This window comes from Lynx canadensis, chromosome C1, assembly GCF_007474595.2.
Source record: "Lynx canadensis isolate LIC74 chromosome C1, mLynCan4.pri.v2, whole genome shotgun sequence".
Lineage (NCBI taxonomy): Eukaryota > Metazoa > Chordata > Mammalia > Carnivora > Felidae > Lynx > Lynx canadensis.
This window is the reverse complement of record NC_044310.1, coordinates 178,100,473-178,172,561: the sequence shown is the minus strand read 5'-3', so window position 1 is coordinate 178,172,561 and position 72,089 is coordinate 178,100,473. Positions and strand designations below refer to the sequence as shown.

The 72,089-nt window shown below is 39.3% G+C and overlaps 1 protein-coding gene and 1 long non-coding RNA gene across 5 annotated transcripts; one reads left to right on the top strand and one right to left on the bottom strand.

Annotated features, from left to right (window-relative positions):
• Nucleotides 1–45,626: 45,626 nt before the first annotated feature.
• Nucleotides 45,627–58,343, bottom strand: NABP1 (nucleic acid binding protein 1). 4 transcript variants are annotated; one of them, XR_003970662.1, is made up of 7 exons: nt 57,748–58,339; nt 57,309–57,447; nt 54,634–54,705; nt 52,881–52,956; nt 52,357–52,423; nt 50,658–51,112; nt 45,627–48,750 (listed from the first exon to the last, which is right to left on the bottom strand). XR_003970662.1 is itself a non-coding variant. In XM_030323947.2 (6 exons), exons 1-6 carry the CDS (start codon nt 57,836–57,838, stop codon nt 50,943–50,945), a joined length of 615 nt encoding a protein of 204 aa, XP_030179807.1. In that variant the 5' UTR covers nt 57,839–58,341; the 3' UTR covers nt 48,844–50,942. The 4 variants fall into 4 exon arrangements, 2 of the variants coding, with proteins under 2 accessions (XP_030179807.1, XP_030179808.1); XR_004344034.1 differs by lacking the exon at nt 45,627–48,750 and adding an exon at nt 54,064–54,165 and having other exon boundaries at nt 48,844–51,112; nt 57,748–58,343; XM_030323947.2 differs by lacking the exon at nt 45,627–48,750 and having other exon boundaries at nt 48,844–51,112; nt 57,748–58,341.
• Nucleotides 58,344–58,362: 19 nt separating this feature from the next.
• LOC115520010 lies at nt 58,363–71,651 on the top strand. The gene is made up of 3 exons (XR_003970663.1): nt 58,363–58,754; nt 60,304–60,395; nt 71,258–71,651. It is a non-coding gene; the product is annotated as an uncharacterized LOC115520010 (long non-coding RNA).
• The last annotated feature ends 438 nt before the right edge of the window (nt 71,652–72,089 follow it).

Below are 72,089 nucleotides of genomic sequence, written 5' to 3'. Positions count from 1 at the left end.
CAAACAGCAAGGGACATCTGCCTGGTGTGAATTCATTCACCCCGTCAGCAAACATTTCTTGAGCACCTCCTCTCCCACTGCCATGCAAGACCCAGGTTTGTGTGATGCCTGAGGACTTCCCCACTCGTTGACGTCCAAAATGGCGCTAGTCAGAGCTGCATTCCTTTCCTCTAAAGCTTGGATTTCCCAACATTCAAATTTCCCTGAGCAAGATAAGACTTCTAAGTTGTCCATTGCTTCTCAATCCTCCCTATATGGCAAAATCACCCGGGGGACTTTCAAAAGATGACCAATGCCTGGTCCCACCCCAAGCCAATTAGAGTACATAGAAGAGGGAAAGCCAGACACTTTTTTTTTTTTCATTTTTATTTGGGTTTTTTTTTTTTAAGTTTCCAGATGATTTAATATGTTGCCAAGTAGAAACTATTGGCTTCTCAACGTTTCTAAAGGACCTAAAGGAGAAGAAAAGCAAGGAGACTTATGTGGGGAAACACCTCTGAATGTACCCCTGCCTGGAGTTTGTATCAGTAGAGCAGGGTGAAGAAGGAAGACAAGTTTCTTGAACATCCTAACTCTGCCTTCGACTTGTGCTGACCCCTCTCATATACTGCACATGTTACTGAGGATTTTCTCATCCAAAACACTTTTCCATTGGCCCTGGGAGGAAGACCACTCTGGCACTTCTATTTCCATCATTAAAGGTGAAGACAGATCTCCAGAAACCTCTTCCTGTTCACCACCATACACACGCTCTCATCACCACCATCTTGATAACCATCTTTTATGCATTTATCCTCAGTATGTCAGCCGCCACAAAACCTCCCAGATTCCTCCTCATCTCCACACATTAATCCCCTTCAAGCCCCCCTACGTACTTCATTCTGGCACCTTCTCCCTTCTTTCCACCGGTCCTGAAACCCATCCACTATGCCTTCTGAAATCCGTGACCCTCGTTTGCAAAAACCCCCTTTGATTAGTTATCAATAGATTTTCTGCATAGCAAACAACTCTAAAAATTAGTGGCCTTCAAAAAATCATTTATTATATAGCATTAGCCTTGCCATATTGGATATTAGATCATGTCTTGACTAGACAGTTTTAGTTTGGAGTCTCTTGTGAGGCTGCCGTCAGTTGACAGCTGGAGCTACAGTCTTCTGAAGCTTTGGGAAGGAAAGATCTCTTCCAGTGTGGTTCACTCATATGCTGGCAAGTGGCTTCTAGTTGTTGGAAGGAGGGCTGTCTTCGTCTCCACAAGGATCTCTGCACAGGACTGCTTGAGTGTCCTCATGGCTGGTGGCTGGATTCACCAATAGCCAGTGGTCTAAGAGAGCAAAGCAGACTCTGCAGTGCCTTTTATGACCTTGCCCCCCAAAGTACATGTCATCATTTCTGCAGTATCCTATTTGTCACACAGCTCAGCCAGATTCAATAAGGCAGAAGACTTTCAAAAAGGCTTCTTTGCCAGAAAGTGAGAATCATCGGGTACCATCTTGGGGGCTGGTTGCCACATCTTATTTTCACGAACAATTCTCTGAAAACTCTCTACTCTTTGCCCTCACCCAAACCTGACTTTCTCCTGAGAACATCCCCTCAGCCTCCCAGTTGAAGACTGATTTTCCTGTTGTAGAGCTCAGTTCTTCAAGCCTAGGGATAGGTAGATGTCATGTTTGCTCCTTATTTCTTTCAGACTTCTCTTTCCCTCTTCCCTAAAAATGCCAGCTTAGATCTCACATCATCATATATCACACTCCAGTGATGCTTCTGCCATCCTCCACATTTCTCTAGATTCTAGTTCCTGGCTCATAATCATACTCTTTAATACAGCTCTTATCTTAATTCCTGAAGCTATGGACACACAAGTAGATTGTCATGCCCACACCCTCAATTCCTTAAATTTCTCCATGCCAACCATTCTACCACAGACTTAAATTCCATGGTCATATTCCTAGACCACATCATCAACAATAAATGCAACTCTTTTTTATGTTAATTTCATGTATTCTACCCTCTGACCACCACCTCCAATCCATCCAGCTCACTTCTTCTATGATTCTATCCCCTGATCAGCTCTTAAACTAATTGGGACCATTAATTTATTTATCTACCACCATTCCACTGTCCCTCACTCCTTAATTTGACCATCCCCCATACATATCAAGCTTAAATTCAATAACTAATCTTTATCATTATTTCTTTATATATACCCTTGACTCCTTTGCCTCTCTTCAGAGTTATCACACTTACTTGAAAGACCAGGGTCTTGGTTAAAATCCAACTTTCTTCCCTATGCCCAGTCTCCCCCGAACAACTGAATGTGACTGGAGAAAAACAGAGTCATGCTGAATGGTCTCATTTTAAATTTATGAACTCATTCTCAAATACGCTCTTAGTACTCTTTTTATGTTTTTTATTTTGGGAGAGAGAGAGCGTACGCGCACAAGAAGGGGAGGGACAGAGAAAAAAGGAGAAAGAATTTCAAGCAGGCCTCCACACTGTCAGCACAGAGCCCAGCATGGGGCTTTGATCCCACAAACCACGAGATCATGACCTGATGGAATCAAGAGTTGGACACTTAACTGACTGAGCCACCCAGGCGCCTGCGTGGGATTCTCTCTCTTCTCTCTCCCTCTGCCCCTCCCCCAGCTTGCTATAAATAAATAAATATAGGGGCGCCTGGGTGGCTCAGTCGGTTAATCGGCCGACTTCGGCTCAGGTCATGATCTCTCAGTCCGTGAGTTCAAGCCCCACGTCGGGCTCTGTGCTGACAGCTCAGAGCCTGGAGCCTGTTTCAGACTCTGTGACTCCCTCTCTCTGACCCTCCCCTGTTCATGCTCTGTCTCTCCCTGTCTCAAACATAAATAAAACGTTAAAAAAAAAATTTTAAAAAAATCAAATAAATATATAAATAAATAAATAAATAAGCTGGGGAAAAAAAAAACATTTCAGTCAGACTTTTGCCTCACTACTCCACTGAAACTACTCTTAACAATGTGAACAAGGGGCGCCTGGGTGGCGCAGTCGGTTAAGCGTCCGACTTCAGCCAGGTCACGGTCTCGCGGTCCGGGAGTTCGAGCCCCGCGTCAGGCTCTGGGCTGATGGCTCGGAGCCTGGAGCCTGTTTCTGATTCTGTGTCTCCCTCTCTCTCTGCCCCTCCCCCGTTCATGCTCTGTCTCTCTCTGTCCCAAAAATAAATAGACGTTGAAAAAAAAATTAAAACAAACAAACAAAAAAAAAAAACAATGTGAACAATATCCGCCATGTTGCCAAATCCAGGAGCCAGTTGCTGGCCCTATCAGCAGCATTCGGCACAGTTGAACATTCCCTCCTTCTTGACACACTTGCTTCACCTGGCTTCCAGGACACCACATTCTCCTGTTTTCCTCCTGTATCACTGGCTTCTTCATCTTAATCTCCTTTGTTGGCCCTTTTTCTTCTCTTCAACCCTTTAAGGCGGCAATGACCCAGGGCTCATTCCTTAGTCCTGTTCTCTTCTCTAACTACACTGATTCTCTTGGTGATCACAGCAGTATCATAGATCTAAATTCCACTAATATGCTGTTGACCTCCCTAATGTATATCTCCAACTCCAACTCCAGATTTATATGTCCTTGGATGTAAAAATAAACATCTTCACACAACATGCCCGAATCTGAATTCCTGCTCTCACTACCAAACCTGCTCTACCCTCATTGGCACTCCCAATTTCCCATTCAACAGATAAAAATCCCTGACATTCTCTTTGACTTTTCTCTTTCTTTTACAGCCTACATTGGATCCAGCCACAGATCTTGCTGGCTGTACTTTCAAAATATATTTAGAATCTGAATGTTTTTCACCACTTTTTCTGCTGCCACCTGATCCAAGCCATCATCTCTCACATGGCTACTGCAATAACCTCTTAACAGTTCTCCCACTGCCCCCATCCCTTTAGAAGTTAGTCTCAGCATGGTAGCCAGAGAGATATTTTTAACACATTCTGATATCACTCTTCTGCTCAAAATCCCCAATTGTCTCCCTATTGGCACAGAGTAGAAGACAATGGCTCTCTAGACCTTATAGGACTGGCAATCCATATCACTAACCTCTCTGACAGCATCTCTAACTACTCTCCCCCTTAATTGCTCTACTCCAGCCACACTGGTCCCTCCCTATTCCTAGAATGTGAGCCAGATACCCTCCCATCTGACCACCTATACTTTAGTTATTTCTTCTGTGTAGATGTTACTCCCAGCTTGGTTAACTCCCCCACCTTTTCATTGTCTTAACTCAAATGTTATATCACAGATGCTTACCTTCACCACCTTATTTATTACTGCAACAACACAACTGCACACACACACACACACACACCCTGCCAACCCTCACTCTGTTCCATTTCTTTCTATTTTCTGTGTCATTTATCATATTCTAAGGTACTTGATAACTTATTTATCTTTTTATAGCCTATTCACTATCTTCTCCTTGTCCCTACCTCCCCCTCCTATAATGCAAAATGAAAATTCTTTGAGGACAGGGATCTTTGCAACATTTACTAATCTATCCCAAACCTACCACTTCGTGTAACATATTCAATAAATCAATAGACAATGTCCTCCTGGAATTTACAACCCAGAGATTATAGGTATCGTTTCTATAGCCAATTAGTAGAAGAGCCAAAATTTAAACTCAGACATTATGAACACAAGTTGAAAGAAACAATCCTCTCTCAAACCCTTGGAACATCAATACTATTTAAGTTTTGACCACGAAATAAGAATAAATATGTTACTTTAATTAACTAGATTATTAGGACAGATAAAGATTTTTCTTTTTTCTTTGCTGAATTAGCTGTGAATTTTCAATGTATTTCACACCTCCAAAACTTCTGTTCTGTGGCTTAGAATCATTGTGTTCTTAGCTTTCCTGACTTTCTCTTTATTACCATTAGCAACACTAACAGATGATTTTCTTTTATAGCCCATTTTACACAAATAAACTAACTTTTTATCACTTTAGGGGAGTTTGTGTGCATGCTAATGAGCACAGAACAAGACTGCCAAGTAAAAACTCAGAGGCTGTACTGGACCCTTCCTTCCTCTGTGAGTCACTCCAGCACATTAGTGTTGCAAAGCCTGCAACCAAACTTCATTCCTCAGCCCAACTGCAAATCAGTACATGTTACGTTGCTTGAAAATAGTCAAAAGCACAAATGGTTAAGCCTCAAATCCCCGTCCTATAATTGCATTCAATCATTACAACAGACACCATGAAGTAGGGGTAGGACACAGATGAAAAAGGGAAAAGGATGGAAATCCAAATAGCTAGGAGCTCAGTATTTCCAACTAGAACTTTTTCTGCTTCGGGCAACCCTTTAACTCTTCCAGGTGGTGGCAGCAGGAAGGTAGCAAATGCAACAACGAACTGTCAAAGTAAAAATGTCTTAATGTTACAACTGTGACTCTTTAAGATATAAAGTGTGTCAAAATTTACATAACTCATTAATGAGGAAATCGGCAGAATGATAAAGCTGGTTCAGAGAGTATTTATAGGGGCGCCTGGCTCAGTTGGTTAAGCATCAGACTTTGGCTCAGGTCATCATCTCACAGTTTGTGGGTTTGAGCCCCGTGTCAGGCTTTGTGCTGACAGCTCAGATCCTGGAGCCTGCTTCAGATCCTTGTTTTCTTTCTGTCTCTGACCCTCCCATGCTCGCTCTCTCTCTCTCTCTCTCAAAATGTAAATAAACTTAAAGAAAAAAGAACATTTAGATAACTGAGCAGGTATAGAAATTGAAGAAAGTATCTTGGAATAAGACTACTGCATTAGATTCAAAACTGATGGATATTCTACAAAGCAATAAAAATGTAACCTTAGGAGTTATACTTTCTAGTAGACAGAAATCTTTGCATCTCTACCAGATAAAACTCTATGCGTGGACATGTAACTTCACAGAATTCAAGCCCTAATCAATAGCAAATGATATGCCAAACAAAAGGATGTTCCCCCAAAGAATTAAGTAATCCTTGGATGGGCCTCAATGACACTGCAAGGACACATAGCCATCCCTTTGTCTTATTTTTAAGTTTTTTGGTATAAATTTTTTTGTAACAAAACTTAAGCAGAAGAGCCTTCTCTTAGCCACCTTTAGAGAAACACTCTATTCCATTACAATAAAAATGTATCTAGTCTGCTTTGCAAAAACAAACAACAACAACAGCAACAATAACAAAAACCTTCCAGTTCCAAACTCTAAAAAGATTCCTTCAGACTACAGCCTATTTTAGTCAGAGTATTTTCGTTGGATAATGTATTTCGCCTATAAACAAGAACATAATTAATGAATGAATGAATCCCATATTTCAGTTTGATTTATATATTCTCTGTATGCAAAGAATTCATTTAGAATTCTTTTTAGAAATGCAAAAGCACCTTGGCGAGGTGACCTTAGAGTCAAATGATGTCCAGAGAGGTTAAGCAATTCACCTGAGGTCACACTATGACTCTGAAACTGAGCTCACAGAGAAACTTAAAGTTGCACAGAAAAACATATGGGGCTCTAACAGGTGAATTTCTAACTTCCTGTGATTGGTCTATTGACAACCCCCATCTCTGACCCTCAAATCATGCTGCTCAAGGAGCAGCTATCAATCATGCTATCAAGGAGCTCATGTTTAAGAACTATGAGGACTTTTTAACTATTACTAATCTTCTCCAGTAAGATGCACAGCAAAATAAACAGGTTAATTCAGCTGCAGAAAAAGAAAAGATGAAAGCTTAGACACAGCACCATTTACATTGGCTAGTCAATTTATTTCGCTTTTTACAATTCAATCTTCTTCTTTTCTAATTTTTTTTCTTCCAAGTATTTTTTCTTCCAAAGAGAAATCTGCCTCACTGATGAACACTTAAATTGTAGAAAATAAAGCTGTATTGTTAAAGTAATCAGGTTTTACAAAAGATAGAGTATATTACAAAAGGAAAAAAAAAAAAAAAACAAGGGAATTTGACTACTGAATAACCTTGATGGCAGATTAGAACGCATGCCATTTCTCATCTTCTTTTTAATTCTCCTTATCTTCAAATTGAATTTTTGAATACAGGATGGGCTGACAGTATTGAGAGAGTTTTGTTGCTTACTTTGAAGTATTTATGTCAGCCATAGTAATTATGCTTGAGCAATAGTAGTCTTTCATAGTGAATTTGTAGAAGACGGATTTTTCCCCATCAAAATTATTCACTTAAAATGAGAGATTTGGCATTGGCAGATAAAGCTCAATGAGTGTTAAAATTGGATGCTAATTGCCACCTTGACTCTGCAATCCCTGAAGAGTCTTTGAACGATAGGTTTCACACAATTTTAAGTTAATTCAAACCTATATTAATTGAAAATACATATGCATGCCACAGTGGCATTTTTGCATTGATGGAGACAAAGAAATCTGTCAGAAAAATAGAATAACCAAACTGGAATGTCAAAATCTGAAAAGTTTAGGAAGAAGTGTAATATCAAGAATACACCTTTTCAGTTGCATTTCAAGTTTTAACCCCATAGTATCCTGTAATTATCTTAAATTCTAAGGGTGGGCTTAATATTTACCATCCAACCTGGACAATTGAAAATATCTTTTTTATTGAAATACTCTTAAGTATACTATTCAGGGGCGCCTGGGCGGCTCAGTCGGTTGAGCGTCGGACTTCGGCTCAGGTCATGATCTCGCGTCTGTAAGTTTGAGCCCCGCCGCAGGCTCTGGGCTGACAGCTCAGAGCCTGGAGCCTGCTTCATATTCTGGGTCTCCCTCTCTCTCTCTCTGCCCTCTCCCGCTCATGCTGTCTCTCTCTGTCTCTCGAAAATAAACACTAAAAAAAAAAAAAATTAAAAAAAGTATACTATTCAAAGTGACTTCATAGAAATCTTTAAAAAAAAAAATTGAGAGAGAGAGAGAGGAGAGAGAGTGCGTGAGCACAAGCGGGGGAGCAGTAGAGGGAGAGAATCTTAAGCGCGTGGGGCTCATGGGGCTCATGGGGCTAGGTGTCACAAACCGTGAGATCATGACCTGAGCCAAAATCAAGAGTCTGAGGACGCTTAAACCGACTGAGCCACCCAGGCATCCCTGAAAAGAAATCTTTTTAAATGGAAGCTGATGATTCTTATTCAGCTTTCTCAAGGTTGTTAATAAACATTCCTTTTTAAATTAAATGAGTATATCCAAATACAGAACAGATGTATCAATAAAATTTGGACAGCTTAAGCTGCCCAAAGCAGTGTTTCCTAATAGTTTTCTTGGCACATTCAAAGAATTTCATATTCTCCTGTTTGGGCTAAATGTAAACTAAAAAGGAGAAGTATGACTGGTTTCACACAAGTGACCAGAATGGGGCCCTTGGGGGTGCCAATCCTAGGCTATGACGTGACAAATTGGAGCCGTAAAAGAGCAGAGATCCTTTATGACCCAGAAACCAGCCCCTGAAGGCTGGGGAAACATCCACGGTCCCATTCCCCCAGGGGAAAAAAAAAAAAAAGTTTCTAATTGTTCTTAAAAATACAGTGAAAAGACAATGATGCTGTCCATTTTGGGTTTTTTTGTTTTGTTTTGTTTTTTTTTTTTAAGCATCTGAATTAGATGTATGTGAAGGGGCATGCCTTGGGGGAACAGGGAGCTGAAAATCTCCAGGATCCTAAAACAGAGAAATTTTTTATTTTGTTAAGTGAGAGTCACAAGTCCAAAAAGGTCCTCTGGCCATTGAATCATGTCTTGTGTTCCAGGTGACCCCTCTCTCCCCCTTTTTTAATACCTCCTTAAAGTCATTAGAAATTTATATCTTGAGCAAAATGTACCATTTTTAAAAAAATTTTTTAAATGTTTTTATTTATTTTTGAGACAGAGAGAGACAGAGCATGAGCAGAGGAGGGGCAGAGAGAGAGGGAGACACAGAATCTGAAACAGGCTCCAGGCTCTGAGCTGTCAGCACAGAGCCTGATGCGGGGCTCGAACTCATGAATCGCGAGATCATAACCTGAGCCAAAGTCAGACGCTCAACCGACTGAGCCACCCAGGCACCCCCGAAATGTACCATTTTAAACATAAAATTCCTTCCTGGAACTCAGATACAAAGTCACGAAGGTCACACTTTGACCTATTCTAGTGAATTGATAGATGGGGACTGGACTGTAACAAGCTGCTACTGTTCCGATTCCTTGAATTCCGACATCAGGTGCGTATTCACACAGATTGAATGGGAAAGGCGTGGACATTAGCTATGATTTTTGTGCCCAGGGCATGAAAGATGCTAAGTGCTAACTTACAAGGTTTCGTTTGTCTACCAACTTCACAGGTGATGGGATAGAAAAGGGAAAAAAATTGTTGTTGTTGTTGTTGTTGTTGTTAGATAAAGAAAAAAAGCCTCAAACTAAAAATGTCAAAGATAATCTAACCAAAGGAGATATTCTAAAGCCAGTGGTGACATCATTGCCTTCCACCTTACCATAACAAACACCGTATACTTTTACTGGAATTACATTAAAGTATGTTCATGTAATTCTGAAAGAATGAAATATCACTATCTCAAGAGATGATACTATTTCCCAAGGTATACATGCCCTTAGGGATTTTAGATTAGAATATGATATGTGCATTACATATATAAACAAGGTAAAAAAAGGTTGTACTTAATGATAAAATTGAGCAAATACACTGGGAGCATGACGTACCGTAAAGTCATCATTTATAATGAAAACAAAAGTAATCTGGGAATAAAGACTTTGAAAAAGCAGGAGAAATAAATTCACAATCTTGTAGACGGTCAGCGTGAAGCTAGAAATTGAATTTACTAACATGTTCTATGCCATTAGTAATAAGTTTCAGAAGTCCCTAGGTTTTCCTATGCTATGTTCAGTCTTTTTGTTGTTGTTTCCAGCTGTTGTTTTAATAAATGGAAACATTTCATATGTAAAAGAAATGACATATTAATGACTAGAACCTACTACAACGTTATTGGTAGCATATGTTCAAGACATAAAATAAATCATTTAAAATATGTTTAAGTTACTCAAATCCCAATTTTTAAAAAATGAGCCACATCAAGGAAAACACCTAATCAGATGGCTCCTTAGCCAGGCAGCCAGATCTCATTTTCCCCTCAGCCTCTCAAGCTTGGTAGGTCTATGTTGCATTTTCCCTGGTAAGGACTGGTATTTTCCTTTTTATAGTTCCTATGTAGCAAGGTCAAGCTTGAATCTACTTGACTTTTTCTCTTTGTAAGCAATAAGTCTCCTGTAACCAAGGCAACTGATATTGGCTCCGATTACCTATTCCATATTGGTGAACAGTCCAAGATTATATTCACAGCCATAATGAATATGTTTGATAGCTTCAGAGTTCCAGCTAATATAGACAATCTTGGGAAGAACTTTTCTAAATAAAGGGAGATACTTGCATTTTCCTTGTTTTTTTCTTTTTTAATTAAACCAACTTTTTATTTTGGAATTATTTTAGATTTACGGTAAAGTAGAAAAGATAATACAGAGAGTATACCATTCATCTATTAACATCTTACATTATCATAATACATTTGTCAAAGCCAAACGAAGAAAAACAAAAAGATAAAAATCCCACAGAATACAAAAACAAACCCAATACAATCCTTGGTACATTGCTATTAACTAATCTTTAGATTTATTTGTATTTCATCAGGTTTTCTATAAATATTCTCTTTCTGTCCCTGTGATTCAATTCAGGGTACTATATTTCATTTACTTTTCATGTCTCTCTAGTCTCCTCTGGTCTATGATGGTTTCCCAGTATTTCTTGAGACAATTTCCCAATATTCGCCAGCTTTCTCCACTGTAAGTTCTAATTCTCCCTTCCTATAATCTATTATTTGGAATTTAGTCACTAAGTCTAGCCCACCCCTCAAGGCAAGAAAGTTTCCATCATCTGAAGGAGAGAGTATCTATAAATACAAAATGGAATTCTTTTGTAAGGAAGATCTGTCTCTCTGCCATTTATTCATTCATTTATCCATCCATCCATCCATCCATCCATTCATTCATTTTGTTGTTCAAATGATTCCAGCTCTTTCAGGTTGGCTCCTATGTTACTCTAACATGAGCCCATTCTTTTGTTTTTCTCTCCTAGGTTTTTGGAGCTCCTTTTCTTTAAACTATATCACTTACTTCCTCGGGTATCTCATCTAGTCTCTTGGCTTTAAATAATACCAGTATGCTGATGTCCCTCAAATTTGTAGCATTAGCTCAGCCTTCGCTTCTGAATTCTAGATTTGTATAGTCTTCTGCTTCCTCCTCATCTCCACTTGGGTAGCTGACAGGCATTCCATCTCAACAAGTTCAAATCAGAACTTTTAATCTTCCTCTCCCACCCACCCCCAATCCTCATCTTCCCATGTCAGCCAATGATAATTCCATATTTCTTGTTGCTCAGGTCATATCTTACATCCTTCTTTCCATCCTTTCATCCGCTCACTCAGAATCTCACTATCTCTTATCAACTCCACTGCTATCAGCCTGGTCCAATTCACAGCCATCATTTCCTTGGCTTATTGAAAGAGCCTCTGCACTGGTCTCCTTATTTCTTCCGCTCAAGTCCTTCTCCAGCCCATTCTCACACTGCTGTCAGGATAATGTTTTTAAACATAAATTAGATCATGTTATTCTCCTCCTCTAAACTCTTTATTGGTACTCACAGTAATGATCAAATTCCTTAGCCTAAATTCTTGTAGCCCACAACTCTCCATAAATCTTCTGTGCTTCCGCACTACCACCTACACCACACACACACACACACACACACACACACACACACACACTCCCAGTGTCACTCTCTGAGTCCTTCTCCTAACAGTCTCTCCCACATTCACTGTGTGCCAACTACACAGGCTCCTATGCTATTGACCAGTCCACCAGGCATGCCCCTGCCTTAGGGTGTTTGCACTTACTGTTTCATCTGTCCAGAATGCTTTTTCCCCACCCACCCACATGGCTCATTCCTTCACCTCCTTCAGGTCTTTCCTGAAATGTTATACACTTAGTGAGGCCTTCCTTAGCAATGTCCCCTCCAATCACTGCCCACCACCTTCTTTCTTAACACTACTTATTCCTTTGCCTGATTTAATCTTTTCCATAGCACATCATCAACCACGCTATGTATTGTATCTTTTTATTGTCTAGATTCCCCCTTGAGAATAGTTAGCTTCTAAAAGCAATGTGTTTATTTCTTATATTGATTACTGTACCCTCAACCCCTAGAACCATCTCTGCCCTTTGTAGGAACCCCCAGTGCTGCCACAACCTAACACTGCAATTATATGTCATCACTGACAATATTATAGCACTTCCCAATGTTGGCAATGGAAACGATTTTGTGCCAGAAGTTCATGTCCTGTCCAGCAGATGTCGAATGTTGCTGTGTTTCACTCAAAAATATAAAATATCCCACCGCATCTCTGTTCAATAGCCTTGGAAAAATGCCTGAGTCCAAGTCCAAGGCAGAATATATACAAGATACGAGTCAGACATTTTTTCACACTCATAGGGGAAGGGAAAAAACATCTTGAAAACTACTAGAGTCATGTCAGAGGGATTCTGGAACCAGCTTGAAGAGATTCTCATTGGCCAAGGAAGGGACAGTTTGAGCATGATAAGAATAATAGCTTTAATGGATTTAAACACATCGGTATGTTTAAATCCATGTGTTAACAATGATGCCCAAAAAATCTAAATGATCATATTGTAGATACATTAAGTTGTTATTTTGAAAACTGGTAAATAAAGAGAAGTAATCTAATGTTTAGCCTCCCTTTCTATATGAACTTGACCATTAATAACCAAATAGTACATGAGAGGTATTTTTCTTTATACAAGTATTTCAGCTAGCTAATAAGTAAAAAAGAATGACATAGTAATAGGCTATTACCATTTTACAATATCTAATAAATTATAAAGTCTAGATATCAGTTATCAATGGCTGATGGCATCACAAGAAAGAGAGAGAGAGAGACCCAGACACCATCTTCCTGCTGACAGAACACTACAATATTCTATGAAATAATCCTGCTCCCCCCAAAAAATCCAAATCACCTCATGAATCCAATCAACCTTCAAGATCTAATCAATAATTTGCAGGAAAGATAGAAGACAGCAGAGCATGCTAAGAGACACTAAACGGACACAATCAACAAATCCAGGTTTGCATAAACTCAAAAACTCATTTTTTTCCACAAATAAATTTCAAGTACAAAAGAAGGGGGCAGGGAAACCATAGGAATTTAGAGTGTAGTAAAGGTGGCATGTCACATCTTTATGGAAAATGCAGATTATTTAACATGGGATATTAGAATTCCTGACAGGATTTTGAAAAAAATGAAAGTAAATCACTTATACTGAAATAAGTACAGGAATATAAAATATTTTATACATCAGTGATTTGTTTTTTATGATATTAAGATACAGAGGGTCCATCTAAGCAAGGTGGCAGACCAAAATCCATGATACAAAGTAATCATAATTTTGACAACACTAATTTTAAACTTTTGTAGAGAAAAACACCACAAAATATGTCAAATATAAACAGCAAATTGGGAAAAAATATTTGTGACATGTATATCAGAAAATGAGGTATTTTTTTTTTAACATTTAAAGACTTCATTTTAATTTTAATTTTAATTTTTTTTGAGAGAGAGAGAGACAGGGCGTTCACATAAGTGGGGGAAAGGCACGGGGAGAGACAGAGAATCTGAAGCAGGATCCGTACGCAGCCCAGAGCCCAACACGTTCCCCAATCCTGGGATCAAGACCTGAGCTGAAATCAAAAGTCAGACACTCAACCGACTGAGCCACCCAGGTGCCCCAATCTTTAAAGATCTCTTAAAAATCCATTTGGAAAAAACACAAACCCTCCAATAAAAAATAGACGAGGACATGAAGCACCAATTCCCAGAAAAATAAGACAAGGAGATTCATTGCAGTCTTGTTCATAATAGTCAAGTCTTAGGAATACATGTTCATCAGTGATGAAAATAAAAAATAAAAATTAAAGGGGAACATATAAATTAAAATAAAATTAAAAGACATATCAACCGGGGCACCTGGGTGGCTCAGTCAGTTAAGCAACCAACCTCAGCTCAGGTCATGATCTCGGGGTTTGTGGGTTCGAGCCCTGCATCAGGCTCTGTACTGACAGCTCAGAGCCTGGAACCTGCTTTGGATTCTGTGTCTCCCTCTCTCTCTGCCCCTCCCCAGATCGTGCTCTCTCTCTCTCTCTCAAAATAAATAAACATTAAAAAAAACATCACAATGTCCACAATGTGTGGACACTATTTGAGTCATAACTCAAATGAAAATCTTTTCCTAAAGGAATGATATTTGTGAAATAAACGGAAATTTGAATATTGACTGAGTATTTGATATTAAGAAATTGTCAATTTTTTGGCTTGATATGTTTTAAAAAGTTCCTATCTTTTAGACTGTCATATGAAATAACTATGAATGAAATTATATGATGTCTGAGATTTCCTTCAAAATAAATAAGGAAAAAAGAGATAGGAAAGACCATAAGGTGATAGTTGGTAGAGTTGGGTGTTGAGTACACATTGGTTCATAGAATTATTATATCTACTTTATTGCACAAAGTTCTCATAATAAAGTGGAGGCTTTTTAAATTTCTATTTTGTAAAAGAAGAGACAGCATAGCTTGGTTTTAAGATCATGGGCTTCATAGTCAACTGCCTAAATTTAAATTTTAGCTCAAGCAATTACTTGAATAGCTTCTCTCTCAGTTTTCTGACATGGAAACTGGAGGTAATAATACCCACCTCTAAATAAATAAATAAATAAATATGCAAAACAAAACAAAACAGAATAATAATATCCACCTCATTGGACCGCCACGAAGATGACTTTGCGATAACACCCGAAAATTGGCAAACAAAATGCCTTTGACTTTGATTTCCGAAAATCATGACATAGATGTAATTCTTCCTGTTGCATGCGGTATTATTTCTAAATTTTTCTCACACCGCCCCCATCAGTCCAAGTAAGTAGACTATCAGAATCCCAAGACAAGAGGTGATTTTAGAAAATTCCACAGTCTCTCGTTTACTTGCTACCGGGGACCACGTTCCCGCCAGACCGTTACTCAAGCGGTTTCTCAGAGATGCTCACCTGGCAAGACGCCGACAACCAACACCAACTTGCGAACCATGAGAGTGAGCCAATTTGGAAGTGGATCACCAATCCCCAGCTCGGCCTTCACATGGCTACCACCCCAGTCAACAACTGACCCAACCTCATGAGAAACCCTGAGCCAGAACCACCCAGCCAAGGCACTCCTGAATTCCTGACCCACAAAAAGAATGAACACTGTAAGAGACAATGAATGTTATTTAAAGCCACTAAGGTTTGGAGTAATTGGTTACACAGTAACGGAAAACTAATAGACATAAAAATATGTGAACATTAAAATTCACTGGTAAATATAAATCTAGCTGTAAAATGCTACGCTGGTTTGCATAATTCTCAGAAAAATGTTCTTGAATAAACTTCAGAGAAGTTCCTCTACAAAATCAGTGCTGCTCATAATTAATACATGGATTAATTAATACAAAAGATTTAGTACTGACCAAAAAAAAAAATGAATTTGCTTTCTTGGGTACATTATCCACTTGTGTGAAAACAAAGTATATTCTTGAAAAATAAATATTTGATTAAAAACTATCTAATGTAAAGCATGAGATGTAATATAGATTGTCAGCAACAAACTGTTCCTCATGGCATGTGTAATTTTGGTTTGCGGTCAATTTTTTTTTTTTTTTCTCAAGTGATCTTAGTATTTTTGTTGGAACCATCTGGCAATACTATTTCCAAACATGCATTGGAAGTTCCAGTATGGAACTCTGCGTGGAGCTATGCAAATAAGGTCAGGGATAGTTAGAGCTATAAACTATAATTGACGAAGATGTTAGTTGAACAGAAGGTCCTCTATTTGCCAAGCACTGTGCTAGATGCTTGAAACAGAAAACTCAGTCGAGTGTAGATTTTAAAAAGCTCAAAGAGTCTGAGAACTCTTTTAAGCAGTAAAGGCACTGATACAAGGGAAGATCAATTCAAAACGGAGGGGAAGAGGGCAATAATGAAAATCATGGGCCATAAAGAACTAAGAGGATTGAAGAAAATAAAGGCTGGCCAAGAGTTATAAAACTTCCATTGCAGAGGTACTGGAGGTTCGGCTAACACCATCACAATGTCTAGTAGCTTTGGATTTTCTCTGATATAATTATTATATCAAATGTTGAACTGATAGGGAAGGTCATTGAAAAACCGTGACTTCCGGTTACCTACGAGCTGGAGCCTCTCAGGCAGAGGCTGTCCTCCTGTCGCTGGACTGTGGGTTCCACTTGCCTTTCCAGCTCCCAGAGTCGGCTCCAGACACACAGTCTTGAGATGATGGTGTGATATTGAAAATACCTGCACAGTATACACGATTGAATCCCGGGTTAGGCCACTTTTTTACATTTTTAAGATTTGATGGCGCAGGGATCCATTTGTCTTGCTACCGCCCAACACAAGCCCTCTAGGTGAGTCCTCCTTGCATATTAAAACTGTCCCGTGCCAACCTGGAGTGGCCTGCCTCTTTCTTTGGTCTCTTGCTGCCCTCTGTGCACGGGGCGATTTCAGATTTCAGGGAAGCTCCTGAGAGCAATGCGAACTGACAGAGCAAACTCAGCTCTCAATTAGCTCTCATTCCCTGGGGTGATTTCCATCATTCTCAGTATTTTGGATAACCACATAACTTGTACATGAAAAATATTTATGCAGAACTATCTATGTCACACGACCGTTTTTAAATCTTTAAGTGAGAAAAATTTTAAGGAACTGCTTAATAGCTCTGCACATCCTAAACCCAGTAATTCCATCTTTTTTTTTTTTTTTTCAGCTTATTTCTTTATTTTGAGAGAGCGAGAAAGCGGAGAAACTGCGAGAGTGAGCGGGAGAGGGGCAGAGAGAGGAAGCGAGAGAGAGAGAATCCCAGGCAGGCTCTGTGCTGTCAGCTACATCTCACAAACCATGAGATCATGACCAGAGCTAAAATCAAGAGTTGACTACTTAAACAACTGAGCCAGCCAGGCGCCCTCCCCTAATAATTCCCCTTCTAAGGAGAAATCTTTAAAAAAAAAACTTGCATTTATGGGCAAAAATAAGTGTAGAGAATACTCTTCGCTGTATTGTTTATAATAGGTAATGTTGGGTAACTTTAGTGGAAGAAATAAAGGATGGTTCTTTCCTTCCTTTTCATTTTAGGGTTTGTCTAATTGTTCTTCCTTGTTTATTTTTTAAAATTATCTTTTTTAAAATTATCTTTAAATTCAATTTGTCTAGCTCTAAGGAAAATGTTCATTAGTATGTTTACTGGTTTTGCCTTAAATTTACACATTGACTTAAGAGAATTGACATCTCTACAAGGTTATGCCATTCTCTCCAAGAACAAAGAATATCTTTCCATTTGTTTTTTTCTTTCTTTCATGTAGTTCACAGAGACATCCTTCTCTCACAGATTGCTGATATTGGTAAGGTGGAGCCTAATGTGATTGAGGGGAAAGAGTGGGCATATGACCCAGGCTCTATCCATCAGAGTAAGTGTTGGGCTCAGGGAGAGATATATGACCTGACCCGGACCGATGAAACTGCTTGAGAACTCTTTCTGGATCTATTAGGAGAGACACTCTGCTAGTGTTACTAAGTCAGCAGCATGTAAGCTTTCAGTTATTTGGGAAGACGCTACGAACAAAGTCAACACCAAGGAAAAGGCAGTTCAAGTAATGGAGTGAGTCAGGTGCCTGACAACAATCTTCACATACCAGGATCCAGACTTCCTGACTGTACACACTGGAATCGATGCATTTATTTTCTTTAAGCCAATTCAAGTTGAAGTTTTATTACTTGCAACTGAAAGAGACAACAGGACTAAGATAATACTTTTTTTTGCTAGTTGAGAATTCCATGTAGAGCATGACTCTGTTGTTAGCGAATCATTTCTGTCTTCTACCTTGGTCACTCATATGTCACTTCATCTGGATCAAAGTCTTGAGATAGGGAAAGGACATAGTGGGCGATTTCCAAACCCTTTTCTCCCTAGAGAGAGCTCAGGTCAGCAGCCGCACATGTCACTTTCTTTGCAAACTGTTTTGTCTCTGTAGCCTGACAAGAGGTTCTTTACTTAGGGGATGTAATTAAACCCGTAAACATGTAATTAAACATGTAAAGATTCAGCTCAGGAAGAATGAGCCTTTCTCAGCCTAGTCCTTTCCAGCCACCAGCCAATTTCATGTGCATGAGACTCCTGATAACAGCGAGCCTGATATGTCCTTTATTTCTGAACATAACGATCAGCCTCCTAGTTATTGCTTTACAAAGCGGAGATATGCTGTGTTACTGATTAAACACATATAAAGGACAGAAGGTATGAACCTGGAGCCACTGTTGCTAAGCAGTTTAAATATGTGCAACCAAACACTACAAGATAACTTTAATATACTGGTCCTCATTTCACATATTCCACTGCTTATGTCTTGCACCACAAAACACAAAGAGGCCCGTAATACAAGAGACCCAGCAAATGCACAGACAACATTTCCCAGCGGGGGCCTCAGCCTCTCACAGTGTGGGGCTCTGCCTCTCAGTGATGTGAAAAGCCTGTCACCGACTGACTTTCCAGCTGATGCTGCAGCCTTCTTACATTCTGGATAAGCAATTTCTATACTGTTAGTTTCTCACATGAATTTCACAAATGCTTCAGATGAATTTGGCACAACCTAGTCATCCAAAATTTCTGAAGAAATGACATTTCTGTCCCTCGGAAAGTAAAGTAAACTCGCAAATGCATTTGAGAATTTTGCTTTAAATATTATGTTACAGATTTCAGTTACATTGTATCTATTGGCAGTTATGACCTTATTTCTCTTTAGTCATTCTATATTATATGACATATAGTCTCTAAAAAAATGTATCAGAATCTCTAGAAAACTGTAAATCATTACTTGCTCCTATCCATTCCTCTACCTTAAATTATTAGGGATTTATGATGTGCTCAATTTCTTGAATTCTGCACTAAAGAGCTTTCATTCTTTATTCCATTCTTCCTCCTTCATTTCCTTCCCTTTTTCATTGTCTGCCTCTTGTCCTTTCCCCCTTATTGTGCAAGGTCTTTTGCTGGGCTCTGGGTTAATGTTCTCTACATATGCATATATGTATTTTGGTGATAGAATTAAACCAATCTGTTATAGGTACATCGACCTGCCCCTAAGCTTTGCTTACTGAAGGATTTAGAATGTATTCGTATATTGGGGTGCCTGGGTGGTTCAGTTGGTTAAGCATCTCACTCTTGGTGTCAGCTCAGGTCATGATCTCATGGTTCATGGGTTCAAGCCCTGAGTTAGGCTCTGTGCTGACAGTGCAGAGCTTGCTTGAGATTCTCTCTCTCTCTCTCTCTCTGCCCCTCCTCTCTCTCTCTTTCTCAAAATACATCAATAAACTTAAAAAAAAAAAAGAATGTATTCAGATATCTCAATGGATGGTGGACCAAGCCAACCAGGAGCCCATTTCCAGCAGAAAAAAAAGAAAAAAAAAAAAAGAGAGAGAAAAAAATATTGAGAAAGAATTCATTCTTTTTTTTTAAGTTTATTTATTTATTTTGAGAGAGACAGTGCAAGCAGGGGAGGGGCAGAGGGAGAGGGGGACAGAAGATCCAAAGAGATCTCTGTGCTGTCAGCAGTGAGCCAAATGCGGAGCTCAAACCGTGAGATCATGACCTGAGCCAAAATTGGATGCTCAACAACTGAGCCACACAGGTGCCCCAAGAAAGAACTCATTCTAAGAGAAGAGAGAGTCAAGATGCACATTTTAGTCATAGGGATGAGGGTACAACAAAAGAGTGAGAAAGCCAGGTGATGTCACCACCATGGTTGAGTAGGAGACCCCAGCCTCTGCCTCCCCCCAAAAAAGATCAACAAATACACAGCCATCCATGATCAAATATAGTTCTGGAAGAGCTTAGATGTTCACTTAGGAAAGTTCAGATTTGAATGAAAATCTTCTGAGAATAACAAAGCTAAAAAAGGGAGGAAGAATAACTTCATTTTCCCTGCATCATCTCACCCTCCAGGCTGATGTTACACAGGACCAAGAAGGAACTTCCCAGTTCAAAAGAGTCCCCTTACCAGGAAAGGGAGAATAGGGTAAGCAGCCAACTTCACCAGCCTTTCATGAATCTACAAAAGACCCTCTTCAGTTTCATTTTATCCACAGACCAACAAAACAGAGACATTTAGAGATGGCTAGGAACCAAAACAGAAATTTTGGAGCTGAAGAATAGAATGACTAAACTGAAGAATTCAATATAGAGCTTCAACAACCAACTAGTTGAAGCAAAGAAAGAATCAGTGAATTCAAGGACAGACCATTTGAAAATATCAGTCAGAAGGGCAAAAATGAAAACTAATGGAAAGGAATGAAGAAAGCCTATAGGACTGATGAAACACAATAAAAGAAACAACCTATGGATTACTGGAGTTCCAGAAGGAGAAAAGAGGGAGAAAGAAGCAGAAAGCTTATCTAAAGAAATAATGGCTGATAACTTCCCAAAGCTATGGAGAGATTTCAACATTCGAGTTCATGAAGCTCATAGGTTCTCCCAAAATTTAAACCCAAAATGATTTTCTCCAAGACACATTATGATAAAACTGCTGAAAATTAAAAACAAAGAAAGAACCTTGAAAACAGCAAAAAGAAGCTTGTCACTTACAAGAGAACCCCAAGAGGCTGTGAGCAGATTTCTCAGCAGAAACCTTAGAGGCCAAGAGAGAGTGAGACAATTTATTCAAAGTACTAGAAAAAAGGTTGCCATCCAAGAACACTTTTCCCAGCAAATATGTCTTTTGGAATGAGAGAAAAACACTCCCAAACAAAAGCTGAGAGTTCATCACCTTATAAGAAATGCTGAAAGTTCTTCAAGCTGTAATAAAAGGATGTTAGCTAGTACCATGAAAATCTATGAATATATAATTGCAGGGGCGCCTTGGTGGCTCAGCCGGTTCAGTGTCTGACTTCGGCTCAGGTCATGATCTCACAGCTCCTGAGTTCTAGCCCTACATTGGGCTCTGTGCTGACAGCTCAGAGCCTGGAGCCTGCTTCATATTCTGGGTCTCCCTCTCTATGTCTCTGCCCTCTCCCACTCATGCTGTCTTTCTCAGTCTCTCAAAAATAAATAAACATTAAAAAAAATAAAAATAAATAAAACACAATTGTAAAGATAAGTTTATCATTAAATTCAGAATTCTCCAAAACTGTAATATGATGCAGTGTGTTACTCACTGAACTCTAATATAAAGATAAAAGGACGGAAGCTGTAGCTATAATACTGTGTCAATGAATACACAATGTAAGAACATGTAAATTGTGGCATAAAAACATAAAAGGTAGGGAGGAAGTAAAATGACAGAATTTGGGTATTGAGTTGCAGGTTAAGTTGCTATCAGCTTAAAACAGGCTCTTATACCTATAAGATGTTTCATGCAAGCCTCAGGGTAATCACCAAGCAAAAACCTATAGTAGATACAAACAAGATAAAGATAAGGGAATCCAAGTATACCACTATGGAAAATCATTAATTTACAAAGGAAAATAGCAAGAAATGAACAAAGGAACTACAACCAGCCAGAAAACAACTAACAAGATAGTAATAGTAAGCCCTAACCTATTAATAATTACTTAAAATGTAAATGGATTAAATTTTCCAATCAAGAGGCACAGAGTGGCTGAATGGATAAAAAACAAGACTAACTATATGCTGCCTACAAGACATTTACTCAGCTTTAAGGATATTTGTAAGCTCAAAGTGAAGGGATGGAAAAAGATATTTTATGCAAATAGAAACCAAAAGAGAGCAAGATTAGCTATACTTCTATCCCACAAAATAGATTTTTAATAAAAATTTTAACAAGAGAAAACAGTCATTATATAATGATAGAATGGTTAACTTATGATGATAGGGAGTTAATTTCTCACAAAATGTATAATAATAAATTGTATAAATATAAATGCAACCAACATTGGGTCACCTAAATATGTTAAGCAAATACTAAAAGATCTTAGGAGAGTAATAGAAAACAATACAATAATAGTAGAGACTTCAATATCTCACTTCCAACAATGGATACATTATATGGACAGGAAATAAATAAAAAACATTAAACCTGAGCTATACTTTAAAGCAAATGGGCCTAAAAGACATATACATAACATTCTATCTGATAGCGATAGAACACACATTCTTCTCAAATGTATACTGAACATTCTCCGGGATAGATCATATGTTAGGTCATAAAACAAGTCTCCACAAACTCGAAAAGACTGAAATCATACCAAGTACATTTTCTGACCATAATGGTATGAAACTAGAAATCAATAACAAGAGAAAAACTGGAAATTTGACAAACATGTGGAAATTAAGCAACACATTCCCAAACAGCCAATGAGTGAAAGAAATAATCAAGAGGGAAATAAAAATATATCTTATGTCTTAAATAAAAATGGAAGCATGACATATCAAAACTTATGAGATGTAGCAAAAGCACTTCTAGGTAGGGAGTTTATAGCAGCAAGTGTTTACATTTAAAAAGAAGAAGAAGAAGAAGAAGGAGAAGAAGAAGAAGAAGAAGAAGAAGAAGAAGAAGAAGAAGAAGAAGAAGAAATATCTGAAATAAATAACCTAGCTTTACAACTCAAGGAACTAGAAAAAGAAAAGCAAGCTAAGCCCAAAAGTAGCAGAAGGAAGGAGAATAACCAAGATCAGAGAAGAAATAAATGAAATAGAGAATAAAAATAATTTTTAAAAAATCAACAAAACTAAGAGTTGGTTTTTTGTAAAGGTAAATAAAACTGACAACCTTTAGCCAGACTAACCAAGAAAAAAAGAGAGAGAGAGAGAGAGAGTACTCAAATAACTAAAGTTAAAAATGAAAGAAGAGAAGTTAAAACTGATAGCCCAGAAATACAAAGGATTATGAGACTACTATGAATAATTATGCATCAACAAACTGAACAAACTAGAAGAAATGATAAATTCCTAGAAACATACAACCTACCAAGACTGAATCATGAAGAAATAGAAAATCAGACCAATAATAAGTAAGAGGATTGAATTATTAACCAAAAATCTGTCAACAAAGAAAAGCTTAGGACCAGATGTCTTCACAAGTGAATTCTACCAAACATTTTAAAAAGAACTAATATAAATTCTTCTCAAAATCCTTCCCAAAAATTGAAGAGGAGGGAACACTTTCAAGCTCATTTTATGAAGCCAGCATTTCTCTGATACCAGAGCCAGATTAAGATAGTATAAAAAAAGTATCGGCCAATCTCCCTGATGAAAATTCCAAAATTCTCAACAAAATATTAGCAAATCAAATTCAGCAGTGCATTAAAAGGATCATATACCATAATCAAGTGGGATTCATCCCTGGGATGCAAGGATGGTTCAATATATACAAATTAATAAAATATGATGTATCATATTAATAGAATGAAAGGTAAAAGTCCTGGTTATCTCAATAGATGCAAAAAAGTCTTTGAGAAAATTCAACATCCTTTCACGATAAAAACTGTCAACAATGTGGGTACAATAAAAACATACTTCAACATACAAAAGCCATATATGACAAGCCCACAGCTGACATCATACACAGCAGTGAAAGTTTGAAAGTTTACCTTCTAAGATCAGGAACAAGGCAAGCGCCCACTATCACCACTCTTATTCAGCAGAGTACTAGAAATCCTAGCCAGAGCAGTTAGGAAAGAAAAAGAACTAAAAGGCGTCCAAAACTAAAAGGAAGAAGAAAAATTGTCTCTGTTTGCTGGTGACCTATTCCTGTCTATAAAAGATCCTAAAGACTCCACCTAAAAACTGTTAGAATAAACAAATTCAATTAAGTCTCAGGATACAAAGCTAACATACAAAACTCAGTTGTATTTATATACACTAATAATAAACTATTTGAAAAAGAAATAAAGAAAATAATCTCAGTCACAATAGCATCAAAAAAGGTAAAACACTTAGAAATAAATTTAACCAAGGAAGTGAAAGATCTATACATCAAAAATTGTGAGACATTGATGAAAGAAATTGAACAAAACATAAATACATAGAAAGATATCCATGTTTATGGATTGAAAGAGTCAATATTGTTAAAATGTCCATGCTATCCAAAGCATACTACAGATTCACTGCAATCCCTATTAAAATTCCAATGTGTTTTTTACAGAAACAGAAAAAAATAATCCTAAAATTTATGTGAAGCCTCAAAAGACCCAAGTATCCAAAAAAAATCTGGAGAAAGAACAAACTTGAAGGCATCACACCTCCTGATTTCAAACTATATTCAAAGCTATGGTAATCAAAACAACATGATACTGGCATAAAAGAGATACATAGGCCAATGGTACAGAATGGAGAGCCAAGAAATAAACCCATGTACATGCAGAAGACTAATATTTGAAATACTCAATAGTGAAAGAATAGTCTCTTCAATAAAAGGTATTGAGAAAACTAGATGTTCATATGCAGAAGAATGAAATTAGACCCCTATCTTAACACCTCTCACAAATATTAACTACAAACGGAGTAGGGACTTAGCTCTACAACCTGACATCATGAAACTCCTAGAAGAAAATATAGGGGAAAAAACTCTAAGACATTAATCTTGGCAAATGGTTTTTGAACATCACAACAAAAGCACAGGCAACAAAAGCAAATATCAATGACTCAAAAGCTCTGCACAGCCAAAGAAACAATCAACGTAATGAAAAGGCAGCCTATGGAATGGGAGAAAATATTTACAAACCATGTATCTAATAAAGGGTTAATATCCAAAATATATATGAGACTCCTACAACTCAATAGCAAAAATTAATTAATTAATTAATTAATCCAATTTAAAAATGGGCAGAGGAATGAATAGACATTTTCCAAAAAAAATAAAAATCCAAATGCCAACAGAGACTTGAAAAGATGTTCAACATCACTAATCATCAAAGAAATGCAAATCAAAACCACAGGGAGATATTACTTCACACCTGTTAGAATGACTATTATACAAAACAAAACAAAAAAACAAGAGATAGCAAGTGTTGGTGAGGACATAAAAAGAAAGAGAACCCTTGTGCCCTATGGGTACAGCCACCCAGGGAAACGGTATGGAAGTTCCTCAGAAAATTAAAAGTAGATATACCATATGATCCAGTAATCCCATTTCTGGATATATACCCAAAGGAAATGAAATCACCATCTCAAAGAATTAACTTCACTCCCATGTTCATTATAGCATTATTCACAATAGCCAAGACATGGCTGCAACCAAAGTATCCGTCAGTGGAAGAATGGATAAAGAAAATATGATATATGCACAATAGAATAGTATTCAGCCATAAAAAAAAAAGAAGGAAAGCCTACCATTTACAACAATATGAATCTTAAAGAGAATTATGCTAAGTAAAATGTCAGACAGAGAAAGACAAATACTGTATGAACTCATTTATATATGTGACCTAAAAAAGCTGAAATAGAGTAGAACAGCAGTTGCCAGACTGGGTGAAGGATGATGGAAATGAGGAGATGTTGGTTAAAGGGTGCAAGCTTCCAGTTACTAGAGGAATTCATTCTGGGGATCTAATGTACAGCATGGTGACTATAGTAAACTATATGTTTTGAGTATTGGATACTTGAAAATGGCCATAAGAGCAGATTTTAAATGTTCTCACCATAACAACAACAACAAAATGGTAGTTATATGAGGCAAAGGATGCATTACCTAACCTTACCGTGGTAAACGTTCCACAATATTTATGTCTATCAAGTCACTGCATTAGACACCTTACACTTCCACAATGTTATATGTTAGTTATATTTCAGTAAAACTGGGTGGTGGAAAGAATGAGAAATGCTAACGCAGACAGAGATTTAGAAGAGCAGAGTGGTTGGCATTGAAGTCATCAGCCTTAGCAGCATCAGAAGGTGGCACTCTCAGTATATATTATGCATGCTCTCACAGCCCTAGCTGCCCTGAGCCCAGATTTAGGGACAGATTCAGCTGCTTCACTACCACATCTTACAGTCTCTAATACTAGGCAGTACTAGGTACTAAGGCAGTGGGGGCATCAACAAGAAAGTAGTAGGTTCGTGAGGTCATCGACCAGTAACACTGACCATCATTGATGGATATCCGTGGACACTGCCAGAGGCTTTGGTGTTTCATGCTCTAGCAGCAACAGGAGATAGCAGCACACCCAGGGTCTGGAGGGAACTATCTCCCAGGACTCATCATCAGAAGCTGATGATGTGCCTGTATTGCTAATCATTATTATGCCAGCATCTAACACAGTATACCTAACACATAGTAGGTATACATTGAATATTTATGGTATGTATGAGTAAATAATGGACGGATGAATGAATGGATGGATGAATGAACTAGAAAATATCGGCACCACTGGAGATACGTTTTCATATAAAGGAATAAACTCCAAGGGTTGTCTTTAAAAATGTACGAAGGGAATATTTATGAACACTTTAAATTCCAGAAGTCTGAGGGAGGCAGAATTGGCATTTGATTGTAAGTAGAATCCTAATCAAGGATATTGGACTCATGTTTGAAAGAAAAACCACATGAATAGAGAAGATGATCAGCCACGTAAGCAGGGGAAGAAGGAGGATCCCAGAGGAAGAAAATGTTTACAAATAACTACGCAAGTGTTATCTACAGAAAAAGAAATTCTGACTGAACAGTAACATTTTCAATTTCTTGGCAACATTACCCCTAGAGTACCTCAATCCATCCCAACTGGGGGACGCTTCTTGAGTCAAATCACTCCTAATATTTGGATTCATTGCTTACCAATCTTCGACCAATTCAGGCATTTGGTTATAATGCTCTCTAAAATTTGGAAAATTTTCCCATAGGAGACAAGCCTCTGAGAGCCCAGTCAATGCTAGGCCACCTTAAGGGATGGTGCTATCTCAGTATGCTGGCATAGTGATGCCGTCATGCAATGCCCTCATGGTGGTGGAACTCTCAGGGTCAGTATTACAAGCTGTGGAAAGTGGTTGATGACTAGCCAGTGTATTAGACTTCTCTGCCTTGCCCTGTGCCTTTTCCAGCATAACCTGTCTCCCAGAGAGCCAGAAGAGGAGAGGAGGAAAATGGTGGACACCACTTGTCAACTAGTGGTTTCTAGTCAACACGAGAAACATTCTGGAGTCCTCCAGATATGTGCAACGAACTTTTAAATCTCTGAATTTTTCTACAGAGTAAATAAAAGCAGAATCAGGGAAAATCCATTCTGGGTCTGCCACTATGATTATTCTTTGCTGGCCAGGGTCTCTGGTAAACTTTGTTTACGCTGTGATTATCCCAAATCTAATAAAAGTCAAAGTTACTTACTACTTGTTTCTGTGCATCTCATCAAATTATCAATTACCCCCAAATTACCAAGTTCATAGTTCACTGGTTATCTTGGTGCCTCTGAAACATTTGACATTGTAGATCGCCAGCTCTTCATGTAAATTTCTTTCTCATTAGACACAGTGATGTGACAACATGCTGCCTCTCTCCCTTTCTCTCCAGTAGCTTCTTCATTAATTCTGATTTCTCCTCCTTGGGGCGCCTGGGTGGCTCCTTCGGTTGAGCGTTTGATTTCAACTCAGGTCACGATCTCTCAGTCTGTGAGTTCGAGCCCTGTGTCGGGCTCTGTGCTGAAACCTCAGAGCCTGGAGCCTGCCTCGAATTCTGTGTCTCCCTCTCTCTCTGCCCCTCCCCCACTCATGCTCTGTCTCTGTCTCTCTCTGTCAAAAAGAAAGAAAAACATTATTATTTTTTTTTATTCTAATTTCTCCTCCTCATACCAACTGAAGTTTTGGTCTTCAGACTTCTACTCTCTGTCCATTCTCCTAGCCAGTCCTGACCTATTCTGACTATTTCAACAACACTCCACCAGTATTTATTTACTGAGCAGCTCCTGTGTGATATCTATCATCTCCTTACTTGTGACTCGCTCCCAGCCCTGACTGGTGTCTTGAACTTTAGATTCATGCCCATACCAAAATTTCTGGATATTTACACGTTGATGGCCTTAACATTGCCTCCAAAGCACAGTAAAAACAATTGTAAATTCTGTCACAAGCAACAAGATACACAAATCAAAATAGCCTAAACATACACGGAAATTATTGACTTAATCCCAGGTATACAGTAAAGTTCAGGATTCTGGATTCTTCTTTGTACCCATAAAGGTCACAAAAGCAAAAATATGGAAAGGGGAAGGCCGGGGGCACTGGTGCAAGTTGTTAGACTGCATGCTACTGTCTGAAGTTGTTTCCATGGACCTAGAAATTCCATCACCATCCAGCCACCACAACCACTGAGAAACCCACCTTTCTCATACCAGACAGGCCCTTTTGGTCCTTTACCCTGGACCTGTAATATTCTGGACTAGTTGTGTTCTCAATTGTGTTACATGTGTAACATATATATACAATAAATCATCTCTTCTGCTGTTTTAAAAACAAAAATCCTCAGATGAGTTTCCTCATGGTAACAAAATGGTTGCAGCAATTTCAGGACCCCAAAATCTGAAATTTTGGATATCACTGTGGCTAGAAAAATGCTTTTAGCCATTAATTAAGGCCACAGCTCCAGGCTTATTCCTGAATCAGTTATTGGGCAAGAGGATGTGATCATCATGATCAACTTAGGCCAAGCAGAGTCCTTCTCTAAAGCAAGAGGTGAGGCCAATCCCACCAAAAGCATGGTTGCTACAACATGGAACAGAATGGAATGGATGCCAGAAAGGCAACCCATAGTTTTAGCTACATCTTGTCTATGTATTTGGGACCCAGGGAAAAGGAAGAATTCTGCATAGTTAAGTTTATAAATAGGTAAGGGTTGACTTCACTCCTTATGTATATTAACCAGTTTAAATGATATAGTTCAAAAGTGTATTCTTTATATCTCTGACTTTTAACAGAAGTATACAAAACACAATTTAAGCATTTAATGATGATTTGAGGTCATCATGATGTAAATGTATTACTGGGTTTTTGGGGGGTTTGTTTTTTTGTTTTGGTTTGGTTTCTGTAAATGTATTATGGTACCAATTACAATGCACTGACTGACCCCAGAAGTTACCGAGCTGTGCGTGGCGGTGGCCAATTAGATGATTCCAGAGCACTATGCATTTTAACACATGTTACCAACTTTTTGTGACTTTTCTTTCTCGTCCCTTTCTCCAAATTGCCATTTCTAATCTGCAGTGGAATTGGGAACCACATAATGAAGCTTCAAAAATTATGTATAAATTAAAAGTAAAACTGAAATTGCCTAGGAGGAAATACGCCGAAATGCAAACGGGTTGCCTCGGGACATTAACTTGTTTTTATTGATTTTTGTTTTCTCAGTATTTTTTTGTTCTATAATGACTAAGAGTAGCTTTTATGATCTCTCCCTCACACACACACACCACACACACATGCAAAACTAACAAAGTAAACACGATTTGGGTGGCGACTTAGAGTTCCCCAAGTGGAAAAATGTCCCAGGTATTACTTCCACAGCGTGTGACGGTTCCTCTAGGAGATTGGAGGCCTTGTTGTTGATTTCCTGATTCCTGTTCTCTGGTATGCTCTGAGTCAGGAAGTATACATGCTTGAGAAGAGATCATGGGAAAGTCAGAACATACGAGAGGGAAGGTCCGCTGCCTACCTACCGTGAGGCCTCGAGCTGGTGGGTCACATCAGGCAGAGACTGGCCCTCAGCCTTACGGATGGGGAAACCCAGTTTGGCCTGTGCCCCGGGGTTGGACAGATCATGAGGATGATGACTCAACACTGTGGAAGCTCCTAAGTGACACATGTGCTTCTTACCCAGAATTCCAATTTAATGACAGACAATGAAAAGAGAGCTGCTACTCACAGGAATTTCTCTCCCGGCATAGAAGCCATATGGGGAGCCAAATTATAACTAGAAGATTGATTTGGTAAGCATAAAATTAGAACAAACTACAAAGTGGCAAAACATTAAAATAGCCTGGTACCTCCATTCATCATCACACTGGGTCTTATCTGCTAACCACACTGGCCTGCCTCATAAGGCCTTAAGCCACACCAAACACTGTGTTGTGGGCACTTTCTAACTTTGTCTCTATGACTCTCCATTTTGTTTACTTCCTTACCAAAGAGCCTCCTTTCTAATGAGCTGTCCTTTCTTCAGAGAACGTGTTGTACTCTCACAGGTTATAGATAAAGATTACTGCTCTTAAAGTTACTTTGCATACTTGTCTAAGCATAGCTCTGGGAGAGCCATTTTCAAGTTCCAGGGTTGCCCCATGGTTACCTCCCATTCTACATTCTACCTTCAACTTCTAAGAGAGCTGAAATCCAGATAGAAAAGGGTTCAGATAGGGGCACCTGGGTGGCTCAGTCGGCTAAGCGTACGACTTCAGCTCGGGTCATGATCTCACAGTTTGTGAGTTCGAGCCCCGCGTCGGGCTCTGTGCTGAAAGCTCAGAGCCTGGAGCCTGTTTCGGATTCTGTCTCCCTTTCTCTCTGCCCGCCCGTGCTCACACTCTGTCTCTGTCTCTCTCAAAAATAAACATTAAAAAAAAAAAGAAAAGGGTTCAGATAAAACCGAACTCATTATTTTCCCCACAGCTCCCCCACCGAGAGCCAACTAGTTCCCCAAACTAACTTAAAAAAAAAAACTAGTAATATGCTTACTGTATACTCTTTTCCCTCTGCTGCCCCTTATTCTTGGGGTGACCAAGTCTTGTTTGCTCCTTCTGCTCAGTGTCTTTCCCATGCATCATTTTCTTTCCACTCTCATTGCCCCACTATTTTTTTTTATATCAACCTGAATTTCTGCAATAGTCCAGTCATTTCTTCCCTTGCCTTCTGTCTCTTCTCCTCTACCCTCATCTACATATTAATCTTCTAGAAACTTTCTCATGCAAGATATTTAAGGGCTCTTTATTCCACAAAGAATGAAGTACAAAACCTTGGACCAGTGCTCAAAGCCCTCCCAAATTTGGCCTGTTTTTTCTTTACTTTCTCAACATGAAACTCTTCAACATGAACCCACCTTTTCAGCCTCTGTATATCCTCTGGATAAAGGAAAAAGTCAAAGACAAACGATGCTTATGTTTTGTAATCCAAATCTGTAGAGAAGAAGTCTCAGAAATTAACACCAACAGATACAGTTTGCAGATTTTCATTTTAACAGCTCATTCAGCTTTTTTTTTTCTAATTTCCTACATTTACCTTCACAGACACATACATAAACTGATAGAATCATGACTGGTTACCAGGTAATCAAGAGGTTTCCATGGTTTCAGTCATGCTTTTGAAGGAAACCTACACCTGTTCAAGGTAGGTCGTAAACCAATGACAACATTACACAGACATTGAGTAAACTGTATTGACTTGTGACATACCATCATTCATAAATATCCTGAAACAAAAATGTTTCTAACATTTAAATGTGATAGAAACTCTGCTTATTTCTTACATAGGTTATGACCTGGAGGAACATAACATGAACTGTCAAGTTAATCACCTTTCGATAAGAGCCCAACACAAAATTATTTGAGTGATAAAGGGAATATATTGACTCATGTAAGCCCAAAGTCCAGAAACGGCTACATGCAGCTGTTCAAACATGGTCACTGGGTCACTTGTCCATATCTCAGTTCTGCATTTCTCTGTGTAAATTCTTTCTACATAGGAGAAAAGATAGTCACCAGCAGCACAGGCCTGGCAAGCCCAGAAAAAAGATGGTGTCATTTTCCCAATATCAATAAACATCCTAGGTTGAGCTCTCAGTGAGCCACCTCAAGTCATGTGCCCATTACTGAACCAATCCCTTCTCCCTGCTGAGGCCAGAGGATGCCATCAGCCCTGCTGATGTGGAGAAATCCACATCAAATTAATTAGAATCTTAGGAGTCCAATGTTTGTCTCTTCCTTTACAGGAATGGAGAAAATATGATTTCCAGAGGAAAATCAAGGTGCTGTCGTCAGAAGAAAGAACAGTTAGGAAACACACAGGTGACTCCTGGGGCAGATTTTTACACTCATGAACATTCCTATTTTCACTTATTTTAATATGCTCCCTAATGAGTTCCCCAGCTTTATAATCAAAAGTTAAGATGAAGTTGGCAATTTGTATCAACTTTGTAACATCCATATCCTTAACCCAGGGATTCTATTTCTAGGAATAATAGCTATGCTAGTAAGTGCTTTCCTGTGTGCCCAATACTGGCCTAAGCACATTGCACATAACATAGTACACTAGGATGAAGTGGCATTATATCCATTTTTGAGCTCAAGAAGTTGAGCTTAGAGAAGTTAAGTGACTTACACAAAGTTGCACAGCTAATAACAGGGAAAGCCAGAATTCAGCCTTCAACGTCTTCAAAACTATTAGTTACTTCCCTCTTGAGTCTCTGTGGCATATAGTCTCATGAGATTTACTCTGAGAAATACAACAGGTGAGAAAAGATGCACTCCCAGGATGTTATTTATTATTTACGAGTATTTGTCCACAGAACTCAAGTGTCAAATAAAGAATCAATAAATTATATCAACCTACATAAGTTCCTTCATTATCAGTAGATATATACTAAGTTCCTACTTTATAAAATGCTAAAAGATTAATGGTTGGGGGTGTTTTTGCTCTGGTTTTGATTTTTTTTTTTTGTTTTGGTTTTAGTTTTTTGGTAAGATTGTGAAATTATAAGTTTCTTCAAATCAGCTGCCTGAGCTACAAAAGCATCCACAGTCAAGGTTAATCAAACACAATGCCTTGTGTATTGTTCTATATCTATCACCATGTCAGTTTATCATTTAGGAAAAAATTGAGTACTTAATCTGTACAACCACTCAAAATATATCTTTGTATGGTGTAGCTGTCTGCTATCAGGCCAAAGGGAGACTTAGGCTAAATTATTTAACCTTGATGATGCTCAGCACTGGAACATTCCATCAGATGGGAAAGTGAGTGGCCTGGAGCCCACGAGGGGCCAGTTTTAACTGCTGAACCCCAGACTGAGGGGCTTCCTTTAGCAGTTAGAAAGCTTCACTCTGCTCCAGGCCCTAAATCAGAACAAAGAGGGAGCGGGCCAGCAATACCCCTGAAGCTTCTAAAGAGTTTAGACCACTACTAGTAAGGACAGCTGGAAAAGTAGACATACTGGTGTAGGTTTCCGACATGCTGCCTGGACTGGGTGGGGGTGGGGGGAACTCAAATGATATATGTCACTAATGCATCATTGTTACTTTTTAAAAAGATATGGATATTAGTGCAAAATAAGTCAAGTTTTTACTAGACCTCAGATTTTGCAATTTTTTTTGTTTGTTTTTTTTTTAACCTCTCACAATGCCTAGGAAGATCAGTTAGTTCATAATCAGTCTCTTTTTCACCATGCCTCCATTTCTCATTATCCTCAGGAATGTATCCCCAGCAAATATAGTCCTAAAACACTCCTGCAAAGCACACGAAGGAGAAGCTCATTTGCAGGAGAGTAATGATTTAGTCCTGTGAACTTTTCATTTGCATAATCCCCTTGCCTTTCCCCACTTTCTTAAGGTCTTTGATATTTTTTTTTCTCCAAATGACGAGGGTTGGGAGAAAGAATTAAGCAAGCATCAAAGTCCCAGCTCTTGTGTTCTCAGCTATTACATTAATCTTTAAGATTCTCTCTCCCATTTATTAAAAATCAGTGACTCATCCAACTTTACACAGAAATCCACATCAAAGTTAATTAGAATCTTGGGAGTCTAATGTTTGTCTCTTCCTTTATTAATTCCTCGAAGGTTGAAGCAAGACTCCATGTGTGATTGCGGAAGAAAGAAAAAAGTTATAGTAGACATGACCTGCCAGTGGCAGGATTCAGAACTGGACCCAAGCTCACTTGGTGCAAAGAAGGACCAGTCTTCTAGGCAGCCCTCTTGATGGTCAGGTCAACCTCCTGTGGAACAGAGGTGAATCTTGACCCCAGTCTGAAAGATCGAGAGGGAGGTCGATGGAGGTAAGAATTAAGCAACGGAGAATAAAGCCCTGCTTGCTCATTTCTTTTTCCCTCCTTCCCCTATGATTAGGAAAAGCAGCCAATTATTCTCATGAACTGACTTTCTCTCCTTCCTTCCCGTGAAGTTTAAAAAACAAAAATACCATGCAGCTTTGCAAAACTTCTACTGGAAGCAGGGGATGGGGGAGAATGCAGGAGATAAGATGGGGGCAAGATGGAAATTATCATGCAGCAAGACATTTTTACAGTTCGTTTCTCCAAGTGTACCCGGACACAAAATGTAGGGAAAGGACATGAGTAGGACAGGGGATTCGATCGAATATACTTACTAGTGAGAAACTGACAGCAACAGCTCCAGGACTTTATTGCATATTGATTTTGCTTTAGGAGGTTTGTGTAGAAATCACATAAAACAAACTGAGGTGACTAATTTTCTCCCTAAACTGTTCTTGAAAAGTGTTGAGGAATTTCCTACTGTATTTTCTTATTTTAAAAAATTTGTTGCATTACCATCCTAAAGTCTAAAGAAAATGCAACAGGAAAGCCATGAAACCCACACTTCTGTCCCGCAAGAGGCTTGAATCACCCACAGATGAGACAAGTTACAGTTTTAAAAATGCATAATAACTGTATTTCATATTAGTACCTTTGAAACCACTTTTTATAAAGCCGTATACTTCTCTGTGCTATATGTAAGGAGATAACTCGAAGTCCTAGGAAAGCTTAAAACCAAAGAAAGTCAATAGTGAGTGTAACCCACACTGGAGGGCTGAAGCAGGCACTGGGCCCCCTGAGAAGTGTCCCCCAACCGGAGAGTACTTGGATCCCCCCACAACCCAGGGGCCACCATGTCTCTGCATGTGCACCTGCTCCCCCCCCCCATGCCCTGAACCTGGCAGTGAATGCTCTGCCAGTTGTCCACCCCCTGAATCACAGGTGAGCCCCGAGGTGCAAGAAGGTAAAATTAAAAAAAAAAAAAATATCTCCCTGAGCTCTGGCCTGAGCTCTGTTTGACCCTAGAGGACTCTCAGAGTAACATGCTGGTGCTCTAATGTGGCCCACAGTTGAGTGCATCAGCACTTTCCCTTATCTGCAGCTCTCTCCGTCCCCGGGATCCAGCCAGCACTGCAGGACCAAGGACACATTTGGAGAACAGTCGCTGCAATGTATTCAGGACTTCCTCCCACCCTGATGACTAAGGCTTTGTTCTGGGTCAAGTTCCATATGCTCAGATCCTTTCCTCCCAGGACTTTTCTCTCCCTTTTCCACCACCTTTTTCTCCCCGTCAAAACACAACTGTCAGGCAATCTCATCAGCTTGATGCTCCGGAGCCCCAGCAACTAACAAGTCAAGGTCACTTCCCAGGGGGCTCTTCTGCCTCCAGTCAACAAGAAATGCAGTCAAGCTGAAACCCCAGAAGTGTTGATAATTCCAAGGAAGAGACTGGTTGAGGGCACGGGGGGAGAATGCAGAAGGTAATGGGACTTTCAGTCATACTGAAGAGTGGCCACAAGATTACTTTGGAGTAATGAATGGGTGCTTCACGCCATTAGGTAGCATGGCTAAATGGTAGCGGTGGGAATGGGCACAAATGGCTTGAATGTGATAAGCAATTTATAATATTCACATTTTCATGTAAGATCACCTAAGACCAAACTTATGCTTCAAAATTTACGTAGCCAAGTTCATGTTGTTATGGCAGCTTTATCACACTTCTACCCATTACTGCCTATTCCCTTTGAGATATTAAAAGGGTTCCTTTCCAGCATCCCTTGACCTTTCCTTCCCCCAGATACCACCTTTAAACTTTGTTTTCCTTTTTCAATGCTCAAACCACCCTGCTTTTAAGGATGTGTTGTTTTTTTGTATGAAACAAAATGATAAACGCTGAATTTTGACACACACTCTGTGCAACACTGATTCAACACATTCAAATGAGACCTTTTGTTTTGATTCAATAACAGAAATCATACAGAGGAGTCGTGCTTTGTGCAGGGATAGGATCCAAAGTCAGCATATAAAATAAAACCCATATGGCACCTGAGTTTATGTAAAAATCCCTTAAACTAATTTGAAAGGCATAGTTTTGCATGTACAGCCCCTTGCAGTAATATATACAGTTGACCCTTGAGCAATGCAGGTTAGGGGTGCTGACTCCTCTGTGCAGTTGACAATCCACATATAACTTTTGACTCCCCCCAAACTTAACTACTGATATCCTGCTGTTGACCAGAAGCCTTGCCAATAACAGAAATGGTCCATTAATGCATACTTTGTGTGCTCTATGTATTGTACGCTGCATGAGAGGAAACTACACTTACGGTATTCTACTGTATTTATTGAAAAAATCCACATGAGTGGATCTGAAGTTCAAATCTGTGTTGCTCAGGGGTCAACTGTATATATCACTTACCAATGATTTCACTTTATATGTAATAGATATGAAAAATATCACCTTCAACATTTTTAATTCCATAAGAAAAGAGAGCGAGAAGTTGGTATTCTTCATTGAGTTCTAGAGGACGTGGTGGCTTTGTGTTTAGAGCGCATGTTCTATTCAATAAACACCAAAACTGTGTCTTTAAGAGCAAGAATCGTACGCAGCAAGAGGCTCCACTCTGAGAATCACACACAAACTGAGACAACCCAGGGCAGCACCAGTTGTTGGTGTCATGGCGGATGCACGATTACGATGAATGTTTTTGCCTTTCTCTCACTTCTCTCTTGCTTGTATCGCGCGGCAGGCTGTCGCTTTGCTAAGCCAAGCACTTTTGGTTGAATTCCCATACATTGAATGTGTATTAAATGCAACTCCACTATAGAAGGAAAAAAATTACATATCAGGTTGATTACCCAGCAATGCTTGCTTATTTATCCATTAAATCTAAATGCGAAGTTTGACTCCTTTTCACCAGGGGTTTGAATCGTCCTGTTGCCACTGCTGCATGCAAACAGATGTCCATACACACATGCATAATATGCAGGCTTGTGCCACACACACACACACACACACACACACACACAAGCACACTGGATTCCACCAAAGGGACGCTAAAGGAAACACCTGCCTCCAAAACCTCCAGTCAAGGTTCATTCAACTTCTTCCCACTAGTTATCAAACCCCTTGGCATCTACAACTCCCACCTCGCCCTCACCATGCAGCAAAATGTGTCACCCACATCCCTGTGCGCCTGGAGGCGCCTACGTGTGGTCCGCAATGCCCCACTGGCACTGAGCTCTTCTGGGGCCCTACATGCTTCCCGCCCCCATTCGGGTCCCTGCTGTGGTCAGCACTTTTCCAGCCGCCACCTCTTTGCCTTTGCCCCCACCCCGACTCAGCGCTATGGGCGGAGCCTCTATGATTGCTGCCTTTGCTGAGGCAGCCAATGCTACTACCACTGTGTCTCCCCTAGAAAGACAAGAAGCAGAGGAAAACAGAGGATATTCTTAGGTACTAGTCAGCTCTTTCCTTTGACAGTCCAAGGTCTGAATTCCTGGATTATATGGAATCTCGATAACACTACATCAAGTGGGCAAGGGGGGCCTCGCCAGCAGTAGGACAAATTTCGAGGGGGTTGATTACGGGGAGGCGATTAACGTGAAATGAAAACAATCATTTGCATAGCACTTAGAATGGTCTAAGCACTGTTTTAAGAGCTTTACACACATTAACTCACTTAGGGCAATTATTTTGGCCCCTTTCAGTATTAAGAATGTTTGCACCTATGTACGGCCTGCTAGCCACAGCTCCAAATTTTTCACAGAAGTAAAATCCTTTTCTCTCCCATAATCAGTCAGAGTGACAGTTCCATCTTCCGAGTCGGGGCATACTTAGATTACATTGTCCTGACACCTGGCTTCCCCCAAATTCTGAACAGTCCTAGATTGCTAGGTTATAATATAAAGCTTTAGCTTCCTAGGGACAGATAATGTGTCAATTCACATTTTTAAATCTTTTTTTAAATAAAAATGTGTAGGAAATGCTTATATATTAATACACACATATACATATGAATGTATATGTTTATCTCATATATATCTCATAAACATCTCTCTCATATATGAACATATATATGATATATAAACAAGTGTATCATATATAAATATATATGTAAACATATATATGATATATAAACATATATATGTAAAATATATAAACATATATATCATATATAAACATATATGTGATATATATGAATTAAACATGTATATAAAAAAAGAGTAAAATGAACCCTTATATAAGAAGTCCCATCTTCAACAATTACCAACATGTGAATAATCTTGTTTCATCTGTATTCCCCCCCCCCCCAAGAGAATGATTTTGAAGCAAATCACAGACAGCCTATTATTTCATTCATAAGTACCTTGGTATGTGTGCCGGTTTTCAGTTTAAAACTCTTCAGCTCCGGAGCCCATGAATCGACTGAGTGTCCATCTTCAGCTCAGGTCATGATCTCAAGGTTCATGAGTTCAAACCCCACCCACATCAGGCTTGCTGCTTCCAGCGCAGGGCCCGCTTTGGATCCTCTGTCTGCCTCTCTCTCTCTCTCTCTCTCTGCCCCTCCCCCATGCTTGCTCACTCTCTCGGCCTCCAAAATGAATAAACATTTAAAAAAATAATAAAGATTAAAAAAATAAGAATAAATAAATAAAACCCTCCAGCTCTAAATCCACCCTTCTTTGCTCCAATGTGCGATACTGGAGCTGGACCCTATCAACATTTCTCTTTTGCAGGCAGGCAAGACGTTAGGCCTTGTCTGTAGAGGGCGCCAGAGGGATATTGGAAGAGGAAGCACCATCTTTTCGAAGTTCCACCGTCCCTGCCTGTTCCCATAGTTGAAAGCAGCTACAACTCATGAGAGCACAGTGACGCTAGTATTTCTAGAGTTCTGCTAGTATTTCAGCTAGCTTCCCAGGGGGTCTCACAGGTGCCCCACCGGTGTCTTCCCATGGAGTTGGATGGCCACCCCTAGCTGGTGCCACCCCAGTGAACTGCTCTGCTATCCAGTGGACCGCAAACTCGACCTCTCCGAGGAGATCTGGATCTTGCCATTGGAGGGTGACTGGGAGGGGGGCCTTGTCCCTTCCTTGTGTCCTCTGTCTCTTCCCTGGGAGTAGTGGCTGCTCCTTGTATCTTGTTCTATTCTTTAGTGTTGGCTTTACCCCATTTACCTACAGTGAATGTTACTAATTAATAATTCTTTATATTAAACTCTCTCCAAACTACTGTGTGGTTTCTATTCTGACTACATCAACTGCTACAAAATGTAATTCCAAAAACTAAGGACTCTTTCAACACAGCCACAAAATCATGTCACACTTAATCATCATCTAATTACTGTTCAGATCCTCCAAACTGTCTAATAAATAATTTGTATTTTCTCTCCAATTGTTTCTTTTCCAATCAGAATTCAAATAATTCATTTGACTGATGTTTCTCTTAAGTGCCTTTTCTACAACCACCTGTCCACGTCGCCCTTGTTTTCCTTATAATTGATTTGTTGAAGAATCAGGGCTGCTGGTCTTATAATTACTTGTGGTATTGCTCAACTCGATCCTCTGTACCCTGTACATCCTATAAACTAGTAGTTATATCTAGAGACTTGAATAGATTCCAGTTCAATTTTTTTTTTTAAAGAATACTGCTGATGGTATTTCTCATTGCTTCATATGAGGAGGTACATAATGTCTGGTTGTCTTTTTTTTTTTTTTTTTTTTTTGATTGATCAGCGAGATCCTGAATTGCCAATGAGGTCTATCAAGAAGGTTCTCATCAATTATTCCAAAATGACTTTAGAAGTTACTATTTTTTCTTTTGAAGAAAATGCCTTTTGATTTCATAACAATATTTCCCATTCAAATTTATAATTATATTTAGAGTTTATAATTTTACTTAGCATCTTTGATTTTCTCTCTCTCCATGATTCCTAATAGCATTAACAAAATTGTGTATTTTATTTATCTTGAGTATATATACATAATTCAGAATAACAATATCACTAATGATATCTCTTCCTAATTCATTTTTAATTTAGGTTATATCCACTAAGAATGCATAGACAAAGGACTGTTTTTACAATATTTGAAATAATTCTTCTCTGTTGTGGCTAAACCACCCACAGAAATTTATTTCATTTTGCTTTTGCTCTATAGGTATGTATTTTATTGTGATTTTATGTATATGGGTGTGTTGTATGCATCTATATGAAAATCATTTCCATGATTCTAAAGTTATATCCACAACACAGAAGTATTTAGTAAAGTCTAGCTTCCATCCCTGCTCTCTTCAAGAAATCACATTTTGGGATCCCTGGGTGGCTCAGTTGGTTAAGCGTCTGACTTCAGCTCAGGTCATAATCTCATGGTTTGTGGATTCAAGTCCCGAGCCGGGCTCTGTGCCGACAGCTCGGAGCCGGGAACCTCTTTTGGATTCTGTGTCTCCCTCTCTCTCTCTGCCCCTCTTGCCCTCTGTTTGTCTCTCTCTCTCAAAAATAAACATTAAAAAAAACTGTAATCACTTTTTATTAGTTTGACAATTCTTTCATTTTTAAAATTTAAAGCAAATATTCACATTCCCTTTTTTAAAAAATGTTTTAATGTTTATTTTTTGAGAGAGAGGGAGAGAGACAGAGTGTGAGCAGGGGAGGGGCAGAGAGAGAGAGGGAGACACAGAATCTGAAGCAGGCTCCAGGCTCCGAGCTGTCGGCACAGAGCCTGGCAAGGGGCTGGAACTCACGGACCATGAGCTCATGACCTGAGCTGAAGTCAGACACACAACCAACTAGCCACACAGGCACCCCATATTCCCTTCCTGTAAAAAAAGGTAGTGCACTATATGTACTGTTCTATAACTGCTTTTTTCCACTGAATATATTCTAAAAATCACTTCACAAAAGTGTAGAGATTTCTATTGCACCTGCTTAGTCTTCCACTGAGTGAACACAGTGAATATAATGTATTCAACCATTCTTGAATTGGTGGGCATGGGTTGTGTCCACTCCTTTGCTCTTATAGGCAATGCTTCAATAAATATCTTTTTATGCTTTTGCCAATGTATCTTTAGTACTGTATCAGTTAGCTTTGGCTACCTATAGCACACTACCTCAAAACTTAGTGGCATAAAGCAACAGCATTTATCAGCTCAAGAGTCTGTAGGTCGGCAATTTTGGTAGGCTCAGCCCTGTCCTTCCTTCTGCTGCTCTCACTCATGTGACTGAAGTCAGCTGTCAACTCAGTTGGAGCTGGATAGTTCAAGATAGACTTATTCACACGTCAGGAGGTTGGCAGGCAGTCAGCCAAGGTGCCTCAAGTGGCCGCTCATCCTCCAGTAGGTGAACTGGCACTCATTTATACGTTCTCATGGCACACTCAGGGCTCCAAGCCCATTAAGAGAGAGTAAGCCCCAAAGCTCAAGTGCTTTTCAATTTTCTCCTTGCATGAAGTTTGCTACTGTCATAGGGCACTGGACAAGCCCATTGTCATTGGGAAGAGGAGACTACCTAAAGATCGACAAACAGGCATGGGTATTCCAGCAGCCTTTGCAAACAGTTGGCCACAGAGATAGAGGCAGGATTGTTGGGTCACAGGGCATAGTCAAATATGAAATTGCCAAGTCCCGCCCTCAACCCTAGAGATTTAAACAGTTTACATTCCCTCCAACTATGAATGAAAGTTTCTTTTTTATAAATTTTTTGAACATTTTTATTCATTTTTGAAAGACAGAGAGAGACAGGGTGTGAGCAGGGGAGAGACAGAGTGGGGGGGTTGGGAGGGGACACAGAATCTGAAGCAGGCTTCAGGCTCTGAACTGTCAGCCCAGAGCCCAATACAGGGGTCGAGCTCATGAACTGTGAGATCATGACCTGAGCTGAAGTTGGATGCTTACTACTAAACCACCCAGGTGCCCTGAAAATGTTTCTTATAGTGTCACCAAGAGAGTGTGTTTTCAAACTTTTATAATTTTGCCAATATAAAAGTGAGGAATGGCATTTTGTTTAATGTTTATCTTTGAGAGCGTGAGAGACAGAACACGAGTGGGGCAGAGAGAAAAGACACAGAATCTGAAGCAGGCACCAGGCTCTGAACTGTCAGCATAGAGCCCAACATGGGGCTTGAACTCACGATCCGTGAGATCATGACCTGAGCTGAAGTCAGACGTTTAACCACTTAACCGACTGAGCCACCCAGGCAACACTCAATAACATTTTAAGTTGCATCCCTTATTATGAGGTTTAACATTCCTTTCATATGCTTAGAGGCCATGTGCATTTTGTGTGAACTGCTTATATTTTTTGTCCATTTTTCCAGAGTGAGTGGTCATCTCTTTTACAAGCTTTTAATATATCAGGAATATTAGCCCTTTTTCAGTGGTATAAATTACAAATATTTTTCCCAGTTTGTCTTCATACTTTTGTAACCATGCAAAGGTAGTCAAATTAATCTTTAATGTTTCCAGACTTTGAGCCATTGTTAGAAAAGTTTTCTCCATTCTCAAATAACTCACCCATGGTCTTCTAATATTTGTATGTGGGGGTGCTATTCAATTATCCCATTTTCCCTATCGAGATACCACCTATATTGTAGACTAAATTTCTTTAATTGGGTCTGTATTCAGTTGATGTATAAAGTATGACTAATCCAAAAATAAATAAAGTATGATTAATCCTACTTAAACATGTGAATTACTCCAATTCTGTATTTTTATTCTCCATCTTCCCCTTCGCTATAGCTGAATCTGCACTCCCTTTTAAAATCAAACTCCACCTCCTGTCCAGCACTGTCTGGTGAGTCAGCAGCAGTCTCCAAGCTTCCACATCGATTAAGTAGTTAAAAGTATAGGCTTTGTTGTGTGGGTCTTTGTCAATTTCCGGTAGTGTGATATGAAATTACTCAATCCTTCTAAATCATAGTCTCTATTGGTAACATGAAAATAGCAAAACCTCCCCACACGTTCATTTAATTGAGATAATCTAGGTGACTCACTACCATTGTACTGGCTCATAGTAAGTACTTAATAAATTACAGGTAGCCAATTAAAGCGGAGAAGAGGACCCTTAAGCACTAAGTGACAAAAAAAAAAAAGTATCTAAGATTGGAAAATATGGAGCTTAATGCAGAAATAGCTTTGTTGGCAGCGATTAATATATGTCATTGATGGGTACACTTGCATGAGCACATGAATAAGCTGGGAAAAAACACAATTGTATGTTTCATTCAGGGATGCTTTTCTGTAGACTGAGTAGTAGGGTCTTTGCTTGGCAAGGAATTTATACAACTTTGAGTATGCCAACACTGAAACGTTAACTATGAAAAGAAAGGGCAAAACCCTAAGGGGCAGAAGGCACTTTCGGACAGCTCATACCTTAAGAAAATTAGAGTTTTTAGAATCAAAATCTGAATAGTTGAACACCTGACCTGAAAACACAGAAGTTCCAGTGTATCCCTTCTACTCCTGGCATTCAGTGTACCTTCTACACCTGCCACTTCTTATCATGTCCTGCCAGAGGCTCCCATCTCAACTAGAACTGCTCAGGTCAAAGTGGTATACCCCAGGTAGCCAACTCCTTCCAGCCAGTCCTAGGACTGAAAGGCATCCTGCCCAGCTGGTCTTCATTCCGGTAGTTTCCGTCTGTAGAGTCTAGGATGCCAAGTATAAATCTCGAGGCCAAATAAATAAATAAATAAATATAGTAAGGGCAGAGCTGGAGCTAAATTGAAATAAGGGAACAGGGTAAAAAATACCAAGGTCTTGGGATTACATTTTTGAGATGTGTGAGAGGCTGGGTTTGGCAGTACTCTGACATGGTTGGAGTTCTTTAACTCAGTGAGGAAATCTAGAGCCGACCTTGGCACATATGAATTAAGCCAACAATGGCTTTTTAAATATCAGAAGAGTGAACTGCCCCTGGGCCATGGGAAGAGGGGTTAATTTAGTAAAGTGCTTGAGAAAAGTTTCTGCAGTGATGGCAATATTCTGTATCTTGATAGGGGCTTGAGTTACATAGCCATGGGCATTCATTAAAACTCACAAATGTACACCTAAGATTTGTGCATTTCTTTGTATGTAAATTTTACACTAAAAACTGCAAAATATTGAACTCTAGTGAATAAATATGCTGAAATAAATATTCATGATGTCTGCTTGAAATGTATTAAAAATGGATAAATGAATGCGATGGATGTGATAAAACCAGTCTCAGATGTTAATGATAAAATCTAAGTGGTGAGGGGTGCTTGGGTGGCTCAGTCTGGGGAGTGTCTGACTTTGGATCAAGTCATGATCTCACAGTTCCTGGGTTCAAACCCTGCATCAAGCTCTGTGCAGACAGCTCAGAGCCTAGGAGCCTGCTTCAGATTCTGTGTCTCCCTCTCTCTCTGTCCTCGCCTGCTCACACTCTGTCTCTGTCTCTCTCTCTCTCAAAAATAAAGATTAGGGGCACCTGGTGGCTCAGTTGGTTAAGCATCTGACTTCGGTTCAGGTCATGACCTTGCCGTCCCGGAGTTCGAGTCCCCACATCAGGCTCTGTGCTGACAACTCAGAGCCTGGACCCTGCTTCGGATTCTGTGTCTCCCTCTCTCTCTCTGCCCCTCCCTCTCTCCCTCTGCCCCTCCCCCACCTGTACTCTATCTCAAAAGTAAATATTTAAAAAAATTTTTTTTAATAATTTTTTTTTAATTTTAGTGGTGAATGTACAAATGTTTGCTCTATAACTTGTCCAACATCACTGTATATTTGAAAATTTTCATAAGATGTTGGGAAGTTACCCAATGCTTTATCAGAAGCAAACACTCTGCCCTCTGGGTGCACAGCAATTCTGAGGACTGTCACTGGGAATATGGAATTCCTTCCCGTGTACCCTCTGCCTTCCCCTTGGCCATTGACCTCCTCTGTGGCACACACTCTGGCCCGCATGTCCTCCCTCTCCCTCTGCCGTTTCATAACCACACCCTCACCCACTGGGCAAAGGTGAAGGAAAAAACAGCACAGGGTACCCAGCTATTGAGCAGATCTTTGTGAAGACTCAACCTTACAGTGCTGTCATGGTAAATTGGCAGCATACATACTTTTCTGTGCCCAGAGAAGGCTGCAAAAGCTTGACTTTGTGTGTCTCTCACACACACACACACACAGCCTAATTGCAATAACTAATATAAATTGCTTAGTATTTCAGATATAAAATTATAGAAAAGATTGTCTTCTGACAGCATGAAGAAAATGATCAGTATTTGCCTTATTTCCACTGCTCATGGAGAAAGAGCTTGACATTTTTTGAGCCCCAGATATGGTTGCGATGTTTTTGCATCCATTGGCTCACACAGCCCCATTATCCTCATTTTATAACAAAGCTCATGGTCATGGAGCCAGTAAACAGATCTAGGACTCAAAAACCAGGATCTCCTCAGCTCAAAACTTTGTCACCAAAGCACATTGTCACTGACATTTAAAATAGGTTATGTCCTGCAAAGCTAACGTAACTACAAGAACAACAGTAGTCATGGGGCCAGGACTTTACAAAGAAAGGTACTTTCATATTCTACTTCGCCCGTTTTTACCAAAACACCACCCACCAAAGGGTATTTTTGACAGTTTACACTAGTCAATATATAGTTTGTCAATATATAATTTTTACATTCTGCTGACAAATAACAGAAAATCTGGCAAACGTTTCCATATTTTCTATGGCTTTGGGGGGCAGTTTGGGGTTTAAGAAACCTGGTTAACTGAAAGGAATTTACTCTTGATGTCAGTGTTGCTAGTTCATACGTTAAAACTAAACAGTCCAACTAATCCCTAGTGATCTTCTGTATCATGCTTAGACCATCTGACAAAAATTCTTATCCAATGGAATGGAACCTTTTCCCCACGTGTTAAGCCGATCCCTAAACTACAGAAACTAGAATCACCCAGTAGATGGCACTAGTTGTGCGGACTACTCTTTTTATTCCTTTTCTATCCTTAGTCCCAGGACCTAGGTCAGAGATCTTACTCTATTAGGGTTGTATCTGAAACAAGACTAGCCCCACATAGCAACCAAGTAATGCCTTGCATGTTACTTGTGGAAAATATTTAGCTGCCCTTGTACAGAACAGGACTGCCATCCTGTAAGTAGTGGGATCTACTGGGCATTTTTAGGAATGTTTACCATGCCTCCACCACCCTACTTTTCATTTTGGCCAGCCTCACTCCACATAATCAAGTAGGGGGCTGAGGAATGCTCTGGGAGATAAGAGGAAGGTAGAAGATACTGTAAACATGTACTTTGCTGAGATAAGCAATAATAAAATCTACTTGTAAAAAATTCAACAGAAACCTAGGGTGAAAAAGCTTTTTACTTTTAGGCCCAAATGAAGCTAGGTGACTCCATTATAATCTGATCTTAGTATGGACATAATTTGAATAGTTCTATTTGAACCTAATTCAAAACTCAACAATGCTCACATCTAGAGGCCATACTCAAACCCTACTCTGCTTGGGACTACCCTACTTTACCTATCAATTCTGTGCTTTGGAGACATCTGCTTCTAAGTACAATTTTCCCGTGTTTTACAAACCAGAATTTTGGTATATTCTAGCTTCACAATAATAAATGAAACTAAGGATGTATGGAGATATGCATGTGCCGTTTCAAAGCAAAGTTATTTCTGTATTGGGGGAAATGTCAAGGGCAAGACACAAAAATCTTCAGGGTCATTATCTCAAGTGCTGCTCTACCAGACCTACACTTACAAAGTCCCCTTCTGGTCCAGCAGGGAACCAATTCCTAGTCCTAACAAGTTCCTGGGGAAAATCTACAACTGGCTTATAAACCATTGCTTCAGTTTTACTCAACATACAGTCAACATATGGACAAGACACTGAACTAACTCTACGTCCAGAAGATTTTACTGGAGTAAAACAAAACTTTTTGGCTGAAAAGGGTAAAGAACCGGTTTCTAAAGCCAGGCCAACTCCTTAAGTTGAGGTTGTCAGTAAGCACACGTGATAGTGAGGACTGTGGGGTCTATTTGCAGTTCAATAGCTAGTCTCCAAGCTTTGGGTTGGCATGGTCCTAAAACTTGGGGAGTCACACTGCAGTTGTGGGTTACCTACCGAGGCCTCTCAAAAGGCTGAAGTGTCTACCAGTCAAACTGGTTAAAATGCTCATTTTACTGCATCATACCAGTTACCTCATACTGGTAAACAGCCCTTAAAAACATCTTTGGGTTGAATGTTCTTAGTGTGAAAAGTACTAAATAAATGGCTTATTAGGAACAGTCGGACTTGGTTTTCTCCAGTCTGTTTCTTACTTTGTGATCTGTGCTTTGAGAAACATCATTAGACACTTTCAGCTCAGAAACCTGGAGTAATCTAGTCATAATATTTGAACAAAAGTCTCGTGTGTGCCTAATAAAACAAACTTCCAGGAATTTGGAGAAAAGTTGAATACACCTAGAAAGCAGAATGTTTTTCCTAAGCTTCTCCCTGAGGACCTAACAACATACCATTCATGGCAGTGCTGTTTTCCAAAGGTCACAATCAGATTTCCTCAGAAGCATACCTTAACTGTTAATCATTAGGACTTCTTTGCAAAATGTGGGAGTGTTTTAATTACCCTGACATTTAATCATTGGCTGAAACCTGGTTTCCACCACAGCCAAGAACATCTGCTTTTACCCGTCATACAACCAACCCCTACCAGAGAACTGTCACCCTCTTTTCTATCAGAAACGTAAAGACTCATCAGATAGGAAAGGGGGGCAAGTGCTCCATGTTGATACTGCCTTTTCCACGGTTTTCAAGGTTTGTTGTCTCTAGACCCTTTCCAAATACATTAGAGAAAAGGGTCTTAAGAGTCACAGCAGCATAAATTTGCTCGGAGCAAACAGTAATCACTTTCTAACAGAAAAGGTAAGTCATTTCAGTAACTGAAATTCCAGATCTATATAAACTTAAAACTGCCGTTGTGTCTTCACACTGATGTAGAACAGTCAATCTGTACCTCTGAGAAAACTTTTCAGGACTAGTTAACCAGCTACCTCTACTCTAAAGATTCTTTTTTACTAACCTCCCATCTGTTTGTTTTCAGCATCATCCCTTTGGCATTATATTACTCAACCCAGCAAATTAAACATTCTTTCAAAATGTTAAATGATCAAAATATGAGTGGCAAGTACTCAGTGCTACAGATACTCAGGGCATCAAATTAAACTGTCCTCAAAGCTAAAGCAGATTCCTAAAACTACAGGAACAAAGCAAGAGCTGGTAATAAAAAAGCAAATCCTGTGTAAATGCCTAGGGGAAAGCACACTGCACCCTTCACTATTACCCATCATCTTCTGGCCTTACGAACTTCTGGATCGTAGTAACAACCCAATACTGGCCCAGAGAGGAGGGGCCAGCTGGCCGATGACACTTCAAACCTCTTCGGAACTGTTCTGCCAAAATGAAATGGGACCCAATCCTAGCAGCGTGTATTGCTATACTAAATGATTTTTGTTTTCGGTAGGTGTTTAAACATTTAAAAATTCACAGGTGAAAGCACCAGGAAAGAGGAAGGTAGAAAAGTTTCTTCCTCTTCTTGATGAGTACCGTCCAAGCAGACTGGTAGGGCAAATATTCATTATGGATTGTAATTCACTTGGGTTTTGAAGGCTTCCCTTAAGAAAAAAGAGATTTGTTAATAAATGATAAAGAACACAGAACAACAAGATTAAATTACTGAGGCAAATGTCAGTTACAAAAGTAAAAGCTTAGATCTTTCTCTATTTAATATCCATGTTAAAGGGTAACAGTATTTCCACACCTAACTGCATTTTTTTCTATTCTTGAGGTATGATTAGAGGACAAACATTTGACTGCCTATTGTAGCCAGAAATGATTCTGATCACTTACATGGGAAATCCTCAAAAACTCTATAAAGGGATGATATTACTTACTTGTTTTTTCAAGTTGTGGAACTTAAGGCTCACAGGTTTTAATTTGCCTACCATCATAGGTGAGGAGACAACAGGGCTGGGATTGAAAGCCCAGCAATGAGCTCAACCTGAGAGTTTACTTTTCAGAAACTCAAAATTCTTCCTTTTAAAATCATCTTTAACACTATATTCTCCCATAAACAGCTTACAGTATTATCGCTCCTACCGCTACTTAGATTTTAAAAAAGGTTTTTTTAGTATTTTAGTATTTTTTTTACTCCAAGCGTTTGTAATTTTGTGAACATCTTAAGAAAATATTAGTCACAAAGCCAAATTAGCTACAATCATTGAGTAGATGATTAAGGAAAAACTTCTAGCACACATAAACCCCAGTTACTGAAGTACTATGAACCATAAATAAGTTCCTTGAGATTAGTCATCATCCACCTCTAACACTCTCCACAGTGCCGAATATGCAGCGTGTAATGAAATCGTTAGATACACTGAATTAGGGTACGTGAATATTCTGGCGCCAACTCTTATATTCGAAGGCTATGGAGTTCTTAATAAAACAGAGTCTACTTATTTTGTGACTTAGGTAGGGGAAAAAAGACAGTGACAAATACAGAGCTAAGCAGTCGCCAGGCTGAAGCAACCATTACAACTACGGTAAAATGTGCTGGCTCTCCACTGTAAATCATTCAAAGAGCAAAAATAAGGTAGGTCTGTTAACATTAATGCAAGTTTTATTCAAGAGATAGTACTGAAGAACTGAATTCTAACAACAGAAAAATTTACCAGTTATCCACTCTACAGTAAAAAGTGGAACTGGGGACCACTTAAAACACATAAATAAATTCTACCTTTACATTTCTGAATAAAGCTGTATTCACTTGAGAGAGAGAGAGCCATGTAACTTTTGCTGATAAGGCTTTGTGAATTGTGTTCAGAAACTCTGACAACACACACATACATACACTCTTCAAAGAAGGCAAGTCCCTAGGATTTTCACTCCAGGATGAGTTTCTGTAAGTACTTAGGACTCTCTGACTTAAGACTGCATATTTCTACACGAATTCGATTTGAATTGCCTTCACTCTAATATCTATCCATCACAATTTTTAATAATTAAATCAACATTTATTATGACTTTATAACTCCCTCAAATTACACGTTAATATTTGACATGGTAGTTTCAAAAAATAAATATTCAAGGCCTCAAGTTTTAAATTTTCCTTCAGTGTAATGCGCAAAGTAGATAACAAATATTAATAGGACTACCCTAAAATAAATGCAGCTTTCTTATAAAAATTACTTGTTATAATACAGTTCCCATTCTATTCTGTAATTCTGACAAAGAATATATTTTTTGGTAATAAAACAAGAGTTTAGAATGGTTCAGTCCTTGGAAAACCTTAATGGCAGTCACTCAGTGAAGACATCAATCATTCCTAGAGTCCCAACTCAAAACTTGCTATTAGCATTGACTGAGTTTTTGTGGGTTTTTTTAGTGGTTATTGCTTCAGTTGGCAATACCTGAATTTAAGACAAAAGAACATCTCCCACTAAGCCTTATTTTAAATATTACAAAATGTATACAGAAGACAGACTCATAGAGGCTATAATGCTGATGGTCTTAAGTAACTCACCCACGAAATGGGTGCAGGCTTTTTAGAGGATAACCATAGATCTTCTGGCTCTAAAAATAAATGCCCCTACTTTTCAGAGTGTTCCCATTCTTCAAATTCTTCAACAGGAGACTTGAGCAGCTTAACAGTTTTGCTATAAAAACAAACCACTCTTGTTACCAAACCAAAAACAGAAAAGGAAACCGATAAAGGACATAGTTTTCACAGTTAACGATAAATAAAAGTGCAGTAAGTGTTCAAGTAGGGCATGTAGTTTAAAAACTACATGTGAGTATTTGGCATAGGTCATCTTTTAAAGGCTCTTCGAGGGTCCCTGCCATTACTTATTGTGGTCATGACTGTTTGATTATTAGCCGTTCCTTGTAGCTGTGGATTTGTAGGTCCCCGGCCATTGCTTCTACCAGCATATGAAAATTGGCATCCCCTTGATTCTGGGCCAGTTTGAACCCCATTTCCTAAAAGAGAATATAAAAGTTCATCATCATTTTCAGACACTGACCTAGATCTACAGAAGTACACCTATCTGAAGTCCTAACACACACTATTAATGCTAACAAGTAGTATTAGAGAAAACAAAGGCCTTTATTGTTAAACTACTGGAAAAAACTCAATGTGGGCTCTAGGTTTTTCCAGATGTATGATTACTGTAAATACATTCACTTGATGCTGATCAGCAGGGAGACAGAAATAGATGATTGGGCAATAGAATGAAAAATTAGTAGAGTACAAAAGCAAAGGTAATGCACTGCCTACATTGTAAGGGAAAAAGAAAAAAAAAAAAAAACAAAGGGGAAGATGGTGTATGAACACTGGCATTAGGTTCAAACACGGTTAATAATACTTCAAAAGAACAGTGTAATTCTAACTTTGCAAAGAAAAGACAGCAAGGTTTCCCACAATGTGATGATCACCAGCTGTGCCAAAACACGCAGCCCCAGGTCAAATAAAACTTCAGCCACCCTAACAAACTCCAATCCCAAAGACTTTTCCTCAGTTATTTAAGAATAAAAACTTCAAAAGACCTTTAACACAGCTGTAAGCACCATTAACATGACATTTGAGAGTATTTGAGGTTTTTGTAAAGGCGATTCTTTTAAAGAGGCAGCTATCAGCATGTGAAAAATTAAGGTTGAGCTATTAGTCTAAAGAAAAAAGGCTTTTGGTGTGCCAAAATGACCAGTAATTCTGCACCTATTAAATAACCACTAGATCACAGAAATTCTGTTTAAAAAAAAAAAAAAAAAATCGATGGAAAAACATATTATGCATCACCAAAACAGATTTCTTGTTATTAGCCACTGTTTAAATATAGAATGTGCTCTGGAGGTGGGTGGGGGGATGGGTGGAATAGAGGGGATTAGGAGGACACTATCTTCATGAGCACTGAGCACACATGGAATTGCTGAATCACTACACTGTACACCTGAAACTAATGTAACACTGTATGTTAACTACACTGGAATTTAAATTACACAAATAAATATATGTGTAGAAACATTTTTAAAAAACGTGCTCAATAAATTAGCTGAAGAAGGTATCTGCTATCTAGACAATCAGTTATTTAGGAATTCCCTGTTAACCAGCACTTCCCTTTTAGTGCGAGTCTGTGCCTAAAGACAATTTTCTTCTAAACCTTTCACAGGATACAGTCTCTTAATTCTTAACATCTGATCACAAATACGAAAAAAAAAAATCTTACCCACTGGTCCAAATGTACCTGTACCCATATTATTATTCATGGAATTATTCTTCTGTTCATTTTGTGCCTAAAAAATATGTTTTTAATTTAACCAGTTGAAAATCTATTAAAAAATTATTATAATAACATGTTGTATCCACTCTTTAATTGTTAAAGTTTTTTGGTTTTTGGGTTTTTTTTTAATAAATTTTTTTAAAGATCTACCCAAGTCCATTCAATGTTAACATTCAGGAATATTTCCCAAATCTTTCATAGCTTCTGTTACATCTTACTGTATTTTCCTGACATTACTCCCTACTCCTCAAAGTACTAAATGGCATATATATTTAATACACGATACTAAAGATACATATACAGACTCACAAAACATAGAGAATAAAAATACTTTAAGAAGATTTTTTTTTCAACTGTCTTCATTATACCCTGGATACGACAGGGTTGGACACCTAGTCACAGAATTAGAGTACCCAGTTGAAATTAGCCTAACCATAAAAATAGACTATACGTGTGGATTAATTAATTACCCCTCTGCTCTGTTGTCCTCGATAATCTGGGTTGGGTTCACTGAAATTTGGCACTTCTGAATAAACCATACAAAATCTGAAAGAAAATAAAGCACAAAGTTAAATGACTTCTAAAATAATCAACCTTTCTTCATATAACATGCATAGCTGGTAGACAAGAAGAATTTAGGTGTCAAATGAATTAACCAAAAAGCAACATGCTAACTACTTATACAACAAAAACTTCCAAAATGCTATTTTGTTCCATAAAACAAAGTAGTTGAAAATATTCAACTGCCTACATGTATAAAACATTCTATTTTTTATTTTAATTCTGTACTGCAAAAAATAAATCATGTCAAAGATCAAAGACACAGAAACACATCTTTGTGCTGTTTTTCCATATAGGCTGATGCCACTGAACCATGTTTAGGGTTCCAGAGTGGTTTTTCCAGCAGTGGTGATGGATTTGCACTGATCCATTCACACACTCTCATCCAGTCCCTCTTTTGACCAATCACTGTGAATCTGCAAAGATAACCATTCACGGTTAAGAGTGGAATGTGCAGGTATGAATAAAGACAAGTGGCTATAAAGACAAGTTTATCCCAATGCTTCTTGTAGGTCGACTATGGCATATATTAACATTACACATAAGCATTTACTTAGCTCCTCACCCCATAAATAAGAAGTTAAAATCAATTTTGGCAAATCCTAGACTGACCTTGTCAGTCACTAAGAACCAATTGACCTCCAGTGGTTCTTCACTTAAGTGACCTCTATTATTATAAATACTTCTGTACACATGAAGGTCAGGACAAGATCCTAAATCCGTTGATAATAACGATGCTGAGAGCTTTCAATAACATGTTGCTCTAATACTATTCTAGAAACAAACAAGTGAATTCTAATTTTTCTCCTAGCAAAAGCAAAATGTTGTTTCTGATCTTTAAAAGCCAGCAACATTGCTTTATCTTTTCCAAACAAAGAATCTTATCCCTGTAGTGTGGAAGAGTATCTCCCCCACAACCCTTTTTTCAGTGCCACGTGTGGCTTCTCTTTAAAAATATCCTCCAATGTGATGGGCATTAAGTAGATATCTAAGCATTAACCAAACAGAATGGACTAATGATCTGGCTCATTGCTAACACAATACTTTATGAACACATCCCAAATGTCTAGGCTGATATGGAGGCTGAATTACCTTTACACCCCTAGAGAGGATGGTTCCTCCAAGTCAGGGTGGAGATTACGAGGGTAGTAGTGTATGGAAGCTCGCATTGTGGCTGCCTGTACGGTACCTAGACTGTGGATAAATACAGGACTTCAATTGTCATCGCTGTAAGTCCTTTTATCACGAGTACAATTCACCCATAAATGAAAAGAGATAAATTTATGGCCTGAAACCTAGCTTCTTACCTAGCTGCTTATTTGGCAATCCCCTAGAAGACAGAACTTATTTCAAATGGCACTGTGACACCTGAAAGCTGCACATTCCCAAAGCCTACAGAAATGGCCCCAGCGGAGCTCGTCTCAAGTGCAACTGGATTCTCTTTGCTGGGGAAAATGGACATTCTCAACCACAAGAAACAGAATAGATGGCTATTAAACTGGTACATACGTGTAAAGTGGTTTCTACAGTCTGCTGTGGAAGGCAATCAGTATACCAGTCAAGAAAAGCCAAGAGAAATTTATTACAGTTAATACCTACCAGTTACTCTGTAGATATTTTATGCAATGTATTCAATTATAGGAAATGCATTTTAATACTTACTCCCCAATTTTTTGAAGTTCTCCACCCCTTCCAGTATAAAGTGTCAAACACCCTTTCCACATGGAGGCATACCTAGACAAAAAAGAAACATCAGTTCTATAGAAACACGTGTATGTCCTTCTACTTAAGTAAAACTTTATCCTTTGGTTTTTTTTGCATTAGGGTTAGGTGGAGATCAAACTCTGTGTTTATGGTAATAAATCAAATACAATTCATCTCATTTTGATTGTTACTTACAAAGGAATACAACGAAAAACAACTGCCAAATTCTGACATAATTGTCTTACCTATAACTACCCTTAGAGAGTTGAAAGTCTTTTTTGCAAGGTAATAAGCATTGTTACACTCCAAAGATCACGTCTTTAGCCAATTAACAAAAGAACTTTCAACTGTAGAGATTTAAGCAGAAATTATTTTTCAATCACAGAATTTATAAAAATCAACACCAAGTGTTTACTTTTACACTCATTTACTTGGTCTACTCAGAAATTAATAGAATAGTTTTTCCTCTGCCTCCTTAAAACACATAGGGTAGATAAGCTACTGAAAATTTAGTAAAATTTAATCAAGGACCTTAAAAAAAAAAAACCCAATCTCTCACCTATCTGCCTTTCCAAATCTGCAATTTTTAGCATCAACTTGGCTGAACAGATTATTTATTCTGATCAACTTTGAATGCACACAGCATCATTAAATATTCCTACACACAAACCTAATAGAAATGTAAATTAAACATTATAAAATCAGTCCAAGGTTTGGTTTTCAGTTGTTCTCCATACAACTACAATGGTAACCTTATGACTTAGAAGGGTGAATTATAACTAAATGTTGTTTAAGTATAGTGATGGTTCCTCTTTTAATATAGGTTAATAAACACTTACTAGTTCCATACTATATATTCCTCTTTAGTAAGGACATATTTATTAAAGACTCCAGCACACTCACACTATACAAAAAGTGACTTGGAAGAGATAGTGCACTAATATTTCACCTTGGTAGCGTAAAAGTTAATGCATATTGAGAAAAAATTGGAAGTTACTACAAGTAAACATTTAACTGGCACTTGTGTTTTGGGAATGAGATCAACACTAGCAGGGTGTCCTGATAAACCTATGAATATTCAAATTACCATCATTTAGATGTATGCCTTTCTTCGAAAACTACTTTTCTTAGATACAACCTGAATTTAAGGGCCTTCTAATAAACAGGCCAGACTCCGCTGGATATGTTATTTTAGTAAGTAAAGTATAAATATTTCCGTTTTCCAGAAGACGAAGTTAAAGTGTATTAACCTCAAGGTCACACTGTAGTTAGAAAACAGTGGAGTTTCTTTACTTTTGAATTTTCCTTTAAATTATATTCCTTGAAATTCCTGTACAAATACTATACAGATACTGAATTTAGTTTTTCCACAAATTTTTTGAGGGCCACATCTATGTGTTTTCCGTGACTACAAAATATGAAATATCTGAAATGGGATGCTGTTTACACTGTATAAGATACTTTTAATCACTGGATGAGAAATACTTTGGCAGCCAAAAAAACTTTAATTATGCTAATCCTCACCACACCCTCACAGGCAGGAATTCTTTTGTGTAAGCTACAGATATGGAAATTTAAAAGACACGATTAGTGTCCTAATGAGTCACTGTATGAGAATAAAATGTCTACGTTCTGACTCTCACTTCCTTCTTTGATGACACTGCCTCACTTCCTGAAGATGTTGTAAGGCCTGGAAGATATTATCAAAGGCCTCTAACCTCCTCCATTCAGGGTGATCCAACACTTCTCTGAGATTCTATTTACTTTGCCAACATCAATCTCCGCCCACTTTTCTTATAGTTGTGACAAATAAATTCTAATTCTACTGACCACAGAACTTCCAAAATCCATTTCAAGACCCTTTTCTGACCTTATACCTTCCTAATTTAAATACCTGGTAAATTTTTAAAGGCAGGAAAATTGCCAATCAAAAAACAGACCAAAAAAAGGTGTGCTAAATTATTTTTAAAGGCCAATCAGCCAACTGAATCTTTTGGATGGAGGTAGCAGAGACCTCTTTCTGCCAAACATTTCCTGCATATCATTCTGGTTTTTGTACTATGCTGACCTTACAGCAATAGGCACAGGAAATTACTCTCCAGAAGGTGCCTTCCAGATATTGTCAACTTCCCCTCTTAATATTTACATCCGAGTACAAATTTGACACACCACAAAAACTGCTAAATTGTTCAACTACAATCTTATGTCCTCACTGTCTAAATAAAATATAGGCAGGATTTCAAAAGTCACTAAAAAGGGGGAAAGGTTGGAAAAGAGCTGACAACTGTATTCAATAATTTGTGGGGGGAGAAAAGTATTGACTATATTAATTTTATCAATCTACTAAAAATACTCAATAATCCCCGAAGAGTATTTAAAAATCTACTTAACCTGTAAACTGAGGGGGGAGTGGGTTAGATTCCCTGGTGAAACTGAACACTTTTACTGGTGAGGGTATTACATCCCAACGCTGTCCACTATCTAAAGTTAACATCCAAGGGGCTCAAAACTGCTTGGAGGCCCACAGAAAAGAATGGAACTCCAGAACTTGCCAAGATCCCCCATCAGGCAATGATTCGGCAGACTGCTATTTTGGAAGCATTCTCCCTCCTCCCCATTTTGTGCACACCTACCCTCTGGTCAACCGAATAATATCCCCTGGCTGTATAAGACCTCCGATTTCATCCCACACGGAAATAGTGATGCTGCCCGTTTTATCTGCTACTTTGCATGATCTCACTTCATGGCCGTCTTTGGTTTTGGTCACGCGTCCTGTGAAGATTTAAAAATCACAAGGGGGGAAGGGGTGTATTAGATGAGGACTTCCAGAAAGGATCTAACTCCTCCTCCGGGATCCAAACGCAGTGGAAAGGTGGGAAGAGGTCGAGCCCCGGGTTTTCGCTGCAGGTTGGATCCGAGCCCCGGCGGGGGCCACCAGGGCCACGTGGATGGGGGGAGGGGAGGGGGAACGGAGGAGAGGAGGAGGGGAGCCCCCGGCTAGCTGCGGCGGCGCCCTTCCCTCGTGCCCCAGAACGCAAGGGGGCGGAGGGGTGGGCTGCAGACCCCACTTACCTATCTCCAGGACAATAAAGACGACATTTAAGTTTTTCAGTCCGGGCTTAATATCTTTTATAAAAAGAGGTGGGTCGCTGACCCCATTCATATTGAGGCAGGTGCGGCTACGGCTGCGGAGACGCGTGTGGGCAGGGAGTGGGACAAAGCTTCCCACCCTCCCGGGCAAGGGCGAGGGCGCAGGGGAGACTCTGGGCGGGGGTGGCGAGAGAACGGGCAGAAAGCGGTTAGTCAGGGATCACGGAAACCAGCCCAGACGGCACTGAGTCCAAAAAAAGGAAGGAAAAAACCGGGCTCACAAGTTTAAAAAGAAAAAAAAGATGAACTAGTCCACACGCAAACCCCGCTCCCAACGGGGCGACAGGAAGGCAAGCGTGCGAACCGCCTCCTTTGGGTAAAAAGGCAAAAAAAAAAAAGGCAGCGAGGGGACGTCTCTGCCCTGAGTCCCCCTCACAGTCACAGCACACACAAACACACACACACACACCACACGCGGGCGCGCGCCCAGTCTGTTCCAGGCTTCGAGAAGAGACAGACTGTGACAGCGAACCCGGAGCGGAGACCTATCAACCGCGCACGCAGCGTCCCAAACAGCGACTGCCGAACGCACCCGCGCGCAGGATGGACCCCAACCCCGACTGCCACGCCCCTTATGACGTCACGTAGCGTCGGCACGCCCGTCGCCCGGCCCTCCGGGCTTGTAGGAAGAGAAGCGAGGGGTCCGGAACCGTCCGGCGTCGTCCGCGCAGCCTCCCTCTTTCCTCCCCGGCTGTCAGCCTGGCCCCGCCCTCTCAGCCTTCCAATAGGCTCTCGGCCCCGCCCCGCCCGTTCCTGCTTCCGCCATCGCTGCGCCGCGTCCGCTTTGCCCTGCAATTTTCCCAGTGCCGGTTTCTAGTGCTCGCTGTCCAACTTCAGGGTATTTTTGCTCTCGCTCAGAGTTCCGACTTCCACCCCGGCCATTTAGTCCCGTGGTCACAAGGAGCAGTTGCTGTGTTAGGACCCAGTGGGTACGTTAAAAAAAAAAAAGTGTGCAGTTGAGTCCAGGTTTAGGCCAGGGTGACTAGTTGGGTGGAAGGAAAAAAAAAAAAACAAAATAGGCAGGGATGGGTCTTTAGCTACAATGCTGGAATTTTAGTACCAGAAGGGAACTGGAGATTAATTCGACCGCCTCTTTTTAAGCATATGTAAATTGAGGTCCGGAAGGGTGAGATATTTTGTTGAAAGTCACCCAGCAACTTGTGAGCAAGCAAGACTTGAACACCAGTCACCTGATCTGGTCTTGGTACCTTGGCACTGTAATAGTAGGCAGATAAGTAGTTAAATTCCTTTGCAAGTTTCTTATTTTTCCTTCCCCTTCCCCTCTTACATGTCACCCCTTTGTCACTTTGCTTTTCTTCTCTATGCTTTTTTTTTTTTTAATGGACTTATTTTTAGGGAAGTTTTAGATTCACAGCAAAATTTAAAGGAGAGTATAGAGATTTCACATATATCCCCTACTCCCATGCATGCTTGTCCTCTCTCATTTTCATGTTCCCCAGTGGAGTGGTACATTTGTGATAGTTGATGAACCTACATTAACACATCACTATCCCCCAAAGTTTATAGTTAACCTTAGGGCCCACTCTTGGTGTTTTATGTTTTATGGGTTTGGACAAATGTGTGATAACTTGTAGTCACCGTGACAGCATCATACGGTGTAGTTTCACTGCCCTCAGAATCTGTGTGCCACTTACTCATCCCTCCCTCTCCCCCAGCAACCACTGATCTTTTTACTGTCTCCCCAGTCTTGGCTTTTCCAGAATGTCATATGGTTGGCAACATATAGTGTGTGACCCTTTCAGATTGGCTTCTTTCACTTAGTAACGGGCATTGAAGTTTCCTCTGTGCCTTTTCATGTCCTATCAAGTTATGCATTTGTTTTTATACATCCAAAAAATCCTGTAACAGCAGTTAGAAACCCTGAGAAATTATAACCTGGAAAAAAAATGAATAAAGTTTTCTTTACCTCTTTGCCCCACATAGTGGAGAGGCATGTGCTTTAGAAACAAACCTGGGCTCCAACTCCTTAACTGTGTGACCTTTGGGAAAATTGATTAAGCTTTCTAGTCATAATTTAAAATCTGAAAGATGAAGCTGGCCTCAGGGAATTACGTAGGATCACAAATAGTCTAACCAGTGCCTAGTAAATAGTAGATACTCAATACTATTTCCCCCACTTATTTTTTATTATTAAAGAAGAGAAGGGGCGCCTGAGTGGCCCAGTCAGTTAAACATCCCACTTTCACACAGGTCATAATCTCACAGGTTTGTGAGTTCAAGTCTGCCTACAGAACTCTGTACAGACTGCAAGTCTCCCTGCAGAACTGGCTTCAGATCCTGTCTCCCTCTCTACCCCTCCGCAAGCACACACACGTGCACTCATCTGCTATCTCAAAAATAAACATGAAAAAAATAATAAAATAAAGAAGAGAAGAACAAGAGTAGCTTAAACTGTGATTGCTTAATCCTGCCATCAATCCTATGTGGTGACTGCTAACTTTTATCCCCAATTTACAGATGATGAAACACCAGAGACCACATAGCTAGAGAATGGCCAGACTCAGTTTTGAATCTAAGCAATCTTGACTCCAGAGCCCTCCAGCTTAAAGGTAATTTTTAGACTTAAATTACAGCGGTAGAATTAAACATTTTAGTAGTACAATGCATCTGTAGGGCTTTAATGAATCATCTCCTTAACTATTTGTGATGGTGACAGAAATGTTGAGAAGAGTCAGAATTTGCAGGGCAGAAGCCTTAATTTTTCCTTGATTCTTACTTAATATTTTTAGATCAACTCCCACTTCCCAAACATCTGTGAGGAAGTGCCATAGATATATTACAGCCCGAGAAGAGTTTCAGAATGATCAGATTAATAGGAGAAACAAGACATTCTTAAGGAAGCAGAAGCTCCCATCACATGGACAAATAAGGCCAGGAGAGGGGCGCCTGGGTGGCGCAGTCGGTTAAGCGTCCGACTTCAGCCAGGTCACGATCTCGCGGTCCGTGAGTTCGAGCCCCGCGTCAGGCTCTGGGCTGATGGCTCGGAGCCTGGAGCCTGTTTCCAATTCTGTGTCTCCCTCTCTCTCTGCCCCTCCCCCGTTCATGCTCTGTCTCTCTCTGTCCCAAAAATAAATAAACGTTGAAAAAAAAATTTTTTTTAAAAATAAGGCCAGGAGAGCCAAAGACTCGGGTGTAATGCTAGAAAGTGGTGTGAAATAATCTCATAGGTATGATTTCAACATCAAATAAAACAAATGATGAAACATGTAATGGCAGAACCGCATCCATCCTCAGGGCTCCCAAAGACTACCATCACTTCAGATCAGAAGCTCTGATTCCACCAAGATTAATCTAGCGGGACTTGATGCTTCATTTAGATTTTACTCAAAGGTATGTTCTTCAACACAGGCAAAAACGTTCTCACAGAAGTAATATTTAAATAAGACCTTTAAAAAAAAAAAAAAAAAGGTGGACAAGATCTTTCAAGGATTAACAATAGATAGGAAACCAATTAAGAATGTTGGGCACCTTGTAGCCGAGAGTTTGGACAAAGCAAATTAGCCACTCCTTGCAGCCTCAGTCATTTGTTCCCAGAAACGGGATTAAGTAGAGCCGCTCAGACTAATTTTATTGACACTGATAAAGAGGAACCAGTTAGGAAACCAAGCCCCACAAAAGCAGAAGCTGATGCTCCTCAGCCCAGCCCCGCCCTTATTCCACTGGAGAGAACTCAGCCCAAACATCTACTTCCTTCCCTGACTAACTCAGCTGTTCTCAGAAAGGAAGTGGCAACCAAGTGCTTTTTCATTCGCTAAAATTAAAGACATCTGAGAAACAAGATGGTGTGGTCAGTGCTGGAACTCTTCAATCCAGACCAGTTGGTTTCAGTGAACCCCAATCACTCCTCAAGAGTGGTGGTTAACAAAAAGAGAAAGGGGCTGTCTAGAAAAACAACAGTTGCCATGCAGATAATCTTTCCTAATGTACAATTCAATGAAATAAACAAAGATCCTTTGTCACTGAGGACGAGTCAGTTAGGTCATAATGATTATACCGCTGATTCTTTACTACTTTCACAAGATTACTTCATGATTTTCCTTTTAAGACTGTTGTTCCTCAGGCCCTCCTCATTTGCAGAGACCAAACATAAACTTATGAGATAGTGAGAGGCTAATGGCCAGAACCTCAAGACCACCATTCCGTGTAAAGAAGATATTGTTTAGTGAGATCCAGTACAATACAGAAGGATATCCATCAGAATCCTGTACATAAGGTTCTGGTTATCTGGGTCCTCACTGATAAAGGTTTTCCTGTAAATTTTGCCACCGCCCACACCCATGCTCACTAACGTGTTTTGCTTTCTGGGATCACAAAAATCATTTTCACTTTCGTTGCATTATGCATCCATTCAAAACTATTACAACATCAAAATAGCTGGCCAAGGAAAATAGCTGACCAGTAGTGTTTGAAATTAGACATCTTCTGTGGTGAAACTAACAAAAAATTAACAAGAACTACAGTGTTCTCATATTACGGAGGTGATCTACTTTGTAATATAATTGGCAAGATCAGCAAGAAATGGTGTTTTCTTACTCTTCTTAAAAAGATTTAACCAAAAGACTCATAAGTAATGTTTAGTAATATTTTCAATATGTAATGCTAACACACTGAGCATTTGCTATGGGCCAGTACTTATAAGCACTTTATACTTACTAATATATTATTTAATAATTAATATACAAGAAGTTATTAATATATTTAATAATACACAGGAAGTCATTTTATAGTAACTTATGGAGCTACGATTTAAAACTGTTCCATGAAATAGCTTTATCTGTAAAACAGGTTATCTGCCCTTAAAAGTGCATTTCTTTGGTTATCTAAGTGGGTAATTGGATTTTTTTTGAAGGCTTTGTAGTTCATAGTGATAAGTGAAATTACACATTACTTAATCCCTAATGTCTGATTGCAGTGGGGGCAGTGAAGTCCCCTTGTGAGGAATAACTTTGTAGTTCCTCTTGGGAAGAAATTCATCCCTAAGTAGGTTAATTCAACTGAGCTAGATTATCTTTTTAATGATAGCGTGAACAACTTTGGTTTCTGTGTTCTAAAAAGTTTCTTTCAAGTGCACCACACATCTAAATAACTGCCTGAATTTATTGTTTATGCAGCTGAGAAAACAAAATATTACTGGGAACTGAACTCAGAATTCATAAAACAAAATCATTTCTTTATTGGGAGATTTGTCTAACTGGACTATGTATCATAATCCTCAGACTTAAAGGAACATTGTAGGAAATGCTACAAATCACACATACAAAGAACATGAGAAGGTCTCTGTTGAATCAGAATTCTTTTTCATACTGTGTGTCTAGATGCCTCAAAAAGAGTCACTTGCATGCACTGAGAGATGATTAGGTAAGAAGGTAGAGCCCTCATGAATGGGATTGATGCCCTTATAAAGGGACCCCAGCAAGTTCCTTCAGCCCTTATGCCATTGGGAGGATGCATAGGCATAGACAGGCAGGCCCTTACCATACACCAAATCTGCCAGTGCCTCAGTCTTTGACTCCCCAGTCTCCAAAGCTGTGAGAAATAAATTTGTTTTTTATAAACCACCCAGTCAATGGTATTCTGTTAAAGCAGCCCCCATAGACTAACACATATGTAAAAATAAATAAATCCGGGGTAATTTTAAAAATCAACTCTCCTGGTTTCAGAATCGCATTCCTTAACATACTCTAGTTGGCCTTACAAGGAGCATGTAACAGATTCCCCTAACATCCTGCCTGAACGTGTTAGGGTAGAGGGCTTGATGACTCTTCATGGAATGTTTATTCTCTTGGTTTGCCGATAATAAAAATAAATACCTTTTCTTATTGCAGAACATTATACCATTTAATCTTTTTTCTTTTTTATTTATTTAAGTAATCTCTACACCCACTGTGAGACTTGAACTCACAACCCCAAGATCAAGAGCTGCATGCTCTTCTTATTTTAGAGCATTATATGGGGTGCCTGGGTGGCTCAGTCAGTTGAGCATCCAACTTCAGTACAGGTCATGATCTCACAATTTGTGGGCTCAAGCCCCACGTCGGGCTTTGGGCTGACAGCACGGAGCCTGCTTCAGATTCTCTGCCCCTCCCTCGCTCGCACTCTCAAAAATAAGTATTTTTTTTTTAATTTTTAAAAAATTTAAAAAATTAAAAAAAAATCAACCTATAGAGCATTAAAAAACTCACGCACATTCTCTCCTTTCACACGCATTCAAGCAGGCACGTATGTCAATAAGTAACCTGGAAGAAACAGCCAATGCTTCCATACACACCCCTAATTAAGAGTATTTTCCATGTGGACATGGAGTGTCTGGGTTGGAAGAATGCTTACATGTAGATAATGTACTCTAACCCCTTCTTTTTGTATATGAAAAAAATACAGGCCCAGAAATGTGAACAAGAGTACCACTACAGCCCCTAATGAATTAATGGATCTCAGTAATAATCATTATCATGACAAGGGGGACATCCAGTCCAAAACAAATCAGGATCCCTAAAGGTGGGACTCAGGCATCACTGTATGCTAAACCACAGCAGGTAAAAAGGGACTTTTTTCCGAAATATTTTCCTTATTTTCCACATACCTATTAATACTCTGGAACACTATTTCCTTTACTCTAGCTTGAGCAGTCCTGCACTGAGGTAAATGTCCAGAAATGAAATTACTGAATGTATAGTGAAGACTTCTGACATGTATTGTCAATTGACATTTTAGGAATTTTGAAGACATTTATACCCCCATTTGCCCTTTGTATATTCATCAAACATAATCTATTAACTTATTCAACAAACCTTTATTGAACAACTACTATGTGCCAGCACTGGGACTGCATCAGTTAAAAAAAAAATTAATACAAAAATCTCTGACTTCATGGAGCTTACATTCTAATGGGAGTAGACAGAAACAATAGACTAAATCAAGTTATATAGTATGTTAGAGGGTGATGAATGCTAAGTTGGAAAATGAAGCAAGGGAGGGAATTGAGCACGAATGACTGGTGAGAGTGGGCAGGAAAGGTGACATTTGAGTAAAGATAAAAAGAAGAGGAAGCCATCGAAAAGGCTCAGGCTGCCTGGCTTTTTCCAGGAACAGTAATCAGGTTGCTGTGACTGAAGCAGAGTGAGCAAGGAGAATGTGTAACAGATGAGGATGGGAAGGGGACATATCATATAGGAGGACTTGGACTTTGACCCTGAGACAGGAATCTGTTGGAATGTTTTGAGCAATGACCCACATGCTAATCAGACTTAACAGGATCACTCTGACTATAGAGAAATAAAAGGAGCAAGGGTGGAAGCAGGAAAGACAGTTAAAAGATTATTGTATAAATCCATTTGAGATATGTTGTGGCTTGCACCCAGGATGGAAACAGTGACCTTGGTAAGATGTGATAAGAATTTAGGTCTATTTTGAAGATAGAGCCAACAGGCTTACTCTCTGGTTGTAAGCGGAGTTTGAGAAAATGAGACGCATCAAATATGACTTCCAGACTTTGGGTCTGAGCAACTGGAAAGAAAGCCGTCAGTCACCAAAAAGGGGAAGACTACCAAGTGGAACAGTTGGGGGGATGTGGAAGGATCCAGAGGGCCACGTTAGACATGAAAAACTGTGAGAAGGAAGAACACCGCAAGGAGAGCGGTGTCCCGGATGCCAGGTGAACCGAATGTTTCCATGAAGAGGTGGTGATTTTGTGTCAAATGCAGCTGATAGATGAGGTGAGCTAAAACTGAGGGTTGATCAGCAAAAAGGAAAGTCATGGCTGACCTTGACAAGAGCAGTTACGCTGGAGCTGGTGAAAGCTTGAATGGATCCAGTCAAGAGAGAATGGAAGTCAAGGAATTGGAAATGGTAAAACAAGGATGCCTAACTCTTTTGAGGGGGATTACTGCAGAGCAGAGGAGAGAAAGGGGCCAATAACTTAAGGGGAAAGTGGAACAAAAGAGATTTTTTTTTTTTAATATATGAAAAATAATATCATGACTGTGGGCTGAAGAGAATGATTCAGTAGATGGAATTTCTGGAGACACCTTCTTGTGCTTGAGTAGATAAGAAGGGGTGGGAGCGAGGGGCCCTGTGAAAGGGTTGATGGGAGCATGGAAGATTCTAGCACTAGGGGAGATGCTAGTGGGTGGAATGACGTGGTGGTGTGAGCTTATGGAAATCCTCTTCCGGTTGCTACTACTTTCTGAGTGAAATAAGCCAGATCATCCATTTAGAGTGAAGATGGGGAGGAGATGCTGGAAGTTTGAAGTGTGGAAGAGGATATGAAATTATTGTCAGGGAATGTGGGACAGTGAGTGAACTAGGGAAATGTATTACGATTTTACAACAGGACCGATTTCTTACTTGAAGGCAATTCACAGTAAATTTAGAGTTAGACCACCGCACGTAGTTTTGTATTTTTTTCTTTAGACATGTCCCATCTGTGAAGGTTTGGGCACAGACTAGACTGAGACCTACTGAATCTCCAGTGTTGGAGTTTTGACAAGTGATAGTAACCCTGTTTTGTTTACAGTACATGTTGTACAGATCTTTCCTGGTTTGTGATTTGCCTTTTCCTTCTATCTCAATTTTTTTGTACTACAGTAACTGTTTATTTTCATATGGTCAAATCTGTTATCTTTTCCTATGGTTTCTTCCATTGAGCTTTTACTTGAGGGAGTCCTTCCTCAAGAAGGGATGATATAAACTTTCTTCTATACCTTCCCCAATTTCTTATGGTCGAATTTTAACTCTTTATCTGTATGTATGCTGTGATGCAAAGTTCTAATAAAATAGTCTTTAAAAAGTTTCTTCTTCTCCACATTATTAAAGAAACAATTCCTTATCCTTGAGTTTGTGATTTCTTTAAAATATCTTTCTATATTTTATAAGTTCTAGTTCCAGGTTATCATTTCTAAGTTACTAATTCTCAATACTTAAAATGCTTTAACAATTGTATGTTCATAATTCTTCAGGATCAGATAAGGCAAATACCAGCTTCCAGCCTCTCTGTTACAGACATTCTTTAACCATTCTTACTTATTTTTCTAGAAAATTCTGTCATGATTCAAAAACAGACCCCTCTCAGGATTTTTTTGGAATCAAAAGAAGCCTAAATTTTAATTTGGGAAATATCAATTTCTTTATAATATTTAAGTTCCCAGGGGCACCTGGGTGCCTCAGTCAGTTAAGCGTCCGACTTTGGCTCAGGTCATGATCTCACAGTTCGTGGGTTTGAGCCCCGCATCCGGCTCTGTGCTGATAGCTCAGAGCCTGGAGCCTGCTTCAGATTCTGTGTCTCCCTCTCTCTCTGCCCCTCCCCTGCTCACCCTCTGTCTCTCTCTCTCTCAAAAATAAATAAACATTAAGAAAAATGTATAATATTTAAGTCCCTCATTCAGGAATCATGCTCTGATTCTCTATTCTGGTCTTTTAAATTGTACCGGATTGATTACTCATTCATGTTTTTATACATTTCAAATCCCCCTGAGATACAGTTTTACTTTGATTTTGATTTTGCTAGAATGAGTCCTCAAGTAAATTCCCCAGAAAGAAAAGCAGAAGGTAAATTTCTGATACTTTACAAAAAAATTTTTTTTTCCTCTTATGCATATGATTTTTTGGGCAGGTATAGGATCTTCAGATTGTAGTTTTTTTCTCTTGATAGTTATCTGTAAGTTCAATGGATAAAATGTTCCTTGAAATACTACTATGACAAGGGAAAAAAATGGAAAACAACCTGTATGTCAAAAAAAAGATTTATTAACAATAAGTTAGTGAATCATTAGTAGGGAAGTCTGAACTATTTTTAAAATGAGGTAAATATATGCACATGATAAAGAAGATTATGTGGTGGAAAAATGAGGCTGCATAATAATATGTGTATTATGATTAGATTTTTGAAAAATAAAACCCTACATGGGTATATATCGGTATATCTGTTTTCACATCTATTTATCGGGAAGGACACATCAAACAAATATTAACAAATCACAGTGGGTATTAAAACCAGTGTGTGTGGGAAGAACTTTTACTTTTTACTTTCTGTACTCTAAGTTATTCAAAGTTTTAAAATTAGGTATTATTCTTAACAGGCATATAGTTTTATACAGCCAGTGTATACATTTACTTCACCTTTCTCTGCACCTAAACTGTTGACCACTCCCTCCCACAAACACTGGGCTGGGTGCTTCTTCAAGTATTCCCATGCCATACTATATTGATTTGAATTCTACAACTTTTCACTTTAATTTATAATTGCCTTTTAGTCCGTTTTTTCCAAGCAGACTGAAAAGTCAGGTACTTTCCCTATTTCATCATTTTCTGTTATACCTTATGAAGTAATTGTTCAATAACTCTTTGCTGCAAATGTCAATGATTTGAAAGAGAATGTGTGTTATGTAGTTCTCCGGAAAGTAAAAGAGGCAGTGTTCGGTAGATAGAAAAGAGAAGTGATATAGGCATAGTGGAAAGTCCTGAGGGTGAGCTGGGTTCATTGATTGGTAAGCCAGTCCACCCCGGGAATGGTTCCCTTAACTGCCATCTAAGTAGGTCAAAGGGAACAAGGTGGAGACTTAACTGGAAAAACTATTCAAGAGAACTAAGAAGGTCACTGGCCCTCTCCATTGGGGGAATTCCACACCTAGATAGGAGAGTATTATGTCAGGGTCTTTCTCTGGTAACCTAGCTGTTCACATATCCTCTGTGGGCAGGAGCCGTAGGAGTGGCGTGAAACTTCTGAAGGGGAAGTTGGAAGGCAAATAATCGTGGTAAAAGCAAGAGAAAGCAGGACTTGCTTATTAGGGAAAAGACCAAGCTGTCCCCAAAATGAAACGCCAAGAAATATATATACATCTACATGCGGAGCGTAAATAACATGGAAGTTCACGTCCTTCTCATGTTACAGTAAGGTGAGCAGTTCTGCTTGGCAGGGAGTCTCTACTCCATAGAGTCACTCCAGGATCCACCCTCCTTCCATTTATTATTGCTTCACTCTTCCCTGAGGTAATCTCTTCATCCCTATGGTCAAAGTTAGGTTGTGGGCACATTCAGTGCTCCCACCTATGGAAAAGGCAAAGAGGAATTCTAAGGCAAGTGGCTTATCTTTTAAGATCGAGATGACCCAGAAATAACACATTACTTCAGCTTACATCCCATTAGCTAAAACTTAGCCACATAATCATATCTAGTTTTGAAAAGAGGATAAAGATGTAGTCTAGCTGAGTAGCCATGTATCTAGTAACCATCCATCTATTTTTATGGAAGAAGGAAAATATAGGCAGGGAAAAACCAGGAGTTTTTGCCATACAAAGAAATCAAATATTGTGCTCATAAGCTGACTGATAAAAGTGGCATTGAAACCCTAGTGGCCATGGAATGCTGGTCTAAGACTACTAATTTGTGTGCAGTGCAAAAGCTAAGGCCTGTGGAAGTAATTTAAAGCTAAATGCATTTAATTTAAAGGATTGTTTTTTTATTATGAGATAACGTCCTATTTTTTATGTTAAAATGCCTTCGATACAGTGAGAATGGCAGATTGCATGTCTTTTTTTTTTTTTTTTTTTTAAGTAAAACAACATTGACAATACTACATCAGTATTCCCATTTTCCATTTTGTGTCTGTGTGTTTGATGAGATTTTACTGATCCTTGAAATGTTTATACAGGACCAATGTTCCATATGACAACCAAACACAGAGGGTCAGCAGAGAGGCCAGTAATTAGGATGGTTATTATCCCCTACTCTTCCCTCAACATGAAGATGGCATCTCACCCATAGGTTAGGTTTTCTAAACTCTCCCTGCTGGAGCTACCATCGTCTCCCTCTCCATAGCCAGTTAGGTTCCCCTCCTCTGGACTCCCATAGTACTCTTTACATGGTTCCACCATAGCATTTATCCTACTGCATTGTATTAAAAGTTAATGTTTCTCCTATTTGAACATGAGCACCTCGGAATAGGGACCTGTGCCCATTGAAGATACTAGTTCTTTTTGAACAGGAAATATCTGTGTTAGTTTGTTAGGCCCGCCCCAGCAAAATACTACAGTCCTAGGTGGTTTGAACAACAGAAATTTGCCTTATCACAATGTATCATTCTAAAGTCAAGGTGCCAGCAGGATTGGTTGCTTCTGAGGCTTCTCTCCTTGGCTTACACATGGCCACCTTCTCACTGTATCTTCACGTGATCTTTCATTTGTGGGAAGGGATCCCTGGTGTCTCTTTATGCACCCAAATGTCCTCTCCTTATAAAGACACCAGTCAGACTACATTAGGACTCACCCCAACAGCCTCATTTTAACTTAATCACCTCTTTAAAGGCTCTGTGTTTAAAAACAGGCACACTTTGGGGGCACCTGGGTGGCTTAGTTGGTTAAGTGTCCAACTCTTGATTTCAGCTCAGGTCATGATTTCACGGTTGGTAAACTGGAGCCCTGCACTGGTCCCTGTCCTGACAGTGTGGAGCCTGCTTGGATTCTCTTATCTCCCTTTCTCTCTGCCTGTCTGTCTCTCTGCCTCTCTTTCTCTCAAAATAACTAAGTAAATTTTTAAAAAACAGGCACATTTTGAAGTACTGGGAATTAGGACTTCAGCATATCAGTTTGGGTGCAGACATAATTCAGCCCATAACATCTTTATGATCTTTGAGGATTATAAACTAATCAATGTTTTTATTATTTATTGATTGATTTTATTGATTAGTTTTTTATATTAGAGTGAGCAGGGGAAAGGGGCAGAGGGAGGAAGAGAATCTTAAGCAGACTCCACACTTGGCACAGAGCGCGATGCAGGGCTCCATTCCCTGACCCTGAGATTATGACCTGAATCGAAATCAAGACTCAAGACACTCAACAACTAAGCCACCCAGGTGCCCCCATGTTTTTATTTTTAAATCAAATCAGTTCTGCACATAAATGTAGAAGTAGAAAGTCAAAATCTCCTTTCATCTCACTCTTCATGGTAGTCACTCCCAAAAGTTAGAGGTAATCAGTGATTCTGGAATGAATGAGTGAGCAGTAAGGTGGTCCGCTATTACACCTGAGGAAAATGAGACACCAAAAGGCTAGGCAACAGTTTTAAGGTCACAAAATTACTTAATGGTAGGAGGACCGTAACCCAGTTCTACCAATGTCTCACCTAACATTCTTTCTACTATCCTGTGCTACTTCTTTTTAGCATTTAATTGTTAACTAAAACTTGTGTTCGTCATTTTTAACACTAAAGTGTGTAAGCTGAAGATTTTATATTTTTCTTTAAAAGTTACCAAACTCAACTAATGTAAATGCTTTTCACTTATAACTTGTCTTAGGATCTTCATGCAGCAAGAAACAGATATTCATTTAGATTAATTTTCAGGTACCTGTTGCTGCGTAACAAATCTTGACAAAACTTAGTGGCTTAAAACAGCAACTGCTTTATTTTTATGATTCTGTAGGATGGCCGTCTGAGAGTGACTTCTGATGGCCTCGCCAGCAACCACACAAGGTCTCTTACGGCTAAGACTCTGGAACTCACACAGCGTTGCTTTTGTCACCGTCTGTTGGTCAAGGACAGTCTCAAGGCCCACCCAGATTCAAGGGAGTGGAGAGATAGCCTCTGCATCTTGATGGAAAGGGTGGCAACATCATACTGCAAAAATGCATGTGGATACAGGAAAGTGTGACTCATTGGGGAGCATTATTATAATGTTTTTCCATAGCTGACATTTCCCACAGGATAACATTCTGCTTGCCAGCCTTCCTGTTATGCCCACAGCTTCCTTTAAATAGGGGTGCTTGGGTGGCTCGGTCGGTTAAGTGTCCAACTCTTGATTTCAGCTCAGGTTATGATCTCACGGTTGGTGAGATTGAGCCCTGTGTCATGCTCTGCGCTGACTGCAGGGAGCCTGCTTGGGATTCTCTCTCCCTGTCTCTCTGCCCTTCTCCCACACTTGCTCTCTCCCTCTCTAAACAAACAAACAAACAAACAAACTTTAGAAATAAATAAACAAACAAATGGAATAGTTGATATGGTTTCATACTTTGTACTGTGTAACTCCACCACCTGGCTGTAAGAAATTGGACTGGAAATTAGTGCTTATATTAGTTAGGATTAGAACCACATTCCAGTGAGACAAAATCCCACATGGCTGGGTTTAAACAAGATAGAAGTTTATTTCTGGCTCTTGTCAAAGTCCAGAGGTAGGTTCTTCAGGATTGGTATTGGCCCCTTCTATCTGTTGCTCCATTGAGCAACAGTACCTTCCATTTTTAAGGTTGCCTCATGAT

Coding starts and splice junctions, on each gene's coding strand:
- NABP1 (XM_030323947.2), bottom strand. CDS start 57,838: ATGAATGGGGTCAGCGACCCACCTCTTTTTATAAAAGATATTAAGCCC. Junction 52,957..54,633: donor GAACTTCAAAAAATTGGGGA/GTAAGTATTAAA, acceptor ATTTTCTTTCAG/ATTTTGTATGGTTTATTCAG. Junction 51,113..52,356: donor AGGTACATTTGGACCAGTGG/GTAAGATTTTTT, acceptor ATTCTCTTTTAG/GAAATGGGGTTCAAACTGGC.